At 36.6% G+C, this 72,089-nt stretch overlaps 5 protein-coding genes and 1 non-coding gene across 6 annotated transcripts; 4 read left to right on the top strand and 2 right to left on the bottom strand.

Annotated features, from left to right (window-relative positions):
- Positions 1-21,273: 21,273 nt before the first annotated feature.
- Positions 21,274-21,346, top strand: TRNAE-CUC. The gene has a single exon. It is a non-coding gene; the product is annotated as a tRNA-Glu (tRNA).
- Positions 21,347-23,025: 1,679 nt separating this feature from the next.
- Positions 23,026-26,703, bottom strand: LOC113283712 (serine/threonine-protein kinase STY13-like). Its single transcript, XM_026533036.1, has 6 exons — positions 26,014-26,703; positions 25,632-25,764; positions 25,352-25,547; positions 24,652-24,776; positions 24,260-24,418; positions 23,026-23,619 (listed from the first exon to the last, which is right to left on the bottom strand). The coding sequence occupies exons 1-6, from the start codon at positions 26,205-26,207 to the stop codon at positions 23,332-23,334; spliced, it is 1,095 nt and encodes a 364-aa protein (XP_026388821.1). The 5' UTR covers positions 26,208-26,703; the 3' UTR covers positions 23,026-23,331.
- An 11,030-nt stretch (positions 26,704-37,733) lies between these two features.
- On the top strand, positions 37,734-39,668 carry LOC113278180 (UDP-xylose transporter 2-like). The gene is made up of 6 exons (XM_026527085.1): positions 37,734-37,872; positions 38,109-38,293; positions 38,426-38,493; positions 38,575-38,707; positions 38,908-39,069; positions 39,171-39,668. Exons 1-6 carry the CDS (start codon positions 37,761-37,763, stop codon positions 39,549-39,551), a joined length of 1,041 nt encoding a protein of 346 aa, XP_026382870.1. The 5' UTR covers positions 37,734-37,760; the 3' UTR covers positions 39,552-39,668.
- Positions 39,669-39,898: 230 nt separating this feature from the next.
- On the bottom strand, positions 39,899-41,346 carry LOC113278179 (protein DETOXIFICATION 53-like). Its single transcript, XM_026527084.1, has one exon. It carries the CDS (start codon positions 41,344-41,346, stop codon positions 39,949-39,951), a length of 1,398 nt encoding a protein of 465 aa, XP_026382869.1. The 3' UTR covers positions 39,899-39,948.
- A 3,798-nt stretch (positions 41,347-45,144) lies between these two features.
- On the top strand, positions 45,145-47,041 carry LOC113278178 (superoxide dismutase [Mn], mitochondrial-like). The gene is made up of 5 exons (XM_026527083.1): positions 45,145-45,502; positions 45,603-45,728; positions 45,962-46,018; positions 46,628-46,705; positions 46,827-47,041. The coding sequence occupies exons 1-5, from the start codon at positions 45,158-45,160 to the stop codon at positions 46,917-46,919; spliced, it is 699 nt and encodes a 232-aa protein (XP_026382868.1). The 5' UTR covers positions 45,145-45,157; the 3' UTR covers positions 46,920-47,041.
- Positions 47,042-63,596: 16,555 nt separating this feature from the next.
- Positions 63,597-66,181, top strand: LOC113283710 (40S ribosomal protein S26-1-like). Its single transcript, XM_026533035.1, has 5 exons — positions 63,597-63,750; positions 63,868-63,960; positions 64,083-64,167; positions 64,280-64,410; positions 65,706-66,181. The coding sequence occupies exons 1-5, from the start codon at positions 63,748-63,750 to the stop codon at positions 65,802-65,804; spliced, it is 411 nt and encodes a 136-aa protein (XP_026388820.1). The 5' UTR covers positions 63,597-63,747; the 3' UTR covers positions 65,805-66,181.
- The last annotated feature ends 5,908 nt before the right edge of the window (positions 66,182-72,089 follow it).

Genomic DNA, 72,089 nt, shown 5'->3' with positions numbered 1-72,089 from the left:
AACGTCAATTTACTATACATATATATACTGGTCATATTACATTATTGGACGGCGCAAAACACAAGATGCAATACAAACTGATTCTTCATCTTCCTTAGTTATGTCCGTCCTAATGCAGTATCTTGATTTGCCACCTTAAATTTATGGAAGAGAATTCAAACACGGGTACATAAAAATGTGATATATAACAAGAAAAGGAGAAAACTAAACAGAATACCATCCACACACCACAATTACAAAGGTCCGTATATGTAACATTAAAATGTATGAAACCCAGTACAATCAGTCGAAATTAAGGATTTACGCCCTGCATATTCGACAACAACAGACGTCCAGGATCACACCATTTGCGCATGTAGACAGATCTGTCGTTTGGCATGGAGCAAAGCACTGAGCGGTGCACTTATTAAGCACTGCTTTCGGAACCAACTCGATTATCATGCCTGCAGAAATCGTTGATAATTAGATATACAAACAGAAAATATGAAATTGTATCAAGTAGTTAAGTATATGTAGGTAAGTAAGCTTACTGCTGGAAGAAGAGGTTGGCATGGCGATCAACAAAAATAAGAAGAAGCAAAAGAACATACTCATCTTGGCCATGATTTCACTTAGTAGAACTTCTTCTACCTTGTTTGATAATTGATACTATGTCGACCTTAATTACTTTTGGAATGTTTATTGATTAAGAAATTTGATGATCAACTACCAAAACTAACCTCTACTTATACGCACTTAATAATACCCGGCCTTTAGCCTTACGTATAATGTTGAAGAATATAATCAAGATTTCGAAACAATATTAAATAAGAAGAAAATCAAGATCATGATTTCGAAACAATATTAAATAAGAAGAAAATCAAGATCATGATACTAGCTTTAACTACACATAACGTGATAATGTGTAATTTCACATTATCACGACTTTCCTCCCCGAGCCTGCTTTATAGGTATTATGTACGTAACATTCTTGATTCTCTGGCGAAGATCCGGCATTTTTCTTAATGTGATGGGAACGGCCAACGGTTAGGAATTAGCAGTGTCAATGGTCCGGTAAGATTCCGCTAGCATACTATTCATAAACCAATCAGATTGTAGTGTCCGGTTTTAATTTAATGAATCCTAAAAAGGTCTGTCCTGGTCTATGGGGGTGTCTTTGATGTTCAATTCCTCAAACCGGTAAAGTGTCCGAATTGTCCAGAGAAACTAATTAAAGTTGTTTTTTCACAACAACTCTCCTATATTCTTCCCCCAATCATAATCACAACATTTTCCCCACAATTAATTTCTTGAATTTCATGTTTGGGGTTTTGTTGGAGGTCCCAAAACTTGGATATTATTATCTGTGAGAAAAGTCAGACCACATATCTTAGTAAAATCTTAATCTCGAACATCAAATCTGTCAAAGCCCTTATTAGTTTCTGATTCACAGTCTTTCCATATTCTGATTTATATGTTCTTCAACGTCATACTTAAAAGTCCTATAACCAATCTTTAATGGTTGTTTGATTTGATCAATACAATTCCCTCTCTATCGAGGATTAGTAACTGGAACAGATCTTAGTACAACTAAGAGGAGAAAACAAAACACGGGCATACAAAAATTAATGTGATACAATTACAACGGTACGTACATAGATGTGACAATAATATGTACAATCGATTAGTGTCCGGTAGGTAATTTAGCATTATTCGCATTTACATATGTGGCACTGGTTCTCGTCCTTGGCGTATCTAGCGCAAAACATCATGCACATAACAGCAGGGCACTCGGGTAAGCATTCACATGTGTTGCACCGGCGGTGGTCCTTGATGTATCCGTTAGGGCAAAGCTTAGGGCACCTCAAAGGCGGGCAATGGCAAAGTGCGCATGCACATGTACCGCACAGGCCGACCTTGATGAATCCGCAGGGGCAAAACTGATGGCACTTAATAGGAGCACACTTATCAAGTAGGCGTGACTTGCGTACTTCCGAAAACTTATTTACTATTTCCTGATACTCCCCGAGTATCATCCCTGATTAATATTCAAGTTGATAATTAAATACACATGCGAACAGAAATTATGAAATACTATATGTAGGGGTGTAAATAATACCCGAAAATACTCGGCCTGCCTATATCCGTCCGAGCCCGCCTGTAACCGAAGTAGCCCAAAGCCTGTTATGGCCCGTCATGGACCACCCGGCCTGGCCCGGATTAATTTATTGGGCGGTCTCGGGCTTTGCGATTAATTATGATGCCCGGCTTGATACCCGGCCTGGTGCCCGGCCTGAAAGCCTTCTATGTGCCATTAATCATTTAATATCCTCTTAAAAAGACTTAAAAGTTACAATTTTATAATTGTCAATTTTGTGTCAAGGAAAATAAAATATATAATTGTTTTTACTTATAGTTAACCTTTTCAAAACATTAATGGCAATATATTTTCTTATTAGAAAGTTTATTGTACTCTAATTAATTATTTATTATAGGCTAAAATTAAAAATTTGTCAGTGTAATTTAAATATAAAATAATACTATCACTTACGATATGCGATGTTGGAAAGGAAAGGATATTGTATTTAATACCGTTCATTTGAAAATTTAAACTTAAAAAAAAAAATCAAAATAGTGGCCTGTCCGGCCCGATCTGGCCTGCCCGTATAAAAAGCGGGCTTTGGGCGGTCTTTGGATAGCAAATTATCTATTTGCGCCGGGCCTGTCCGGCCTGAATTTGTTTACGGGCTCACAAATATTAAGCCTGGTCTGCCCGGCCTGTCTTAGTTTTTAGGTCGGGCGGCCCGGCCTGTCTTAGTTTTTAGGTCGGGCGGCCCGGCCTGCCCGAATTTACACCCCTAAATATATGTATAAGAAATTTGAGTCATCAATATATGTATAAAAAATTTGAGTTTTCTGGATGAAGATTTAGTTGTCAAGGGAGCCGCAGATGTTAATCAAGATTTTGGAGAGACCATAAAAAACGTCGATGCCTTAGATAGTCATGCACTGTTATGTTTTTTTAATTTCCAATGAAAAATATTAGTAATTAATAAAGAAAATGTAAAAGTAAATCAGAAAAAGAGGTGGTTTTATGAAATTTTTACAGATCAAAGCGAGAATGTGCACTCCGGTTCTGTATACATCATATATGAACAATAAACATATTGAAAGGTGTTAAACTGTATATAGGAAAGTAGACTTACTGCTGGAAGAAGAGGTTGGCATGGCAATCAAGACAAATAAGAAGAAGCTTACAAGAATCATACTGGTATTCTTGGCCATGATTTCTTCTTCTTGTTTGATTCGTACACTGTATTATATATGACCCTTCTTTACTTTTGGGATGACATGATTAATGTTAGACGTTGATGATCAAGTACTAGAACTAACCTCTATTTATAGGCAAGGCATGATCATATACAAATTGATGTTTTGCCAACGATAGACTAATTAGGTAAAATGGTATCTTCTTATATTCACGACGTTCCTCCCTCAACGGGTAAGAGAAAATCAAAATCTTGGGGGATCCGATTTCTCAACGAATCCCCCAAGATATGCGCTCGTCGTGATTACGACTTGGAGTGTCAACGGTTAGGTTGTCAAACTTCCGTATCCGATTTCTTAATAAATCTGGTTCTAATTTTAATGGACTCGGAACTAAAACTGATCAAATCTTGTGGAAATTAAATTATTGTCCTTACTTCTGATGGTCTTCACAAATATCCCTAACAGACATCATAAATATCCCTAGTGGCATAATTGAAATTTTCAATAAAATTGTAATTTATAATATCCCTTATTTAACCTTTCCCTTCTTTCTTCCCCTTTTTCGTTTCATCATCAATAGATAAAAATCACCCGAACCGAAGACCACCAACTCAATCGCTGCAACCACCACCACCGCCTCTATCAACGCAACGACAACCAACACCACCAGAACCACAACTACCATCTCCATCGTTACCATTCAGATTTGATTAATAGAAAGTTTTAATTAATCGATTTCAGATCTGAAATATGTGAAAACTAATTATACGATTTTGAAACCTTTAATCTTTGTGGAGGAATTCATAGGGTCACTAATGGTGGAGGTTGGTGTTTTTGGTGCTGGCAGGATCTGCGTCACATTTGGTTAATAAATGTGATGGAAATCGATGATGATATTGAATGTGTATCATTAATTGAAGAGGGAAAAGATCATGCTTGTACTAATTATTCATACCCACCTATTCATCAGGTATACTTCTAATGGATTGTGATTAAAATGATTAGATGAATGCGTAGGAATTACAAAAAATATATATGAAATTATGAAGAGAACAGTAATGATGCTGGTGGTGGCTTATTTTGCAACTATTTTAGCTTCAGGAGAAGATTTTGGGACTACTACATTCAGGATTACGTATGTATCAGGTACTGAAATCACCAACAATGCATGATATCAACTATTTATGGGATCAACTCCTACTGTTGATACCATTTTTATAGGATCAACTATTGTTGTTGATCCCATTTTTTTATGGATCAACTACTGTTGTTGATCCCATTTTTATGGGATCAACTAGCGCGCATTTCCTTGGATTAGTATAATTATGCTTGTGATTTAAATGCTTGGATTTTATAGATGTAAATTCTTCAAATGTTGAATTTGTGGTGCAATGGTAGCATGACTGACTCCATGTCAGATGATGCGTGTTCGACTCACGCCAAGTTCACTCATTCATATGTCATTTTTTTGTGTCAACTTTGGTTGTTGACTCCATTTACATGGATCAACTTCCATTGTTGATCCAGTTTAGGGGGATCAACTAATGTTTTTGATCCCCTAAATTGGATCAACTGTTGATCCTTTTTTCTTTATGGATCAACTACTACTGTTGATCCCCTAAATTGGATCAACTTCTACTATTGATCCTTTTTTCTTTTCGGATCAACTACTGTTGTTGATCCCCTAATTTGGATCAACTTCTGCTGCTGATTTTATTTTTATTTGGATCAATTATTGTTGTTGATACAAAATATCTAAACCAGTGGTGGCAGCAGAGGCGGTGGCTGCAGCGGGAGGATGGCAGCGTTAGTGGTGGTGGCGGTGGATTAGTGGTGGTGGTGGCCGTGGCGATGGAGCAGTGGTGGTGGCGGCGGCAGTGGTGGCGGCAGTGATAGTGGGAGACTGGTGGTGGTACAATAGTGGTGGTGGCGGCGGTGAACTGGCGGTGGTGGCATCAGTGGTGGTGGCGGAAAGTTGGTGGTGGAGGCGGACTGGTGGTGGTGGTGCAATGGTGGTGGTGGTGCAATGGTGGTGGAGTGGTGGTGGTGGCGGTTGGTAGGTGGTGGTCGTTGAAGGTTGGTGATGGAATGGTAGTTGAATGTTGGTGGTGAGGGTATCAATGTAATCTACTTTTAAATTAATAAGGTTATTAAAAAGTAGGGATATTGTATATATATTTTGAGTACAAATTGATGGCCTCATTTTGAAAGTTCGGCCAAAAACTTGAATTCTAAAGCTCCTAACCCCCAACCAATAGGAATAAAGGGTTTTCAATCTATTTTGTAATTATTTGTGCACACTAAACACCTGAGGAGTAGATTACTCACAACTCCACGACTAAAACGCCTAACAAAACCCTAAATCTAATTTTCGCTGCATAATAATCAAACGCCTTTTTTCTCTCCCGATTCTCCATCTCCCTTCTTTCTGTTTCCATTGCACCTTCGGTAGTCTAATTTTAGTTTCTTCATGATCGCTTTAACTTATTCGACCACATGGAGCTTTGGCCTAAAGTATTCAAGGAATTAACTGAATTTCAAACTCTCCGTTGCCTTTCTCTTATGGAAATCCTACAATCGAAGAAACCATAGGAACCATCCATTTCTTCTTCCCCTAATTCAGACCTTCATGTAAGTAATTTATTCAGTTTGTAGTTGCACTTCTCCTAAGGGTTAATAATTAGTATTTTCCTAAGGGTCCTTATATTTGTTTTCAAACTCTGATTTGTTTTCTCACTATGCTAAAAAATCTAAACGGTGGATTCATATGGATTTGTTACTCGCTTCACTTATAAATCCAAACTTGAGTTTTCCAGAGGCATCTATTATTTATTTATCAAGTTATTTATGGATTCAAACTTGGGTTTGTTTTCTTACTTTGTTTATAAATCTAAACTTGAGTTTGGTTCATGATTTGATTTTCTTTTGTTCATGTTCCCTACACTTGATTGGTTGTGCAAACATGGGAATTTGACCAAGCCCAACGACAGTGATGGAAACCCCGAGTGTCACTCGGTGTTGCCTCTAATAATGTCGGGTCACTAGCAGATGACACAGCATGGGTGTGCCCGTAGCAAGGAAATGTTGTTCTATAATAAAACTCATATTGTAAGGAGGTTGTCCACTTGAGGTCTAACACTAACCCAACTTTTCCTATAAAAGGAGGTTTCCCAAGAGGAAAGAGGATAGAGCTAGTAGAATACTTTAGAAGAGAGAGAAAGGGTTGTATTGTGTATTGGGATTAGTCTCCACATTACCCTATGATAATTTATGGGTGTTTACATTTGGCGACTTCACTTGGGACTAATCTTTAATACCAAAACAATTTAAAAGCAAATTTCTTCCCCAAGAACGATCGAGACACGCCGGACATATCATGACACGCCATCGGGTTCATCATAGCCGAAGATGCAAACATACAAAACAATTTAAAAGCAAATTTCTTCCCCAAGAACGATCGAGATTTGGTATCTGCACAGCAACTGCTTCCAGCATCGAGATTTGGTTCAGTAATCAAAAGCCGAAGCAATGAGAAATTGATCCCTCACGCATCAAGCCTTCATACTCATTGGCTCTACCTTTGACAGTACCGCCACTGGTATCTTTCACAACCAGCAGGCACGCAGAACAAGCATCAACAACAATCACTCATGATAACAACGGATACTACCCTCAGTTTACAACTTCAAGAGCAGTTGCGTCCATTACTACCGTAAATCCTGAGAATTTACACCAAGTACGTAGCAACGTTTGGTTTCAATTTAGCAAAGAAAAATAGTGACGAGTTGCCGCTTGCACATCACCACCGGAAAATTCGCGTCCACTATCAAAGCATCATCCCACCGTCATCCGAGGACGCTACTATCTTCGTTTATTAAACGCCAGAGTCAATAAGAGGCTTCATCGAAATGAAATCTGAAGATTCAATCATCAACGGGGATGAGATTCATTTAACTTTCACCCCGAAGAAATTCATTTAATTTTCACCCCGAGTCTCCTTTATTAGCTCTGCTATTCCCATATCCAACAGTAATCACCACCAAAACCTCATCTTCAAATCGGCAACCATTGGAAACTCACACTACAAGAATAGTTGGATTAAGCGACCAGCCATTTTTGGTTGGAAAAACCCATATTGAGTCGCTCTAACCCTTAAAGCGACTTAATTTGGCTCTCGCTCTCGAGTTGCAAAAGGTGGGATTTCTACAAGTCTAGAGCAGCTAGGCAATCGCTTTAGTAATCAAGCAATTATCACATAGCGTCTTTTTTCTTAATTACTTCATGGCTAGACCGACCTTCCTTGAGCAAGCAAAATAGTGATCGCTTTAAAGCTAGACCAACCAAAATACAGCAAGTAAAACGCTGATCACTTCATATATAAACCAACGATAATAGAGCAAGTAAAACGCCGATTGCTTCATAGATTGACCAACCATAATAGAACAAGTGAAATACCTGAAGTTGGTTGCTTCCATTTTTGAGCTACCAAATTTTTTGCCCTGAAGTTAGTTCCTTACATTTTTGAGCTACCGAAGTTGGTTGCTTACATTTTTGAGCTACCAAACTTTTTTCCCTGAAGTTGGTCGCTTACATTTTTGAGCTACCAAACTTTTTACCCGTTACATCTGTTGTTCTAGTGCCGGAAGTATCTGGCCGATTTCGATTTAGATAATCCCAAATTGAAATTAAAATTAAAATTACAATTAAAATTGATACTAAAAACAATTATGAACCAAATTAAAAACTGAATCAAGTTTTATTGTATCACATAGATCAATTTACATCATTTCTTAAAAAAAAAACAATCTTTACAGGAACAAAAAGATCAAAAATACAAACTAATCATTACATTTTCCTTAATTTTGAAACAAAAGATGAACACTCCTTCGACTTTGTAGCACCAAGCTCATAATAAGAGATTCATACTGCCATCATTCTTGTGTTTAAGTTCCTCTCTGATCATTCATCATTCAAGTGTAAAGAAACCAGCAAATCCTGAATCTCCACAACTTGTAGTCTGCTCTTTGCCCAAATGGATAGGTGCAGTTAGAGGATACTTGGTAATTAAAACCTGTGGAATTTCCAAGAGATTCAAACAAGTTAGTTTTCACGAGAAACACAAAGAGATGAGATTGATACTATGAACTTAACAAACTGCAGAAAAAAAATGAACCAGAATAACAAAAAGCGAAATGCACAGTTAGTTCTTACATATATGATCTTTGAGAAACTTTTCATTGTTAGGTTGAAACTGCAAAGTTTAAGGATCACTATCAATTAAGCCAACCTACAAACCAACCTACGACCGCAAGATGTCTAAATCTGAAATGAGTAACAACGTAAAATGTAAGGGTCAAATGACTACAAGTCCAATAAGGAACAACAAACACGAGAGACAGACTCGCTATAAAAATACCCAATATACTGTCTAGTAGCATTTTAGAGGCCATACTAACCATTCTGCAACACCTAAAAAGGCATAATTGTGCCCTTTCAATCTGCACTCTCGTCTCATATGCATCAACATGTATTCAATAAAACATCAAAAATCACCAGCAAATTCATCCACAAGCACATGGAAAAAAAATCTCAAATGGAATCAATAGTTTTACTAAGTAATTCAGACAAACTGTACGGATTTTCATCATATTTACAGGACAGTTTTTTTTGTAGCAGATGTTTTTGAGAAATCAGAAAACCATGTAGTAGGTAGTCAAGACCATGTTCTGTAAAGTGATAACTATTTCCATTCACCAAAAGCACTCTGTAACCCTATATGCAAAAGTACTAGTTTAATTGGATTACAATCTAACCACATACTTTATGTTCATTGAAACTGGAATGGAGAAATCTCAATTAAAATAAACTAAATGAATATCAGTTGGTTCTCTGGATCAATATGAATATCTTTTAATATGAACAATAAAACAAGAATCGAATCTCTTTGCACATACACAATATGAAGCAATTGAAATTATAGAAGAAAGAAAGAGAGAATAATAACAATATGAAGAACTCAAATCAAGAGCTTTCTCATTCTCTTTTTTATATCAAGGAAGCATGGACTCTCACAAAATGGTGGCGCATCCAACGCACGCGTCCCTTATCGGATACATCAGTAACTTCACATGCATATCTCCCACCAAAGTTTAGTATAAATGTTAAGACAAAGATATCTAAATTTGAATGTTGGTATATATTAAGACAATGATACCTGATTAGTTGACAGTATCGCCTGCCCCTCAATGCGCTTGAGACGATACTTGTATATTGTATATCCATAAACACCTTTTTCAGCCCAATACCCAACATCCTGGAAAATTACAACCACTAAAATCATTTCTAATGCATAACTTATGACCCCAGCCAACTGAATATACAACATAAGTAGATATGTACTTGAATGTTAAGCCTGAAGCTACTCACATGGTATAAACCATAATATGTGTACCTTCCCACAGTAGCTGCTAGGACACTTCAGTCCACGAATGACTCTGACGTGAATGGTCCAGTTCTTATATTCTGCCTGTAGAATTTGAAAACAAAAATATTTGATACTTGTAGTATTTGATCATTTTCTTAAGTGTTGCAAGCCAGAAGTTGCACTCGTCTCACTCGCTTGTGGTCATTTGAACCTACATTACAAACAAAGTCATAACCTGTAATGAGCATCCAAGGTTCCAAGGAATTAATTGGAAACTTGTAGTTTCCTCCTGTTGTGCAACGTAATTTCTTTTGGTCCCATAAAACCAAATCATTTAATTATCTTCAAACCTCTTCTTTTACACAAATACGACAATCTTTGTGTATTTTGGTAAATTGTGCCCTCATTATGTGCACTATGATAAGAATTTGCATAGAACATACAAAGACTACATATGAATACGATTTTATAGAGCGGTTCTCTGCATGAAAGTGGACTGCACACGAGTTCCTTCTGTGGTCACAATATAATACTGAAGATAAGTTTATCTAGACTATTTACCTGGATCTGTAAGTCAGTAACAAAATCACCATTGTCCAGCATGGCAAAGCTGAATAAGCTTATCAGATGCATTCTTAGATATGTCCAAAATGTTAAGAAGACATATAGCTCTTGATTAAGTTTGCTTTCTCCTTTACAAAAACATAGACCAAAAGAATATGTGGAGTTTTGAGTAAGGGAAAGAGTTGTAAACTACCAAGAACTTTGATGTATCAACTGAATGAACGGTAGGTGGAGGAGTTGCAGGCGCTGTAGTTGCAACTGTTTGCGATGGCTGAGCAGGACTTGGAGCTTTCATTGTGCACCCATTGCAGGTCGTTGAGAAAATCATGCTGCAGTGTTATTCTCTCCTGGCATAAAAGGCCTTTGCGCAGGTATAGGTGCAGGGCCATGAGACACTGTATGGCCTGGAGTGGAACCTATTTGAGCAACAGCTGCAGGAGGAATGTCTGTCTGGAAACAAACAAAAAAGGATTACAGTTGAGATAATGAGAAAAACAACAGGACCATTGTCGATAGGGCTTAGGAGGCATAGTTTTGTCTAAAAGAAACAAAAGCAATGACTTCCTGATCTACAAAAACTAGGAACAAAGAACCAAAATCTATACCAGTCTGAACCATGTGCTGAAAGACACCAACAACACCATCCAACGCTTCCCCAGCAGGTGCTACCATCTTTGTTCGGATCTGTAAATTAACAAAAGTAGTACATCTGAGAAACTAATCCATCTTAGAAATTTTGTATAAAACATAGTTAAGTATAGTAGTTAAGATATAATAAACGGCAACATGTATACAGTGCATTATAAGACAGCAAGAAAATATCCATTTTTAAACTTTTGGGTGAACTTCAGTAATGGTTTAATTATTTAATCCACAATATCCGTAATAAATGGCCAAAGATAAAAAGTTTTAAAACACTCGCCCTAAATGCATAAATCAAATGATAGGACTTGTGGAATTTTGTCATTATTTGGTTCAGGAGATATTAATAATTAAAAAAAAACTAGAAGTTAATAGTTGAATACGGGCATGTCCCGTATCCATAGGAAAGCAAAGAATGGTTACAGTGATGCCACCATATCCATAGGCAAGCAAAGAATGGTTGCACTAATGCCAGATGCATCACCGGCAATAAACCTTTCAAAGTTGGTCCCAGTCCATTCATTTTTGAAAATACACAATCTAGTTAAGATAATTCAAGCATTGTTTTGAAATTGAAAAACTTGAACAAAGATTAAAGTATATCGTATACCTTCTGCATCTTTATCTGCTTCTTTATCAGCCTCAATTGAATCATACCACCTCAAAACCCTAGATTCATTAGCTGCATTTACTGCCGATTCCAAGACTTCAATCACCCAAAAAAAAAACACAAAAAACATTTCAGAGACCAGATAAAACTAATTAGACATACTTAAGCAATCAAAGAAAGAAACCTCAGATTTTGATGAAAAAATGAGAGCGAAAATTAATAAAAGAAGTAAGAAATTGGGGGTTTGTTACTGTATCAAGGAGATTGAGATAGTGCCGATGATAACCAATTATACTTAACCGACAGCTACACCCCATTCTCTGAATCCACCATCAACCTTCTCAAATCAACAACAAACACCAGATTTCTTCTCTGATTTCTTCAATAGCGACCAAATCCAAATCAGTGACATAAAATCTCGTGTAATAAGAATTCAAGCTAACCCCATATCTTGATTCTTCCATAACTCTCATTGTCTGACAAATATATGGTGTCAATATCGAACCCAATCAAACCTAGGGTAACGGATTTCAGAAAAAAATGCAAAATTTTCAGAATCTGATAAGAACCAAAATCCCTAAATGCATCGAATAAGAAAATCCCTAAACAAATTTTGAAAAATAAATTGAAATAACAACGAATCATACTTTCTTGATGATACTGAAGTTTGAAGAGAGTTAAAAAGAGTGATTTCGTGTTACTGGTTTGGTTGAAAGAGAGAGAAAGACATGTAGGTGGGTGAGTTGTTAGTGTGAGAAACGGGATCTAGTTTAGCAAAAGATGCAGGATAAGAGTAAATGGAGATGGGATAGAGAAAGGAGGCAGAGAGATAGATTTAGGGTGTTCACTAGAACCCATGAATCTACCGATAGCAGCGACTGCATCTCAATCTTCATTTCCAATCCATTCATCATCAATTAATCGATGTGAGATCTGGTTTCGTTTGTTCAGATGTAGAATTTGAGTTTTTTTCTGAGGGAGGGGAAGATGAGAGACGAGAGAAAAGTGAGTGAATGAAGATAAGTGAGAGAAAAAAAATCGTTTTATCTAAAATAATTTGAACGGCTAAGATGTGGTAGGAAGGGCTCATACGGATTATGAAAATATTTGGACGGTATAGATTTATATTAAGAGTGTCATACAGATCAAGGAAAGTGTGTTTTATTTGTGCTTTCTCTGTGTTAATACAAACTCATGTTTTCGGTTTAATTATAAATCTTTGACATGAAAAAAAATCCAAAAAAAATATTAATAAATTTAGGACATTGTTATCGACATTCTGATATAAAAAAACCAAAAGATGTATAAGAATGAATCGGGAAAATGAAAAATGAATTCGATAATTAGTGTGTTTCTTTTTGCTTTCCCTTTGTGTTTTTGTGCTTTCTCTTAGTGCTTCCGGTTTGAATTTCGATTAGTCACATAAGTCATGAAGTAATTTTGACAAGTCATACAGGTCATGATGTAGAATTAGTTCACACTGGTAAACTCAGTTATAAGATTCCTAGAGATGGACCACGAAATTCAGAATGGTTCTGTCTTTAAACTTAGCTAGATACATCATCAAAATTGATGAATATAAAGCTCGGTGTTGATTCGAACTTCAAATGTGGTATGACAACATATAAACTATGAGCCAAAAATATTCGGGAGGGTTTTGACTTCAAACTTAGCATGATACATCATCGAAATCGATAAATATGAAGCTCAGTGTTGATTCAAACTTCAAATGTGGTATAACGACATATAAGTTATGAAATTAGAAGCTTCGGGAGGGTTCTGACTTCAAAATTAGCTGGATACATCATCAAAATCGATAAATATGAAGCTCGATGTTGATTCGAACTTCAAATGTGGTGTGACAACATACAAACTATGATCCAAGAAGCTCCAGGAGGGTTCTAACTTCAAACTTAGCATGATACATCATCGAAATCAATAAATATGAAGCTCGGTGTTGATTCGAACTTCAAATGTGGTATAACTACATAAAAATTATGAACTTAGAAGCTTCGGGAGGGTTATAACTTCAAATTTAACTGGATACATCATCAAAGTCGATAAATATGAAGCTCGGTGTTGATTCGAACTTCAAATGTGGTATGACAACATACAAACTATGATCCAAGAAGCTCCGGGAGGGTTCTAACTTCAAACTTAGCATGATACATCATCGAAATCGATAAATATGAAGCTCGGTGTTGATTCGAACTTCAAATGCGGCCATGAGTGAACTACTATAAGTCGGAAACTTCGTAAGAACGATGAATACATCCATTTACATGTAAGATTCCTTTGGAATATACCCTAAAACCTTAAAAATCTATTTTCTGGCATATTAAAAATACATTTACATGTAAGCGCCGACGGTGTGTTTCGGAGGAGAGGAGAGGTGTTTTTCGAAGGAGAGGAAGAAAGAAAGAGAGAACCAGATATGAATTAGAGTTAGAGTGGTTGAGGGATACAACCAATAATGAAAATTAAAATGATCGACGGACCACATTTTGTTTGATCCACTCATACGGATCAAGAAAAAGATCTTGACAGTTGATATTATATTTGGGATGCTCATACGGATTAAGAAGCAAGTGTGTTTCTGTTTGTGCTAATACGAACTCATGTATCCGGTTTTGTTATCAACATTCGACACGAAAAAAAATCCAAAAAAAATATTAATAAATTTAGGACATTGTTATCGATATTATGATTAAAAAAATCCAAAAGAATGAATCGGGAAAATGCAGTCTGTCTCTACTTCTATTTCTTCGGTCTCGATTTAAAAATAGATTCCTGATTATAAATTAGAGCGGACTTGTTATCCGAAACCTACTGTTTGGTTTATACAAGTGCATCTCAATCGATCGACCTTAGTCAATTTCGCCACATAGTTATTTAACAAATAAACCGAATTTTCTTGGCTTCACTTAATTTCACTTGTTATTTGTCAATCTTACCCAATGTCAATCGGCCTCACTCAGATTTTCCCAAAATCATTAGGTTCTTTATTATCTATCATTTTAATTGAATGTTCATCGACCTTAATTAATTAAAGACATTATTTATCAATCTTGTCCAATATTACTGGATCTCACTCAATTTTTCTTAGATTCCATGAGTTTATATGGTTATCGATCAAATAAACTAATTTTCCTTCATTTTGACTTAATTTAACATGTTATCCATCAATCTCACCCAATATCGTTGGACCTCACTTAGTTTCTCTTAGATAGATTGGTTTATCTAGTTATCTATTATTTTAACTGAATGTCCATCGACCTTTGTGTATTTCACCCTTTATCTATCAATGTTATCCAATTCGCTCGACCTTACTCAATTTCTCTTACATAAATTGGTTTATCCAGTTATCCATTATTTTAACTGAATGTCCTTCAGTAGTTCACCGAGGATGGGAACTACCGAAAGTAAATCGGGAAAATTGACCAAGTTCCACCGATTTTTTGAAAAAAAGGAATTAATGATATAATTTTAAAATTTTCAAGGTTTTGATAAAACACCTAAATCAATTTCACGTTAAATCATAGGAAACAGATTTTTCCGATTCTTCCTTTTCTCTCTCCCAAATATTTTTTAATCACGAAATTAGGATATAAATAGTATTTAAGATCATACAAAATTGTGCTAATTACAAAACGAACAAGGAATACGATTTTTCAAATTTATCTGGCCAATAGAAAGCCAAGAGCTAGGTAATGATTGGAAACAAATTCGATAATTACCTTCGGTTTTCAGTTAGATAGAATTTCGAGTAATGTATTAGAAATGGACGGGAATGAACAAGTGAATTATTATCGTAGAAAATATGTAGAACATATAAATTTTGGATTGAATACAACGAATGTGTATAAATAAATTGAATGAAAATGATTAGCAAAATGAGAAAGAATGGGAAACCCACCTCGTAAAATTACTATAGAACTTCTATTGGAAACCCACCTCGTAAAATTTCTACAAATCAAAATTAAACATCTCAACATCAAACATCAAACATTAGATTGGTGATCGCTTCCCTTTCCCATTATTAGAATCATCCACTTTCCTTTTCTGAATTGGTGGTCGCTATACCTTGCTTGCTCAGACAGGTTTTTAGCAGCCAAACATATTTTGAATTGCTGATACATGGTAGCTTGAAGTAAATAGCTACTAACCTACTATTCCACTCGCTATGTAGTACTGGGAAAAATAATGGAGCAACCCACAAATTTAATTAGTAGCTACGATTTAATGGGAGCATGTTAATAGCATCCAAAGTTTTTGGTAATTGCAAACATGGTTGTTTAACTATTAAAGAGACCAAAATTTTGAGATCTTGCTAAGATTTTGGTCGCTTAAACCAAGTTTTCTTGTAATGTCCCACATGCAGAAATGGATTCCGAAGACATAGCTTGCGTAAAATCAAAGAAAACGTTAATAGAACCATTACCAGCAATATCATCTTGCTTAATATCTTCAATGTGATAGCAAACTCGAGTTGATAGCAACCTCGGGTGACAACATATCGAAGACACCACAAAACTGGCTCCAACTGAATAGCATCATCGTCATTCGAAGTCACTACCACTCTCGACCATCAACATCCGAAGTCATCAATACTAAACCCGAAGATTCCCATTGTTTTCGGCGTACTAACTACTGAGCTTCCATGGTTGTTTGTACTCAGATCCGCTTTCTGCAACATTTGAAGTTGTAAAAGAAAGATTAAGTCTGCTGCCAGAAGTCAATTGTTTACGAGAGTCTGTGCACCTTTACTTAGTTGCACTAACATTGAAGCTTGGAACGGAAATAAGAGGATGGAAATGATGAACAGGGAATCCGTGAAAGACAAGACCGATGACACCAATATGAATGGCATAGTAGCTTACTCGGGTTTTCCATCTTTTCTTACAGCTCCAACTCGTTATCACTACCAACATCGGCACCAGCAACATCACGACAGGCCAATACTTGAACTTTCACTGTTAATCAATTTATCAATTTACGATGATGATAAAACACCACAGACTCTCACCATCTTCTCGAGAATAACCCATGCTCCTACTTTTCTCGATGCACCGTCGACACAGCATCATGATCATCTCGATCACGGATAACAGCAGCAACCGATTCAAAAACAAACTTCAACTCGAAATAACCACTACCATTAGAATCCGCGCCCACCATCAAACTATCATCCCGCTGTCATCTGCGGGTACTACCAATGTTTCTTATCAGCGACCTCACCTTGCTCTACTCGCCTCCGCCCTCAACACCCAAAGCAATTAAACATTGAAAGAAACTTCCTAGCTGTTTCGGGATTAGCTTCTTCGAAGCCATGAGAACTATGAATGAGCAAACCCGAAGCCAATGACGGACGGATGACTAAAGGTCCAAAGGCAAAGAGAAAAACCCAACCTGTGAAGACCTAACACTAGGGGTTTCAGAAAACTTAAACTCGAAAGCCTTATGTGGCTAACAGATCAAAGTTAAACTCGAAAGAATGTTTACAACAACACTCTACAATATTCTTTGTTTTCTGAACAAAACAATGTTACTCCCGATGACACGAGTCATTCTTATTCCTTGTTTTATGAATAAAACATTGCTACATCCGATGACACGAGTCATTCTTATTCCTTGTTTTATGAATAAAACAATGCTACTTCCGATGAAATGTGTCATTCTTAACTTCGGTTCATACTGAAACAACCATCATTTGATGCGGATATGTGTTCGGAATCAGCTCTTTACAAAAGGCAAACGAAACTCCAAAACTCAATGGAATTTGGTTGAAAAAGTTTTATGCTTAGGCGAATCTTAGCTACGACAAAAGTTCAACAAAGAACTACACCCACTGTTTTTCCCCTTTGTTTTTGAATAAAACAATGGTGCTTCTGCTAATCTAAGTCTTTACTCGACTTTCTTGCTTTCCATCACTAAACTGATGCAACCACGTATTCAGGACAAGACTCTACACAAAAGGCACTGGGAGCGACCCCAGGTATGCCGGATGAGAGCTTTTGTCTACAATGCCTAAATGAACTTTATCTACAATGTCCGACATAGGGGCAACACCTATTGCCCCTCCCTTTGTTTTGAATAAAGCATTGCGTCTTCTACTACTCTACTTCAGCATACCCCGACCCATCAACTTAGATTGATGCAACCACATACTCGGTACAAACTCTACACCAAAGGCACTGGGATTGAATCCCAGACATGCTACACGTGGGCTTGCCCCACATAATCTAAAACTCACAAAAGGGAACTTATTTCACACTCTATATACCTATGTAAAATCATTTTGGACAATATACAACCTTCCTGAACTTAATCAGAATTGGGGGACCCTCTCCCGGCGATGTTTCAAAAAAAAGGGGGGGAAACCCTACCCAACACATCATTTTTAGAATCACCTACACATTCTCGAGCATGGATAAACTCGTCAACCACACATCACCCCATCTCGGAAACCCCCGCCATTACATAGAGTTAACTTTGCAGAGTCCAGGAAAAAAAACGGGGGAGGAAACTCATGAAACATAGCAAGAAACATGAAATCTAAATAATTAGCGTTCACAATGTCGATGAATAAAAATACGCACGAAACGATAAAGGAACAAGCCGCAGTCTTACATCCGAAACAAGGAAACAAAACCAAACTATCAAGGAAGCAAGCAAAGCTCCTCCTTCCGCCGTGACAGAGGAGGCAACAAGAGACCTTCATCACGAACTTCGTCCATCAAATGTTCCGAGTTTGCTATAAGAGTATCTCAATGAGCATGGCGAGAGATGAGCTGATTAAAAACAATAGGAAGGACCCGGGAAAGGTGTTCAAGACGAACTATTTCTAGAACTAGACAGACACGAGACATCGCAAAAGAAAACGGATTAAGATCTAGAAGATAATTGAATTCCCTTTTCTATAGATAGGCTGCACGATGACGGGTAATGGCCTGATCCAACTTTACCAAGAAAAGGCGAGCCTCATATAATGACCGACGCGCTGCTACATACTCAACATCCATGTCCAAAAGAAGTTGATAAGTGTGTCCTAAGACTTCCGGGGAAGCCTTCGACTGGAGATCCATTTCATGTGTCTTCGACTGTTCCACCCACTCATCCCAAAGACGAGCATGAACAACCCGACGATGGGTCACTATGCATTCTATCTCTTCCCGGACTAACAATAAACGACGGGTCTACTTTGCAGAACTTCCCCTAATCACTAGACCCCGGGACGATCCCAAGAACACTGAATGCCTATCCCGGGAGTGTGCCATTACAACCACGAGATTAACGAGGAAGGAATGAAAAGGGAAAAATCAAAGACAAAGCAAAGGGAAATGATGATCGAAGCAGACAAACAAATTAGTATTTATACTCGAGTAAAGAGAATCTTCAGAGCAAATAAGAAGAGCTCCAAAGAAGGAGACGTGGGGAATAGAGAACCTGGCGACGCAGATTCCCAAAGAAAGAGAAGCGAAAGGTGAAAGGGCAAAAGAATATTATGCTAATGGATTCATCCGCCGAAACTTCAGCCAATCAATGCAAATGCAAAGTCCGGGGTCACGATCGACAGGGGGCTTCCGCTGATGTATACCCGAAGCTACTAACAAAGAAATCAGGAAGACGACGCTTCAAGAAAAGGAGATCCGCAATCATGACTAGAGTTGGCAAACGGGCGGGTCGGAGCTTGCCCGTTACGAGTTACACGGATTCGGGTTAATACGGATTAAAACTCGCGGATCAGTTTTCTTAACGGGTGGCCAATTCTTCGCTTTGGAACCTAATCCCTGCTGCCATCATTTGGACTCTCTGGAATGAGAGAAATAATCACACTTTTGTTGACGACTATGCTTTCAAAACAGACACAGAGTTGTGCGATATTGCAAAAGTCTTAGTTCTTTCTTGGGCAGCTGCTGCTGGGAAGAGAATTCACTCCAATTTCTCTTATACAGTGTTACAATACAAGCATCCAACTCACAACCAATTGGCAATAAGTGGAGAGGCCCATAGGAATATAAATAGCAGGATCTTAGATTGCCCAAACAATGTGGGACTAATAGTCTCAACACGCCCCCTCACGTGTAGCCTCGTTGGGTCTAACACGTGGACAATAAATCGGGCGACGCGGAGTAAAGGCGCGGTCAATGACTCGTCGCAAAAAGCCTGCTCTGATACCATGTTACAATACAAGCATCCAACTCACAACCAATTGGCAATAAGTGGAGAGGCCCATAGGAATATAAATAGCAGGATCTTAGATTGCCCAAACAATGTGGGACTAATAGTCTCAACATACAGTGCTTAATTGGGATACAATTTTTCATTGATTATATTCTTGTTCTCTGTCACTGCTACAGCTTGTAGCTTTTCTGTACATTCTTTTTTATCTAATAAAATTCCTCTTTTCCAATCAAAAAAAAAAAAAGGAAGGCTAAAGTAATAAACGAAGGCGATTTAGAGGGGTTTCCTGAATTCGGATGACGAAAGAATGAGGGAGTATTTCTTCACCCTTTCTACTATTAATAACTTGATAACTTATAAAATTCTCCTTTTCTTATTCTTGATTTTGTTTTAAACGAAACTTTAACAATTAGTTTTTATTGTTGATCCACCGAAGTTTCAGATTATAAAATTCAGAATTAGAAGTGAATTGGGTCCTCTCCTCCCATCCTATTGCATCAATGTTTGACGTTACATTAGGGGTATACCACATTTGTAATTTTATAATTGCTGAAGTTAAGTTTACTGTCTCATTATTGGGTTCCCATACTGTTGGGGTATTATCAAGGTTCCCCATACTTTTGAATCTGTTTTTGAAAATTCCCATTTTAGTGCTCCTCTAATCCTATATGAAAAATCTTATTTCTGTTTTGTATGGCAATTTCACTATCTCCTCCATCGGTATGCCGGCAGGCAGTGACATGCGAGACAGGTTAGCACTCTTTTATTTTATTCCTGGGATTGAAATTCTTTTCAATTGTAGTTTGTATATATACCAATATTATCTGTGCATACATATCCTAGGCTCGGGCTTTATCATGTTTCCTCCCCCTCATTTGGTCGCAGTAATTATATGTCTGATAATACTGTACAGTTGTCTTATAAGTATTGCTGCTTAATATCTACAGAAAGTTTCATTGTATAATTCCGGCTTCTGCCAATGAAGATATGAGTCAATATTCATTATATAGGTTGACCAAGGTTCTTGCTACTCTTTTTCAATCTCAAAAGATATTTTAGCTAATGTTCTTTCGGTGTACTTGCTAATGTTTTGAGCTTATTTTGATCTTTTTCCTGGATATAATGATGGTAATTAAAGTTAAGTATGGGCTAGGATTGAAAGTATTTTTCTCTTTTGACAATGGGTTGTGCTTCAAGATGACATAAATTTTACTTGCAGTTGAAGGAAATTTTGGTGTTTCCATATGCAAGGTAGCAATGATCTTTGTTTTTTTTTTTCCCCCCCGACCTGTAGTTCTGTACAAATAAAGGACATTTTAAACTCTGCAAAAAATAGTTATAAAGTATACATGGTGATTTCCCCCACTGTTTAATGCATCCATTTTGTTTGCAACCTTTGCGAGTACGTGTGGTGGCATGGGGGTACGACTTTTGTTTAAATTCTTTTAGACAAGGTAGACTTGGGCTTATGTTCTTGCGGTATTATGTGTGCATCAAGCGAGGATCAGGTATAATCTATTCTTGATATCCCTATATGCTTATGAGTCATCAACACAATGTTGACTATATTAATTCTCAATTACGTCAGTGAATGTTACTTGCTATTTTAGCTCAAATGGAAGAGCACATGGTTCTCAACCATGTTATTGTGGGTTCGATTCCCACAAATGGTATTGTAGTTTAAGCGCGTTGAATCTCCATATGCTACCAACAATATTAGTAATGCATTATGTAGCACCACAAATAACATTGTAGATTCTCTTTTTTCATAATGAAATCCAAAGAATATAATCCCAACCCAGAAACGTACAATTTTAGGTAGGTATAGTTGGGTAGATTGATAACACCACTAACATTTAGTGAATCCCGTTAAGAAGATCATCTGTAAAATGCATGTACCAAAATTATTTTTATGTTCTTGCACACATATGTACCTGATTTTTTTTTCTTGATTTATTTGGTGCACACTCCCATGTCTCTATTCGGTTGTTTTTGTGATTGTGTATCTTACACAAGTGCTACCTTTATTTGGTGATTGCAAGCAAGTCATGCATCTAGCACAAGTGAGACCAGTTTTCGTTCATTATTAACTAAGATTCCAGTTTTATTATCGAAATCAAGTATACTGCAAATGAGGATAATATTAGGTTTTTAATTTGATAATTTACAGATGGTGTCCATGAGCAGAAGAATCAGCACAACATAAGAAGCTCCAAAATTAGTATAAGTACTTGCTCTTGGAATTTGGATAAGCCTGACTATCTCAGTGATTATGTAAACAAAAAAGTAATTATACTATCCTATTCCTACCCAAATGCCGGCAAAGAAATAGTAGTACTTGATCACTGAAACTCAAAAAATAGTAGATTGATGTGAATAAGAGGTGTAAAACAGTGGTGAAGATTATCACGTCACCACTTAGTAGTTATGAACTGGAACACAATTTTTAGTTACGGCTACATTTTCAGCGCAGGTAATACTTCAATTAACTTAACCCCGTGCAACGCACGGGGAAGAAACTAGTATTTATGGTTGTATAAGGATATATTTGTAGGGTGTTAAAACTAATGTACCCTCTCTAAAATCTTAGTTTGATGCCGTCCTAAGAGCGCCCATGGCAATGTGATAGAATGTTAAAACACAATATACCTTTCAAAATGGGTGAGACAGTAGGTCATAGAGTGAAGATCCTCACTATGAAACCGGTGAAGTGCCATATAGTCTCTTTTACCCAGAGTGATTTCTTTTTCTAAAAATGGACGAGAATGCCCCTGGGGCATAAATCACTACCAAATGGTGATAGTCTGCCCTTTTGCTTCTAATTTCTTTGTACAATTGACCATCTGCCATGTAGTGACGACTTTTGAACATTCCTTCGTTTGAGGTCTTTCACTTTGGTTAAAGGCTCTCCACCCCATTTCCCTTGACCTCAGAAGGTACTACTGCCCTGGTCTATGGGGGTATCCTACTTGATGCTCGGATGTCTCAACAAAAAGAAAATATGCTGCTGTTCTGAAGAGAGATGCTATATATGTGCTCTGACCAGAATCATAACTAAACAATGGCTGACTAGTGGCTGATCCTGGACTGGCTTTGGGAGTAGGTCTCTACTTACGGGTCCGTAGTTGACGATCACGTAGACTTGGGGTTCAAAATCGAAGTAAAAGTTTGAGTACAGAGGAGATTATAATCCAGGCCAGCAGTGTGTGTGTATCCCTGCTCATTCATTGTTATATGCCTGCTGCTTGGGAGGTGATTTCTCTGTCTTTTCTGGTTAAGATGCATTTTGAGCTCCTGCACTTGTGATTGTACTTGTAATCGAATTACAATGATCAAGAAAGCAAAGAAGAAGGAAAAAAACACACGAAAGACTCGACTATTCACCGTAAAATGAAGCTAATTTGTTTTGTGATAATGGATTGTACAAAATATCAAGAGCCGAATACTGAAGCTACATAACCACAAGTTGTGCACAATAAGCAAAAAAAGAGGTCAGAGATTAACTTGATTCACTTTTCCTACTTCTGTTTCTTTCTGGGTTGTTCATCCTTGGTTAGTATTTGCAGGATGCGTATATTATATTGGTCAGATGGTTTGTTCATTTTCTTTTTTTCTGTAGTAGGAAAAACTAGAAGCTCTTAGACAGTGTGCCTTTTAATCATATGGTTTTTGTTCGCTTCATGGTGAAAAACTGGCGAAGAAATGCAAACTTCCCTTTCCCACGCGCAGATGACTCGGTGATGATGGCCTTACATGGGACAGCCACCTTGACAGTTGCAGGTTCTGGCGGAGGAGGTGGTGGCGGCAAAACAGTGATGAGGTATGTATTGAGCATGCGAATGATCTGGCTGAAACTTGGACGCACGTTAGCATCTTCAACCCAACATGACTGAACTATGAATGCAAGGTCAGGTGGTATATCCTCAGAAAGACTCGGTCTCATTTGCTGGTTTCCCAAAAGGACAAATACACAATAAGCATATCACAAGTAAGAAACAGGGAAAATTTTGATATAGAACCAAAAAGTCTAACCACCTTGCTCTCTGGTTTTTGTGCAAGTCTACAAGTACTGAAGTACTAATCATATAAATTGCTATTAAACAAGAAAAAGAAACGCAACATTTGAGATACTGAAGAGGCGATTTTCATGGTTTAGCATGTGAACTAGATTTAATCAAACTACATCTCTGCCCAAAATATCTTATTCATTGTATGTAAGAGGGGGGACGACACCAACCAACAAGCCATCATCCTATCTTCTGGGGAAGTACAAACTTTTTGATATGAACTATGCATATGGCTAGATTACTATCAATATTTGGATGCACTCAGGTATCAAATCACTTTTGTTCTATAGCGGATCACAAATTGAGTTAGTATAGCACATAAATTGGACGAGTTTGTGCAGCTTTTATGTACTTGGCAAAAAAGTTTAAAAAATGATCCATCTACCTAGTATAAGTTTCTAGAGTTCACATCGCCACAAAACTGAAATCAAGAAATATAAAAGCCAGTTACTTCCGCAAAATATGCACTAGAGAATGTAAGAAAATACGGGACATACGCAGGGAAGGGCACTGCCTCACCTTAAATGCAGCAGCATAAGCAGCCTGCAAGTTGGACATGCCCTCAAATGGCATCCGATTAGTCAATAACTCCCACAGAACGATACCGAAGCTGTAGACATCAACCTTGTTATTGTAATGTTTCTTCTCCCCCTGCCGCAATGTCACAGTGCTGTACAACTGCAAAACACATGCTAATTACTGGTAAAACAAGCTTAAGAAAAGAAAAAACACGAATGAAAACAATCTATGCGTCTGTAGTTCTGACTTCTGTTCCATTTTTGTTTCCTAATTATCCAAATGATCTTTGCCCAGATGACTCTTGCTGGGCTGGTTTACAAATAACCCTCTTTATGTTTCTTCTTTAATGAACTAGAAGGAACAATATAAGCTAAAGGGTCAAGAGTAAGAACCTCGGGAGCCATCCATCGATATGTTCCGGTTTCTGCAGTCATCATCTCAGTCACCGACTCTTCTCTAGCAAGACCAAAATCAGCAAGCTTCACAGACTTCTGATTTGCAGTAAGTAAGAGATTATCTGCATCATGAGCATTTATTTGTTATTCTTTTACAACACGGGAAGGCGTGGCAAAACAAAAAGTTGCTCTTACATGTTCTGATAAAGACCAAATACATTCCATACCTTGGACTCAATTCGAGAAATACCAAATTAATAAGAAATTCAAATGACCAAATTAGCGAATACCAAAAGAAAGAATCAACATCCATATAAGTTTGGGTATAGATATTTCATGTACCTAAAACTTGTACCTCCAAACTCATGGTCATAACACATCGCAACAACTGAGTAATAACCTCAATCCACAATGCGCTATGAGCAGTGCCTGTAGGTAGGTGGAACCTACATGCCACCAGTCTAAATGTTTAAGAATTTCTACACTACAGAATGCAATAAAGACAAAAAAGAATGATACGACCAAAAAGTAATCAAATAAAAAAAAACATTAGCAATTAGCCATCATGACCTCACTAACCACTTTGACGAACAAACATCCAAAAGTCCTAACATTGGGAACACTGCACAGACCGGATATGACTCTAGCACATAAAAACAAAGTAATTGCTGCACAACTCAACATTTCCACAACATACCAGGTTTCAAATCTCTGTGTATAACCCCATTGGCATGTAAACACTCCATGGCACGAGCAATATCAAGCGCATAACCTATAGCCACGCGAATATCAAGTCGTTTCGGTCGGATGCTGAGTAAGTACTTCCGTAGAGACATCCCAGGCAAAAGCTCCGTAGCTATCACCATAATAGGATCCTTACAAGCTCCAATAAACTGCAACAGCAATAAACCCACCATATCATAATAAACACAAAATGAAATTCAACTCAAAAACTAGCACCACAAATCAACTACTACCTTAACAAGATTTGCATGTTTAACTCTAGACATCATACTGACTTCACGAACAAACCGTCCTTCGAGTACATCTCGCTCTTCTTGATTACTCCCACAATTAAGAACTTTAACTGCAATAATTTGATTACCATACCTGAAACCAACAACAACAAGAACAACAACAGCAGGATTGATAAATAACAAATCAAAACACACACAGGGCATATCAACAAACACTAAAACTACACATATCTTCGCCATAACAAAATCAATTGAAAAACAATAACAACATTTGATAAATAGCAAATCAAAACACACTCACACATACATATCAACAAACACTAAAACTACACAAAATCAATTGGAAAAAAAAAATGAGCAAAAGAAATTGAGAAAATTATACCTTCCTTCATAAACCTTGCCATGAGCACCTTCACCAATCTTAGCTCCAATAAAGAGTAATTTAGGATCAATTAATAATTTCTTATCAATATCAAACTTCTCAGCAGGAAACACAGTAGAAGAAGAATTTGAATTTGTTTGATTCTTCAATACTACTTCTTGTTTTCTAATTACTCCTTCCTCACAACAACTCATACTGTAGTAGCAGCAGAACTAATTGTAATCTTGAATAATAAAATTACCTGTATGTTCTCCAAGCATCAAACCAGAACCTAATTTCAAGAAGAATTTTTCTATTGAATAGTAGTAACTCTAAAAAACTAAACATCTAGAAAGAAAAAAAAAAACAATCTATATCCCTATCTCTATCTCTTTAATAAATAAAGTCTATGATTAGTTTTTCTATTTTTGATGTTCTGATCCTACCAAACTTCTTCTGGTACTGCTTTCACTTTCTTCTTCTGAATCAGAGGAATGGAAGGAAGAAGCGTTTTGGTGAAGATATTCTTTCTTTCTTTCCAGGCCTTCTGGTGTGTGGAGGAGTAGGAGTGGTTCAAACTTCTAGTAGTGGGAAGAGAAAGAAAAAAAAGTAGGTTCTTCTGAAAGACAAACTTACTGACCAGTAATGTCCCGACACGTGGAGAGCATAGATTTCCGACCTTTGACCGGAAGGGGATCAGACAAACGTTTGCTCCGTTGGTCATACCGGAACCTGGAAGTTTTATTTAGCACTTGATATGAGATAAGTATGAACTTAAAACTTACTTTTAGGCAACCTCTCAAAACAAGATTATCATAGGTTCCTTGAAATTTACTACACTAAAATACTCCTCGTGTCGTGTCTAAAAAAAGATGGTCAAACAAATCATTTCCAGTCAAACCTTAGTGGTCCCACAGTCTCCTTCTCGATAAAAGGAATATCCGTCCCATGCAAAACTCAAGCTCAACTACAGTGTTTGAACGACAAATACTCCCTCCATAGTCCATCCGAATTGGAGCAGGTCATTTTGTTGGGTTATGCAGCTACACGTGAAGCTGGATTTTCTCGACGATAACCATGATCGTGCGTGAAAGGAAAAGCTGGGCGGGTCTCTCTCTCACCAAGAGAGAACAGGAGGTTGTTTTTCATTGTGAATTATGATTATAGCGAGGAACTCTCCTAATCTGGTTTGTCCATTCACATGGCCGAGAAAAATGTTCAATGTACTAATCGTCATACCAACTATTCATATAGTTATAGTTAAAGTGGGTTGATTACTTAAGAATTTCACTCGCTTTTTTTTTCTTTTCTTTGATACAAAATCAAAATAAAAAAATATTATGTGAGTTTGAGGAAAAAAATGATGCTTTTATCTTTCATTTTTACTGAAAGAAGAGACACAAAAACAACCTGGCCAAATTGGGATATAGCCAAATTAATTGGGGTATACCAAACGAGACAAAATAAGGTCATTTTGAAGTAAAATACAAATATTTACAAAAATGACTAATCTACCCTTGATTAATTAACACTAATAAATGTGATTAGGGTAATTAATTTAGTTAGTTAATTAGTTGATTAAAATTTTGAAATTAGGTTTTATTTTAGATTGAACGCATGGATGTGGGTAGACTTTTGACAAAAAATACCCTGCCGACTATAGGAGTTTTGACATACAGAGAAAGGTGTTACAAATGCATGATTAGTCGGCAAGGTATTAATTTAATAACATGCCGACTAAACTATAGTCAGCAAGGTATTAATTTCATAACCTCTCGACTAAAATATAGTCGGCAAGGTATAGGAATGGATACCGTGACGACCTTGTAACTGCTAATCTCAGAGATGAAAAGTCGGCAAGGTATTCAACCTTATACCCTGCCGACTAGGGTTGTTCATGGTCGGTTTTGGTTCGGTTTCCAGCCAAACCAAAACCGAAACCAATACTATTGGTTTCTAAAAATCTAAACCAAACTAATCCATTAACCATTGTTTCGGTTTCAAACTGGTTTTAGCCGGTTTCGGTTTGTTCCATTGGGTTAATGGAAAACCGATTGTTGTTAGTTTTCTGAAACTGACAGTTCAAATCTTTTAAAAAAATGACAGTTGAATATTTTTAACCTACCTGCAGAATGTAATTAACACACAAACGTAGTTCATAACTCAAGTTTATAAGCATAGTTCAAAACATAAACATTACAGATTCAAAATACATAAACTCCAAGTTCTGCATGCTCCAAATTCATAACTCAGTTGAAGATTCTGCCGAATGCCGACTGGAGACGAAGAAAAGAAAAAGAGAAAAAATGAACTCGTCTGGGGTAAGGGTAGAAGTTAGGTTTACAAAGAGTGAGATGGACGGGGTAGATTAAATCTATCTGATTTTAATCAACGACCTATACTTATCGGTTTTCCATTTGTTTTTGTTTCGGTTTTTAGGTCAAACCTAAACCGAACCAGTAATGTCGGTTTCCAATTTTTTTTACCATAACCAATCCATTAGTAAATGGTTTGGTTTGGTTCGGTCTGGTTACGGCGGAAAACTGAAAGCATGTTTAACCCCTACTGCCGACTATATTTTAGTCGGCAAGGTCTATAAAAAAATACCCTGCCGACGTTTGATTCGTTTTCATCATGTATAGTTAGAGTTTTGAAGAAAGATTTCGAAATCTTTTTGAATATGTTTTAGTCGGCATGGTTGTTTTAGTACGGGTAATTTGATCTTTTAACACCTTTTAGACCCCTTTTAGCACACTAATTTAGATGGGAATAAAATGACAATTAATCTGGATATATCCCAATATCGCCAGGATAAACAAGTTAAAAATGTGAAATATCATTTTATTTTATTTTATTTTGAAAGGGAGTGAATGAATATATATATATATATATATATATGTTGGACGGAACAGTCATCCTAAGCATACGCAGTTGGTTCCATTCCTAGTTACCATCTATAATGACCTAGCATTGTGTCGTGGATATTGCCTTTGGATACACCACAAAAAAAATTGTTTGAACTAAAAATGGTGGATGAGAGCAACTGCAGTGGTGCGAGTATAACCAAAGACCAAAGAGGAAAAAAAAGACTAAATTTTGGGTTTAGTCTGGTGTGTGACGCTACGGTGGAAAAACTAAATTTGGTCAGACGTATATTATACGTTCGCCTGGTGTGGGGCGTGGACTATACCAACGCCTGGTGTGGGATGGAGACTATACGTTCGCCCGGTGTGTAGAAAGATTCAAAAAGAAATAAAAAAAAAAAAAAAAAAAATGGGGCAGAGGTATTAAGCCCGCCCCATGCATTTGAACTTTGTAAAGAGTGGGGCGGAGGTATAAACAACGCCCCACACAAAAGAAAAAAAAACGGGCGTGCATTATACGTTCGCCTGGTGTGGGCGTGGACTATACGTCCGCCCGGGGTGGGATGTGGACTATACGTCCGCCTGGTGATGGGGCGTGGACTATATAAACGCCCGACTATATTTGGGTTTGGTCTTGGTCGCGGACCAAATTTGGTCTGGATTTTAGTCTTTGATCAAATTTTGATCGATGGTCCGTCCCACTATGCCTATCCACTGGACACTATATTTGGGTTTAGTCGTCCATTGTGGACGCTCTGACGCAACATAATATCCATTCATTTACGTTAAGATTGAAAAAGGAGGTGTGTGGGTGGAGTTATCACTCGCTAGTCGCTACTCGCCGACCTCCTCATTGATTCGAGGGGACTAGTTCGAAAGAGAAAGTTACCAAGGCTGCTGCCTCTGCGGCTGTGCTTCTGCTTTGTTAAATTGACGACTGAGTCCAGTGCAGTCAGTAGTCAATAAAGATGTAGATAGATTGATTAGCTAGTACTACAACCCTGTTGAAATTTGCAGATGCTATAAATATGCCTAATAAGAGCATCCACAATCACGATCATAATTAGGGACTATACCCAAATTTGGTCAGGATTGGAAGCGTAGTGGAACAGACTATAAGCATATTTGGTCTGGATTTTAGGGTTTGAGACTAAAACTAGTCGTCAACCCAGACCAAACCCAAGTATAGTGGGACGAAGATATAATGAGCGTATGGTTTAAGCGTAAGTATAAGGGCCGCTTGACAGTGGGGCGTTTATTAAAAGGGCGCTTGAGATGGGGCGGTGATATAAAGGGCGCTTGATTGAGGCGAGAGTATTATCAGCGCCTGATTGGGGCGAGAGTATTATTAGCGCCTCACATCAAGCGCATATACTATCACCGCCCAACATATACAATAATTACTCCCCCAACAAGACGTTTGCTATAAGTCCGCCTGCTGATCGGGCGTAGTATTTCATTTCCGTCTGCTGATTGGGCGTAGTCTTTCATTTCCGTCTGTTGCCAGGCGTTAGTAATACTCACGCCCAACACCAGGCGTTCAAAATACATTCGTCCCATACATACGCCCACAATACCAACGCCTGACCATTGTACGCTCATTGTATATCCGTTCCATTTCATACGTTGTTATTTTGTTCGCCTGACTAAATTTTAGTCTTTCACCACTACGCTTGACCTCTGAAAATGCCAAATAAATTTAGCTTTTGGTATGGCGTTTGGTCTTTAGTCCCGTTTATGATTGTGGTTGCTCTAAACATCATGTTTTTTGTTCTTATTTGTTAAGTTGATGATGATGAATGATGTTACTACTCACCAAATGGAAGATGATATTCCATGGATAAGCATTTTGAGCAATCGATATAAAAAAAAATAAATATATAAGCATAAAAAATGAGTTTTATGATTCGAGATTTGTGTGGTGGAGGCAATGTGGCATGCTCAATATGATTACGCACGAGTTTACCTTTTTCTTATATTATTATTCAAAAAAAAAGAATATATTTTGTGGTAGGATATCATTTTCAATGGTGGTCACAAGAATGCATTACCTTAGCCTTTTTCTTTTAATTTCATTTGTCTACTCCTACATCTCAATTTTCTTTATAGTTGTGGGCTCCATCTATCAGTTACTTTGTCATGTCGGTAATATCTTATTTGGCCTATTCAAAAACTATTTAAGTTCTTTGACATCGGTTTTAGATGCCAATAGTTTTTCTTCCTCGGTGAATTATGATTTCGGGAAATATTAATTAATAGTGTAGTTGGAATTTGGAAAGCAGAAATGTTTCACCTTCGTGAAAGTAGAAGTCAAAAATAAAAATATTTTGCATCACAAAAAGTTGATTTTTTTGTTTCCAAAGTAAACTAACTTCTTGCTTTTCTGACTACTAATAGCCAAAAACTTACTTCTGTATGTGTATCAAAACGTGCGATAAATGATAACAAGTTTGGGATACTATTTGAGAGATTACTTTTCAAATTTTAGAAGTAAAAACTTCGAAAATTAGTTAAGAATAAAATTTCGAAATGACTTCAAAGAAAGAAAATGTTGACATTTTACTTCTAACTTCTGGGATTAATTTTGGTTACCAGAGAACTAAAAAATGCTTCTACTTTCTGGTATCCGAGCACCTTCTTATAATTTTCAAGGACATCTGCAAAGCATCATTTTCTTGGTGGAAAACACATGTTTAGATTGGTTTTATGGTTTTCAACTATCCCCATACATCAACTTGAAAAATCTAATATTTGAGAGTCTCTTCTACGAAGACGATATTGCTCAATTGGACAAGTCATTATCTTGGAATTTCTATATATCAAAATAGAAAAAGATAGTCGTTGTTTTGAGACAAACGAAACAAAAATTCATAATTTGCAAGTCATAATCATGTGTAAATAACACCACCATTACCTTTTGTCAATACAAATGGTTATACTAATTGACTTTCTTATAGAATGATCATTAAAATTTCTTATGGTTATTGAGAGGAATGCAATTTCTCTCCGACAAGGACAAATTGCTGAATTTTCACGTTTTTTTTTTCATTTTTATCCTTCGTTTTTCTTTGCAGTGGTTTTTCGGTTTCGTGTTAAAATCCCTCATTCTCGTGAAAAGAGATATACTTTATTTGTATGCTTAGTTGTTATTTACAATGGTTTTTTGGGTTTCCGCTAAAACCGCTCTGTTTTGGTTCCATACTTCGGATCTTCAAACAGAGGCGACTTCTGCAAAATGTTAATATCATTTTGTGGATTCGGAAGTCAAAAAAAAAAAGTGTCACATCCAACAATCATAAGAAGCAGCAGCTTCAAGGATGACGGTTGGTTTCGGATAATGACCCTTATATTGACCGGCCCAATAAACAAGGCATCCTTGCCATGCCCAATGCATACAATCAAGACTACATAGCATTCCCGAGAATCCCCTTTTCCCATTCTCCCTCAATATTTTTCTAACATCTTCCTCAGTTGGTTTCGTAAATATGTTGGACCAAAATGATTAATCATTACTTCACAAAATAATGAAAGGTAAGTGAATGAAGTTGTTTTACACATACAAAGGTACTCATCGTTCGCATCCGCTAGTTTACCATAACCTAGAATCCTTAAAGCCGAAGTAACTTTTTGTTCAGAACTATGACCTCTAATATTCATTGCATCAAACTGATAATTAAATTGAGGTTCCACTCGACAAATCTCTTCGATAATATTTTTCACCAGATGCCGAGGCATGCGAAATCGACCTGGAAAATTTTAATCATAGTACACACAATGGTGAAGAAAATAATCGTGCATCAGCTTCTGATGGTAAAATTCCCTCCCTCGATACGTATATCTTCTTGAGAATACTTCTTTTGGCTCTGGAACTCTAGGTATTTGACCCAAATGTACGAACATTAGAGTGTCGATTAGTTTATTATCTTCAGCTTCCTCATCGTCAAGTTCTTGCAACGTCCTCTGATGCATTTGTTGCTGTAATCTAACCCGATTCATAAAAACATTCCTCTCTTCATTAGATCTCTCCACTGATGATTACGAAATTTAAAATTGCGGATACAAATATAGAAATTGGTAAAATATATGTAGAAGTAGGTGTGATTGATTTGAAGAAGTATATGGGCGTATATATAGGAAAAGAGGGGGGAAATAGCCTTTGAGCGATATAGTGTCATACAAGCGATATAACGAAAAATCGAGCGATGGTATCTATGATGCTAGCGATATTCACATTATCGCTATCACTTTAATAAAACTCTGTCGTTCAGTGGTTTTCCCATAATGACGCAACTCGTTTACCATGCCACCTGATATGTCAAACATAATTTTTTAAAGCGTCGCTCATCCTCGGAAACATGAGAGGAAGATATTAGGTTAGGAATATTTTGGTTGCAAGTTGATATTGTCGGTGTTGTCTTTATGCAGAAAGGTAAAACAACAATCAAGACCATACTTTGGCATCAATCATCGTTCTAGATTTGGCATACTATTTGTTTTTATGCAGAAAGGCAAGTCTGGCAAGATCATCTTTGCACTTTGTATTTTAGTATTATTTGTTGAATCCCAATGTTGGCCATATTTGATTTTTCACGAAGATATCCGATCTCCATAAATGCATATAAATTTGGGTTTTGGCATAGTTGCCATTTGAATGTTAGGTTTGACTAGAAATATATGCATCATACTTTACAACGCGTCCAATTATCATCACCCACTAACCTGAAACCCTGTCCCTTGGACCATGCACTCGACATTATTATGGATGAATCGACTTTTATGAATAAAGGTTGAACATACGTAACATGACCATATATTTGCAGGTACAATTATACCGTGTATGACAACATTAAGTAGAGAAATAGTCTACAAAGATCAGAAATTTAAAAAATTCAAAACAAAACGCTTCTCTCTCTTTCTCTCTCCAAAAAAAAAAAACAAACAAAAACTCTTCATCTTCATCTTGCTCATATTTGGTCCTTGTAGACCAGATCTGAGCAAGGATTATTGGTTTTCTTTAATTTTAATAGATTTTCTAATAAAATAAGATGTTGTTTTTTAATTTATGGTATCTTTTGACACATTTCTTTACCATTTGGATGATTTTGTCTTCGCTTTTTGGGCGATTTTTTCTTCGTTTTGAGAGCGATTATTTCTTCACGTTAATGGTGATTTGTTCAATCTTTGTTGGTTGTTTCATGGCTTGTTATTCTAGATTCGAGAACATCGGCGATTCAACACGTCATAACTTTGAGTTCATCTTCAACGAAAGGGATTTAGGGCATCCGGGTTTTTCGTTCACATATACAAGATTAAGGGCTAATCACTCCTTTGTTTTTGGAGCATCTCTTGTCATAGAAGACAAACATTCAAAATAGTCGGAATTGATTCCGGGTTATACCATCTTTTCTCTCTACTTTTCATACAAAATTGGGTACCTTTGCGGTATTTTTCTCTTTCTCTTCACGAATTACATGTAATTGGTGTCTTTATTAGTATTTGGGTTTTAAGTTTCTTGTATTTTGATGTTCTTTTTCCTAGCTAAATTAGGGCCTGTAACTACATGACAAAATAGGGTCATTAAGAAATAATTTGTAGAAACCCCTTATCCACTATTTATGTTAATGTCTAATATGCCCTTATTAAATTAGTGATGATTAATTAAGTTAGTATTAGTTAAATTAATTAGTGTTTGAGTTTGATTATAGTGTTAGGACTAGAGTAGAAATTCATTTCCTCTTTTAAGGTTTGGAGGGAAAGAAGAAGTAGAGGGAAAAAAGAAAAAAATTATGATTTGTGATTTTCTTAGCAAAAATGAAACTTTATAGTGATGATGAAGACTCTAGTAGTGATGAAGAAGTGGTCGCATCGGATTATCATGATTTTGATCCTACCGAATTGGATAATTTGTTGAAAGTAGAAGAGGATGTCAACCAAAGAATGCTTGAGGATATTATTCAAGCACAAGAATAATTTCGTCGGGAAGAAGATGATAATGCTCTTAATAAACAGGTATGAGTTGTAACGATCTAGAAACATGTCCCAATCGCCCAAAAAAGGAAAATTTTTCAAAACTTTAACCCAGAATCGGTTTGTTCGATAACACTACATAAACCGATTCTGGGTAAAATCCCCAAATTGGGTACAGAAATCGGTCTTTGTTCATCACCATATGAACCGATTGTAGTAAATTTTTGGCGCGATGGGTACGTGACCAGAATCGGTTTTTGTTGGTGATGTTCATAACCCGATTTCTTCACTTGAATAATCACGTAAGTCGACAATCGGTTTATTTTCGTGTGTATGTAATCCGATTTTAAAGTTCCAGGAGAAATGTGAACAACAATCGGATTATATGACACGAGACGTGAACCGATCGTGTACTTTGAAATTTTTTAGACAAATCTTAAATCGGTCTTTATAGTTGCACATAAAACCGATTGTGAGGAATCAGTTTAATCGACTGTAACATATAAACCGATTTTGAATCATCAACTTGTTGATATTTGTTGTAGAGTGTTGTGGCGTTTGATGAAGATCAACCCAAAGCTGTATCTCTGCTGGGTCCTGATACCTCTTCCCATTATTTCACCGATTTGGAATGGCAAGATAGAAACGATGCAAAGTAATGGTTTATAGACAAGGGAATAGAGATCAAATGCGCCTTAGTTTTAGGCCGTCATTCAAGTCAATATCGTTTGGAAATTGTTTGTGAGAGAGGTGGAGAGAAAGAAAGTCACTGGGCAAAGGAAAGACTGTACGTGAAGAATACGACAAGGGAATACATTACTAAATCAAAGAAGTATAGTTTCCCATTTAAGATTATAGTTAATAGACCCAAGAGACCCGATGGTAGTAAGGTATACAAGTTCTCTAAAGTGATGAATGGTCTTGGAGTACGTAATGATTGTCCATTACCACCGGTAGGTAAGTTAAATGAGGTCACGGGGTCACCAAGAAGTGGCTAAAAAAGTACGATCCCAACATGAGGCGATGAGAGGAATTGATCGAGTCAGATCAATTCAATGGTCTCCATTTGTTGGAATGAGTATTTTCCTTATGTTAAAAACTTGATCTATCAGATGCTTATATTTTGTCGCTTTCTTATATTGTATTTTGCAAACTTGAACCAAACTTAATGAATGAAAGTGATTTTCTTTTTTTGGGTAACTTGGTCTCATTTATAGAAATTTGTAACAAAATCGAACTTCTTATTCATTTATAGAGTCCGATTCTGGAGTTAGTTTGTTGCAGCTTTTTCAAAATCGGTTTATATGGAGGATAATATAATCCCATTATTGGAAGAAAAGGGTACAAAGATTTTTAACTAAACAATCGGATTACATATGCCCCAAAATGATCCGAATAGGAATCCTGAATTGGTTTATATGTGTATTAATGTAATCCGATTATAGTTGATGTTCATCACATCAACTCAGAATCGGTTTATGTATGTTCACATTAAAATCCGATTAAGATTACAATCAGATTACTGTGCTGAACATATAAACCGATTCTGGGTGGATTTTCGGAAAACTTAATGAGTGAATTTTTAAGATTTAGAGGTAAATCATTGTAGAGTATCTCTTATAAGGAATGGTTTAAAGGGATTTAACGCAACCACTTTAATTGTCTGTTTTTGAGTTTTCTTTTTACAAACAACAAAAGAAGATTTTAATTGTTGTTTGTGATTGATTAAGATTTAGTTTTGGTTTTGATGGAAATTGAAAAATAAATTGAATTTTGATTAATGATTTTTGTATTTGTTAATTAAGTTATGGTTTTTTATTTGTATTTGTATTTGTGTTAGAATAATTAAGGTTTCTTTAAGGGTTAGTTTAGTATTTTTACAATATTTTAGACACCCCTTATCTCTATTGGGTGGATGAAGAAATCCATAGGTCCCAATTAAGTGGCATAGGCCCCAATTTAGCCAGGTTCTTTTTCTTGTAAACAATCATGTAATTACTTTTTTGGATTGATTGTATTGTGATCTGATTGTTCATCAAAAAAAACAAATTTTTTTTTAAAAAATTCTTTCAGAAATGAGAAGTTATAGTCTTACTTCTAAAAGTCATTTTTCAGCTTCGCGCCCATCAGGCTTTAACTTTTTTCAAATAAAAAAAGTACTCCTTTATGTGTTGTTGAAACACCCTCTTAGCAAAAAAAAATGTAGCACTACGTTTATACTTTATATGGTGGTAGAAAAAGTAAATTCCTTTGGAAATTACCATGAGCATTTTCAGGTGCGAAACCAATGCGTGGCTTTATTTCAGTGTGGGTCGGTTAATCGTGTTTTTGAGACCACCATTTCATTACCTCTCAGACTGATTCATGAAATTTGACTGAGTCTTGTTAATTTGTGCATCCATGCAATCGATTCGGACAACGAATAACGAATTAACTTGTGCATCCATGCAATCGATTCCGACAACGAATAACGAATTAAAGTTCGTGATTGAACATTAAAGTGTCATAAAAGATGCACTAAGACTACTGAGATCTTTTAATTAAAGGATTTACGAGCTAATAGGGATTACCTTTTAAGAGACATTAAAACAGTGCCAGTTTTTGTCCAAAAAAAAAACAACAGATAAACCGGCGTAAAACATGCAGAAAAATGTCCTTATTTTTCTTCTTTCACATTCATGAATTTCATGTCTGTCTCTAACACATTAATCATCATCATCATCACTCTGAAACCACTCAACTAGGAAATAAAAAAGCTAAAAAGGAACAAAAGTTAGGACAATAAAGGCCATAGATAACTGAATTTAAAGAAGATTTTGGTCATAAACAATATTAAGTGTTCCCATTTGATTCTTGAATCTTGAGAAGATATAAGGTTTTGAAAATGCTAATTTTTGTTGTAAGAAACTAGACAAGAAGAAGAGGAAGAAGAAGAAGATGAGTGAGTTTCAGCTTGAAACTGTAGGAGCTTTGAGCCTCTCAGTTGTTTCATCGGTATCTATAGTGATTTGCAACAAAGCACTCATTACCTCACTCGGATTTCATTTCGGTGAGTAAGATTATCTTGCAATGGCTTTAAGATCATGTTTTGTACTCACTACTCAGGGCTAACTGCAAATGATGACCTACAGCCTTGCACGATACTGCATGAAAAATGATGTTCTTAAAGCTAAACTAAATTAATATAAAATTGCGAGTGGTTTTTTCTTGTTTTATGCTTTAATAATGCTAGATTCTGCTTTGTTTCTTTTTAAGTATTTGTTTATTTGCGTGTTTTATATGCAGCTACGACTTTGACAAGTTGGCATCTACTGGTTACATTTTGTTCGCTTCATGTGGCATTAAGGATGAAATTGTTTGAACACAAACCATTTGAAGCGAGAGCTGTAATGGGTTTTGGGGTACTTAATGGTATATCCATTGGACTTTTGAATCTTAGTTTGGGGTTCAATTCTGTTGGCTTCTATCAGGTTGAGTTCTTATTAGTTATTATCTACTCTTGTTAACTTTCTTGCATTCTAGTATAAGTGTAAATATCTTTAGCAATCACTAGTTTGCGTGAAATTGAAAGTGACTGGATTCTTTTGCACATTCTGATGCAGATGACAAAACTCGCAATTATCCCTTGCACTGTTTTCTTGCAGACAATTTTCTTTCAGAAGAAATTCAGGTTGGTTTGCGCTATGTATTTGTTGCTTGTAATCTTTGTTAATTTCAGTCTGTGCTGATACTTTCTTTATCCTTATTGCAGCAGAAGTATTCAATTTTCACTCAGCATTCTTCTTCTGGGTGTCGGAATTGCAACTGTGACTGATCTACAACTCAACACTCTGGGTTCCATCTTATCTTTGCTTGCAGTTCTCACAACTTGCATTGCTCAGATTGTATCCTCATGTGGATTTTTCATTATTTACCTTCAAAGTGTACCACATTGTTCCGATATAGAATCACATCAAAGTTTAATCTCCTTAGAACAATGCTATTTGCATTAGAATTCATCTAAAACGCATATGCTCCTTAGCGTTTAATTTATTTCCAATTTGTTTCTGTGTTTCTTGTGTCAATCTTAACCAGTTCTTCTCAGATGACTAATACCATACAGAAGAAATTTAAGGTTTCCTCGACGCAACTCTTGTACCAGTCTTGCCCGTATCAAGCAGCAACATTGTTTATTGCAGGACCATTTCTCGACATGTTTCTTACTAAGCAAAATGTTTTCGCTTTCAATTATACGCCTCAAGTGTTGGTGAGTTTCTAAGACTCATTCTTGAATATTGTTCTCTCATAGTCTCATTTCTCTTCACGTTTTTGGCCCGGGGTGTTAATATTAGCCATATCGTTTTGCAGGTGTTCATTGTACTATCCTGTCTAATCTCGGTCTCTGTGAACTTCAGTACATTTCTTGTGATTGGAAAGACATCTCCTGTAACCTACCAAGTCCTGGGACATCTGAAAACATGCCTAGTTTTGGGCTTTGGATATATTTTGCTCCGTGATCCCTTTAGCTGGCGCAACATTGCTGGAATCTTTGTAGCTTTGGTTGGGATGCTACTATATTCCTATTGCTGTACTCTTGAGAGCCAACTAAAGGCTAGTGAAGCAGCATTGAAGTTGGAAGATAACGTGACTGATCCGCTATCAAGCATTGAAGTTAGAAGTGGTAATGTCCATAATGATGCAGCTGCAGAAGACCCAGGGTGGAGCTTAAGGAAAGACCTACATGCATGAATTCTTTTCGTCTTTCCCTACTATTGGTTCGTCAGCTCTGAAAATGTCAGCAACTGTGAAATTTAATGCAGCTATATTTGTACTCCATAGTTGGCTATATTCAATTCTTATGAAAGTACTCCGACCATTGAGCTTGACTTGACAGTATGCTTTGTTCTGATATACACAAAAGAAATGATCCTGTCGGGTTCTTTAAACTGTTATATGTTTCATTATTTCGTTACTCATTTATATATTTGAAATTCTTTAGTCCCGCGGATTTTGAACTATATGTATTGGTTACTCCACATTTACATGGTGTGGATGCTTCAAAAAAAAATAAAAAAAATAAAAAACATGGTGTGGTTTTACAGTTTCAGTAGATTGAATGCTTGGACAATCAAGATGTGTGGCGATGTTAGCAAAGAAGGCTCTCTTCCAAATCGACCTTGGTTTCAATGTCGGCCTCCTGAGTCAAATCCTGGGCTCTTTTCACTTGATGCTTCCAGTCAGTGCCAACCAATGCAAACACCATCATGCACAAGCATGAGAATTGTGCTGCAACAAGTCCCAGCCATAGTCCCTTGAAACCAATATTGAACCCAAAGCCTAAAGTGATTGCAACTGGCAGGCCAATAAGGTAAAATGAGATAAAATTTATATTCGCCCCCACCTTTGGTCGTGCAGAACCTGTTAGTACTCCACATGCAGCTGTTTGCGGACAGTTACCAAGCTCACAAAAGCCTAATATCGGTAGGGCAATGGAAACCAATGCAAGTGTCTGTGTATCACTTGTAAATATCGTTCCCAACAAATTTTTAACACAGAAACTGAGTAATAAGGCTGTAAAACCACATATTACAGCGATGGCTAACCCAATTACGGCTGTCAATTGGGCTCTAGTTGGCTGGTCGGCTCCCAGTTGATGTCCTACACGCATTGACAATCCCAAATTCAGCGATGAAGGGAACACATAAATCAAACCAGTTGTTTGTATAAGAATGCCCATTGCAGCCAAATTTGCCTCTGGATTACTTAAAAGACCACAAAAAAGCACCATCACCTCGTACCACCACCACTCCAAACAAACTGATAACGCACTGGGCACTGCTAGAGCCAGCAATGGTTGCCAGCCTCGGAAAGACAGGAACGACATAGGAGTTTTCCAAGGCTTTAGTGCTGTTTTTGATAGAGCCAAATAACATAACAACCCTATATTTAAGTTAACAGTGTTCCAAGCAGCGGCAAGTGCAACTCCTGCTACTCCTAGCTTCAAATATATTACGAGGAAGTAGTTAATAGGGAGATGAAGGACCAGTGCAACCAGGGCGGTTACTGTTAGAGGTGCGGTCAAGTTTTGTGCCCTCAAGAAGATCCTTACTGGGTGAAGGTGGGCTTGCGCAAACAAGTCAGGAAGCGAATAAGTGATGTAGACACTTGCCACTGAAGTGATATTTGCATCTTGAGATAACCAAAGCAGGATTTTCTCCATGTTCAGCCACAGCAATAAGATGGGTATGGTTGCGATTACAAGTAGAACGACAGTTTTTTGATACGTTTGCGTAATAACAGACCATCTCCTGGCACCATAAGCTTGTGAGCAAATGGGTTCCATCCCTTTAGCTAATCCTTTAAAGATAGAGTACCCTGTTATGTTAGCAAACCCCAAGGCAAGTGATCCTCCAGCTAACTCAATATCCCCTAGATATCCCAAGAAGAGCATAGAGATGATGGACTTTGAATGCAAAAGTAAACTTATAATGAGTATTGGTCCTGCAATCTTCCCCAGTGATGTGAGCTCCTCTATCACCTGCATTAAATGATGAAACCATATCAACGGAGAGTATGACCTATAAACAAATCAAGAGATGAGATCTTAACAAGCGCATAACAATCAAGAGATGACATCTTTAACACGTGCATGACAGTGCAAAATGAGTTGTGCTTTGTTATTATCCATAACTAGGAAACGCCCATTGCTTTAGTTTGAGAGAGAAGAACGAGAATCTCCAAATCATCACATTGAGCTGACTTTGTACTAAAATAGCTCCAGCACTGGCCAGTGAGCTCTCACATAGGAGAATGTTGCTTTACAAGAGTCAAAAGGACAAAGTCAGATGTCAAAAAAGTTCGAAAAGGGGTGTTGTATTAAAAAAAAAAAGGGTGGTACACTTTACAGAAGAAAGCCCAGAGGCAAAATACAAGAAAGATTCCAAGAGAACAAACTATTAATAAAACCAAGGGGGATTCTAAACAAAAAGTGCATCCCAATTGAAGATCTAAGAAGAGAGGGAGCAGACATTGGTGGATAATAATACCCAAGAAAAAATGAGAGATTTTGAGCTCCAACTTTGACTAGCAAAAAAAATATAAACCGAAGATTATTACACCAAGTCTCAGGGATTAGTCGGGTGTTCATTCTAAGAGGCCTAGATATACTCTGATCCGTAATAAAAACCATTATCTACAACATGAATAAATACGTCTTCCTTGATTATATATACAACAATTTTACACTTATCCATGGAAAATCAAGTATTTTCCAAGAGTTATTACTCTAAGATTTGGTGATTAACTTGTTCATTCTACCATTAATGTTTGATGGGATACTGCTAGGCCCCATAGCCAAATATATTTTGTCAGTAAAAATGCTTTACATGGTAAAAAAAACATTTTCTCTGAAAAATCATCAAAAACCATGAAAACAGTAAAGTTCTTGAGAAGGAATGACAAAATCATGATGAATTAGGAACGAAGAACGAAATATTGAACGAACAAACAAATGGGATGAATATTGTTTATAGAGAAATAAAGAAAAGTTGTTGTACAAAATATACAAGTACATAGTGAAGTTAATGAATTGGATTTGGTTTGGATACATTCTGACCTCATTTATTGGTAGATACTGATGAAATCCAAGTTTAATCTTTGGTATCAATCCTGCTTTTATTGCAGGCTCTGGTTTATACATTGCTTCAGCTCCTCCACCTTCATCCTTTCTTGCAGTACTAATGACCAAGATATCATCATCCTTGCATAAGTCTATCCCAAGTGGACACATGGTGAGATCAGCTGAGATGATGTTGCAGATGAATTTCTTGAAAGTGGAGATGTTGCAGATGATGCTTCAAACAAAGAGAAAGATGAGGCTTTTTTATAGATTGTGGAGATGCCTAGGAATTTCGGTTATGAGATTCTTTGAAGATGTATTTGAAATGAAGGTTGTAAAAATGGGATATCATATACTTCTATAAGAATGTCTACCTATCCTCGAGCATTTTACTTGTATATATACTTTGTACTTGTGGTACTAAGCAAGTGGGTATATTGACACTTACTATACCAACCAATGAATCCAACTTACTTCTTCACCTATTTGAAAGGTTTAATCGGATTCAGTAGTTGGTGGCCTTAAATTCGGATTTTCCTAGACATCCATCCTCATAAAAAATCAAATTATTCAAATTATTCTGGTATTTATTTACTCTTAATACTCTGGATGACAACCAAGTATATCTGTACATGTTAGCAAAAGGAAATCTAAACATCCAACCATTTAGTTGCTTTAGCACTCTGATCAAATTTGATTAGCCTTGGGGGGTGGAACTCTTTTAAGAGTACTCAGGGTAATCATCCAAACGATTTTCTCTTAAGATATACTATTAATAAAGTACATTGGTCTTACTGACACTGTTTGTTCCAGACCCCAATTATAGCAAGTTGAAGTGCACTTTTCAGTTTTGTTTGGATGCTTTGAAATGTATAAGAATGACTATTTTATGACAAATACATGATTAAGTTAAGAGGGTAGAACATGTCTAAACTCTAATTAGCTAATCCTAATCCTAACCCATACAGTGACTAATTAACATAACATATATACTCATTTTAACTGAGGAAATGACCCTTGGAAAAACCAACTGAGAGGAAGGAATCCTAAGTTGAGAGTCACCTCTGGAGTCGATTTTCTGTCATCCTCGCAAAAAATCAAGTTATTTTCAACAATTTGGGCTTGATTGTGGAAGACCCGAATGATCGATGAAAAGAAAGTGTATACTACACGATCTTTCTATTGCAAAAACAAATCCAAACAGCCAACACTATGTACCTTTACAAGCTAATCAACTGGATTAGCACTGTATAATATTACGAGGATGGAAACTCTTTAGGGTCCAAGTGGTCATAATCATAGTCGATTTTTTTCCTTCTAAACTATACTATTAATAGTACCTCCCCCATTAGTAGTAAGTACTGAGTTTTGGCTGGATGCTTTAAAATGTACTATTAAATGATAATCACTTGATTAAATTAGAGGATAGAACATGTCTAAACTCTAATTAGCTAATCCTAATCCATAAAGTGATTAATAACGTAACATACTCATGTTAACTATGGACATCATGACTCTTGGACAAAACCAACAGATGAGAGGATAAAGTAGAGGGAGTAGCTCTTGAGTAAGTTCTAACAATGGCTTCAAGTTTTTGCAGCAAGTTGTCTAGGTGTGTTACAGTGACTCATTAACTCATCCATTAGACGCAGACACTTTTTGTTATTATAATTAGAAGTGGCAACACTTTTGGTGCATACATGATTCCCAGATGTCTGGTTTTGTTGGTGCAAGTGTCCATTTTTTATGTTTTTGACTTCAAGGTTATTCGTTTTCTGTTTATATATAATGGTGGAAGTGCAAGTGCAAGTGGAATACTCTTTTACAGTATTCGTTCCTATTTTAAACTCTTGATAGTACGCTTCATACTTTCTAACCAACCAATACACGCGGTATCTATCTATACTAGCCTCAACAAATGTTCCGATTTTAGCTTTCAGAAAAAATAGTTATTTAAATATAAAGTGTTTTCGCACTGAGATAACTGAAAGTTTATGTAACAGAATAACAGATGTCTGGCATTGTTGGCTAAGTGTCCATTTCTGATTTAAGTTTTAGACTTCAAATTATGCGTTTCTGTTTTAGAATGGTGGAACTTTGGAAGTGGAAAACACCCATTTACAGTATTCTTATTCGTTTCTATTTTCTTAACTCTTAATAATTCACTTTTCCATTTAAAAAATCAATACACATGGTACCACTTAGCAAGTATATCGATCGTCAATGTTTTTAGAGAAACCGGTTGTTCAGTATTTTACTTTTCTAAAACATCTGCTCTAAAATTTGTTAGCATTGTGCCTTGTTTAATCAGTTCCGTCCACATTGGAAATAATTTAAAGATCGATTTACTGCATTGTGAGCCACTTAAGTTCTGGTCCAAAGCCATAATTCACTCAACCCTTCTCGCCAACCAAAACTTAAAGATGGGCTCACTGAGGAGGTACATTTTTTCGGTCACAAATCACAATAGAAGCAAAACTTCACGAAAGAAATCAGTTCAAATCATGGGGCAACTGCCCCCCTCCACGAATGTCAGGCTGATCCACCATGAACGCCTCATGCCTGTTTGCCGTTTCATATAAGCTTCCCTACTTTGTACAAGTGTCACCCTTTCTCATATTACGTGTCGCCAGTTCAACCTCCATAAAACCATGCAACTCTCTCGACTTGACAAAAAAAAAAAAAAAATCTCATTTTCCTCTTCTCCGATTGAGTTTAGGACGAGAATTCATCACCAATGGCTTCTACTCGAACCCTACTCAGTAGAAAATCTTTCGCAGGGTTGAAATCTCAGAATCTGAGATCTGGGTTTTGTAGGGAGTTTCAAACATTCTCGCTTCCTGATCTTCCATATGATTATAGTGCACTTGAACCAGTCATCAGTGGAGAAATCATGCAACTTCATCACCAAAAACATCATCAAACTTATATAACTAATTACAATAAGGCTCTTGAGCAATTACATGAAGCCATGGAGAAAGGAGATTCTCAGACTGTTGTTAAACTGCAGAGCTCAATCAAATTCAATGGTGGTGGTCACATCAACCATTCTATTTTCTGGAAAAATCTTATTCCTGTCAATGTAAGTCGGTAACATTGCCTTCCTTATTATCTTTATTATGGATTCTTATGACTGTCCGCTTGGAGTATCTGTGAATTTGTTTGTTTGAAATGCATGGCAGGAAGGGGGTGGTGAGCCTCCAATTGGGGCACTTGGCGAGGCTATAGACGCTAATTTTGGTTCTTTGGAAGGATTAGCGAGGAAAATCAATACTGAAGGTGCTGCACTACAAGGGTCTGGCTGGGTGGTGAGTAATTTAGCTTTACAGAAATTTGGTTTATTTGTCCCAGAAAAGTGCTCTTTATACCATTTGCAGTGGTGCTTGAGCTTTCAACCAGTGCCTGCTTTGTCCCCTCGTCTGACTAGTGCCGGTGCAAAGTGTGAATGTGCGGTTGATTGTTAGTTTTCAATCACCTGTAATTATTGATTGAATCATCTATTTGTTTTCTTTTCTTTTATGCTTTTTACTTGATTTTGCAGTGGCTAGGTTTGGATAAAGAGATGAAGAGGCTTGTGGTTCAGACCACAGAAAATCAGGCAAGTTTTACTAAGTTTCTGTTACATTTTGGTAGTTCTTTCGCATTGAATTTTTGACACTACACTGGTTTTAGACTTTTGGCGCTTCATCTGCTAGATTGGATACAAATTTTTGCATGACATGTTGTTTTGAATATGGTCTGGTTTTTGAATTTGGAGCCTTGGTGGGGTGTCTTCAGTGTGAACTTTCCAGCAGTCATTCATGCATCCACTGTGTCCGTCTGGTGATAACGAGAATCATTCCTAGTTTCATAAAAGGTCACGAGCTCCATGCTTATGAAATTATGACTAGTAACTGAAAACTTCCTCTTTAGCGGGGGCATATGGAAGAAAATGATCTTGTCCTCCAATCACTAGTATCACATGATGCATGTGGAAAGCTCATTTAAGGTTGCACATGAGTAGGTTGATTCTTGGTCTTGCAATAGTCAGTTTGTGTACACACAAGTTTTTTTTTTCAAAAAAAGAAGAAGTTCATTCCCCTTTAAAACTAGGAAATGAGGAATTTATGTAGCATTGGTCCTGGTATGTAGTTCAGCGTTGTTTTCGAGAATCTATTCATTGATTCCATACAGGTTTAGCGAGTAATATAAATCATATTTATTACAGGATCCACTGGTTACTAAAGGTGCAACATTGGTACCTTTGCTAGGAGTCGATGTTTGGGAGCACGCTTACTATTTACAGGTGAAATCAAGTTTCCTTTTCCTTCTCTGCCAATTCTTAAGTGGTTCAACATAGGCAAGCTTAAACTAGTTATTCAGTTTTCCGTTGTTGAGATGCATGAGTGTCTCTCTTTTTGTTGCAGTACAAAAATGTGAAACCAGACTATCTGAAGAACATATGGAAGGTTATGAACTGGAAATATGCTAGTGAAATGTATGAGAAAGAATGTTCTTAAGCAAGGCAATAAACTACATGGTTACGACGAGGTCTCCATGATAAAATCGAGGATACAAACAGTAGAAGAATAATGTGTTGTGGGATATATTAGGAGCAAACTTACTTTTGTAAGTAAATAAAAAGTGCAACTTATAACTAGTGTCACTTCAGTTTTTGTAAGAATAATGTGTTGTGCACTTCAGTTTTTTGTTAGGTAGTTCATCGTCTGAACTCATAACAATATGTCTATTTCCCCTTGTCACTTAATCAATCATCAGTACACTTAAAAACTCTACTATACTGCTCCTCAGTTTAATCTGAGTGTTGGATGTTGTGGGAAGTTGGGGACTGCGACTAGACTTTTTATTCCTTGGAAATGAGTTGATTCACTGCAGCTGAATTCTTTAAATCCAAATACCTCAATTTGGCATCTGCCTCTGGCGCCGAGATAAACCCAAATCTTGAGTCATATCGGAGGAACAAACATTAAACAAACAAACAAACATGGAACAAAGATTAAACAAACAAACATTTAACAGACGGGGCTGCCTGAAATTCTTTCATCTATATGTTGGTTTGGGCCAGCTTTCATCTATATGTTGGTTTGGAGTTTGCACCGGCATCTGGAAGAACATAGGACGTAGAAAATGGGTGAGCCCAAAGACCCATGAAACAAAACTTCCAATCCAAATGGGTGATCCCATGAAACAAAACTTCCAATTCAATTTCCTATGAATTGGGATCAGAGCTTTTCCAATGAGAATGTATGTGAAGATATCTAAATCCAGATAAGATACATTTGTATTTTTCCTAACCGCAACTTCTTAAATCAATGTGAAGATGATATGGCTTAATTTTTGTTAGACATTCTCAACGTGAATGTCCAAAACTAGACATTTACCTTAACAAGCTATCCTAATAAGAGCTTCTCCAATGGTTGTTGTGTGTGTTTTCTAAGTGGCAACACAAACAAGACATCCTTTTTTTTGATCGAAAGAGAGGAATTTTATTAGAGAAAAGGATTTACAAAGAAGCTACCAGAGGTAACTAGAAAAAAAAGCAAATTTTTTTTTTTTACATGAATATTGTTTCCTAAGTATTATGAACTGAGCTAGCAAAATTCAGATGAACGATTTTTTCTGCAGCTGCTGCCCAATTTAAAACCATGGATTTTGCTTCTGTGATTAGATCATCATCAGTCTTGAGATAGTAGTCCTTTTCAAAAGTTCTACAATTCATTTTTCTCTGTAATATCCAAACAATAGCCGACGGAATAAGACCCCAAATCAATCTTCGTGAACAAGAAAAGTGATTGTTATCCCAGCAATGCGCCAAAGAGTACATAGAGTTAGGAAACACCCAAGCCCAACTGCCACCCGGTGAAAGCTTGTTGCAGACCTTTTTTGCGATTTTACAGTACAGAAACAAGTGGTCTTGTGTTTCTTCAGCATCACCACATAAGATACATACATGAGTTATAAATTGAGGGCAATTCCTAACGAACAAACCCATATTTTGTTGAGCCAGGTGGATGGCCAAACTGGCTTTTCCAGTATGGTAAAGCACTCGCCGTTCAATAACCAAGCGCGCGATCAAAAGAAAGACGCTAGCGTTCATAATTGAAACTCCAGCATTGGAAGGACAGGCGTCGGCGCTCAAAGCTTCAAAGCGGCGCTTGTACGTAGGTCGCTGGCGCTTGTAGCAAAAACGCCAACGGGTAGTTTTTTTTAAAATTCAAAATTCACTTTTTACCTCTATAAATTACCATCAATTTCAAACAATTCAATCACACCAAAATTCACTTCTCTTGAATTTTCTCTTCTAAAATCTATTTCAATGGCTGAAAAGGCGATCACTCTTTTTTGCGATGCAAAACTTGAAGCTGCTGCTTCTAAGGTATGTGGGAGTTTTAAAAAGATTGAAAATTGTAAGAGGGAAGTGCAAGTTTTTGAAGTTGCTCCAAGAAAATGTTTTGCTAAACAACAAAGAAGAGCTCCAGTTTTGAAAGTTAACAACAAAAAATTCAAAAACAAAGGTGAAACTGTCAAAGAGCGCGTTGAATGGAAGATATGTCAAATGAAGATAAACAGGAGGCCAAAAATTGTACTTGATTTTTTATTGAAGTTGTATAATACTTTTATTATTTCCTAAGTTTATATCTTGTAAAAGAATTGGCATCAATGAATGAAAATATTTAGATTTTAAAATAGAGATTTTCACTTCAGATTAAGCGAAATTTATTACAATTTAAACTTGCAAATAACATCAAACTACATCAAATCCAGCGACATTCTCTCTGTAGAGTTCATAGCACTCAAAATGCTTAAACTTTCTTCCCCTTTCTTCAGTAAACTTGGTCTGAGCGATGGTTTTCTGTAAAACAAATAAACAACAGGTTCAGATATTTATGATGCAGTTGATCAGTGAGGACAAAGGTAAGATACTCACCAGTTCTTCGTTGGATAATCCAGAATAGCTACGGTGAACCATCCACAAAATTTTCTTACAATGTCTGACTTTCTTAGTGATGAATGCAATTCTTAGTTCTAGGCTCTTACTGTTTCTTATAATTTCGTTCCGCAATGCTACAAAATGTCCCAATACTCTTTCCCAGAAATAGTCATTGTTCATTGGTCTCACCGTACGATGTAACCAACATCGAACAAGAGTAACATCATCATCCATTGTAAAGACCGGGAGCAGCATTCGAGTGCAGTACAAATGTGCTTGAGATGGACCATCTTTTAGAATTGTAAAGGCCGCTTCGTAATGAAAAGGTTTGTTGTGAGCTTCCTCCCAATTATCAAGAGATGTTTGGATCACTTCATCTTCAGTTACACCAATGAACTTTTCTCGATCGATTTCCATTACCAGAGCAAGAAATGGCTGGACTGTAAGCCTAATAGAGCACGCAATCGACGAGCATCTCGGTTTCCTGGGTTTCTTGTCAGTGAGACGAACATTGAAAAAACTTTCTCCCAAAAAGAACAGTCTTGAAAGCCCATACCAGTGATTAACCTATGAACAAAATATGCTTTGCACATAGTTATATCCTCTTCTTCAGTAAAATTGGGACCACGATTTCTAACAGACATTTCTACAGAGTGAGAGAGACTAAGAGTTTTATAAAAAAGGAAGAAGAAGAAGATGTGATTTTGGAGATGGGAAGAATGGAACTTATAGGTAGAAAAAGAACAAAGAGCCGTTGGAAATGTAGCCGTTGGCATTGGTAGGAAAACCGAGCGGCTATCCTTTAAGATCCCGTTTGAATTACCATATGAGTTGGCGTTTGTAGTAAAACCGCGCGACTTTAAAACCGCCCGTTTGAATTACCAATGCCTATTTTTTGTTATAAATACAACACCAGGGGTGGCCTCTCAACCAAACCAACAGATTTATTTCTCAACATCCACCATGTTTTCTAAAGGAAAAGCGAAGCAAATATTATGTGTCGAAACAAACAGGTTTGTCCATTATGTTTCCTGAATAACCACAGTCTTATGAAAATCCCTTGGATGTGTTCAAAGTGTCCGCGAGAAGGTTGTTCACGCATCAGAATGGAGATTGAATCATAACCAAAAAAGCTCAGGTATTTTCAATGTCAAGATCCCAACTGTCTAGAGGAACCACATATGCTAGATGATGCTATGAAGATTAAAAAAGATTGCAACACTCTGCAAAAACTTCAAACTTAAAGCCAAATTGAAGAAGGACTTATTACACTCCAAGCATTATGGATATGGAGATCACGAATACAAACATTGTCCGCAGAGAATCAATGGATGCTCAAAGCCCGATTGCAAGGCTTTTATGTATTTGCGGACTTCTTATGAAGAAGACACATATGAAAGGCATTTATGGGAATGTCCTAAATGTTTTTTGGTGGAGTGGGATGATTGAAGATGAAGGTACAAATCGATTCACTATGGTATTATGTTATTTAGTTTGTTGTTTATTTTGTGTTATTACGATTATCTAAAACCATCAATATCATAAGTAATTTAAATTTTTCCTCGATTAAACATTGCACCATCAATCTCATAAATAAAAAAATACTGCATTGAACAACCACATCATACATTGGAATAAAAGAAATACATTAGATTAAAACAACTATTACATAGGTGTCAATTCTCGACGGGTGGTGGAATTCCTAGGGCGATGTAGGGATCGTATCTGTTGAGCACCCTAAGAATGTTGAAACAAGCATGGAAGTCGAAAGGACGACCGCGGTGAGATGATGGCCACATCGCTAGAGTTCTGGGAAACACTTCATGTTTGACTTCACCGTTGAGCTTATTTTTGTGATTCTCCATTAGTTGAGCGACGAACTCCAATACATTCATACTAATTAAACTAAAACGATGCGACAATCCGTGAGAATCACTCCCATGGATGTTCCCTGTTTCAGCGGCGAACATTCTGTAAACTTTCTCCCAGAAAGTCAACGTCGGTTCGGCTACATTATTCATGACAGCATCTTTTGTGTGAAAAACAAAGGCTCTACAAATAGCTAAATCCTCTTGTTGAGTGAATCTAACACCACGAACTCTGGGAGGCATTTTTGTAGATGATTTGAGATTGAAGAATGTGTAGAATGTGTGAATTTGAAGTTGAAATGAGGAGTATTTATAGAACTCAAAAAATATAGCCGTTAGATCACAAGAGTTCCAGATTTAACAGTTGGCGCTTTTATGAAAAACGCGACGCTGGAAGGACAAGCGCTGGCGCTTTATTTAAGAGCGCGCGCTGGAAATAAAAACGCCAGGGATTTTGTCTCCAACGCCAGCGCTGGAGTGAAGATCGCCTGTCCTATCATCAAACGGTCGCTACATCCTCCAACTCAATGAACAAACTAACAAATTTGTTGGTTTGAACATCCATTTTTCATATTTGTTGAGTCCATAGTGGGATCAAACTTGAAGTTTGTTCATTTCATAGGAACTGCTCTGAGTTCAGACCTCTGTTGTGCAAAACATCTATTGTGTTAAGCTTCCCATGGATTAAACACCAAACCAGAAATTTAAATTTAGGTGCAATCTCAGATTTCCAGATGAATGACACTGGAAAGTCAACAACACCATCTGCGGACACCATTTTTGAATATAAGGACTTCACACTGAAAGTTCCTGAAGAATGTAAGGACCATATTCTAGTATCAGGTAAGGTGTCTAATGAGGGAGGGTTATCACCAATTTGTAAAAACAAAGAAGCTACATCCAAGGATTCACTGTTAGATAAGATTCTTTTGAAATCAAATTTCCAGCAACCATCTATTCTAAACATAACTGCAAGTTTTGAATTTCTATCTCTAGCAATCTTGAATAGACTAGGAAAAGCTACAGCTAATGAATTGTCGCCAATCCAATGATCATTCCAGAAGAAGATCTGTCTACCAAACAAGACATCCTCATTCCATTTCTCCTTAAGTTTAGGGAGGAAAAAAAATTCATCTCCAATGGTGTATGTTAGACATTGTCAAGGTGAATGTCTAGTTTTAGACATTCACCTTGAGGATGTGAAGCTATGCTAGTAAGCTTTTACTTAACTAAAATTAATTCTGATATATTAAATAACCATATGTAGCTCTAATAAAATCTTAAACACCATTGGAGATGAAATATTTTGTTCCCTAAACTTAAGGATAAATTGGAATGAAGATGTTTTGTTTGTGTTGCCACCTAAGAAACACACACCATACTATTGGAGAAGCTGTTAGAACATCCCCTATCATGCTTTGAAAAATTCCTATATTTGAGGCAAGATAAGCAGTTTAGTGTTTTAATACAAAAATCTTCTCCAAAAGAAACCTCAAAGATGAATGTGAGGATGATGTGTGAGTCAATCCTATAGTTTAGAGGTTCTCTTAGAGGATTTAAACATCCTGATCATCAAAATCTAAAGTTGTTAGTTAAGAAATTAATTATCTGAGTTTCAAATCAATGGTTTAAGATGTTTTAAATGGTTGGAGATGAATTCTTCTTCACCATCATAAATTAAGGAAATTTTATCTCACATCCCAAAAGAAAGGGTTACACATAGGATGCACACTAATTAAATTATCATTGGAGGTGCTCTAAGACTTTTCCTTTCATGGACATGAATGTATTCAAAATTTCAAATCATGTGCAAACCAGAGAAGATCAAAAACGGTACTCATGCAAGGGTTTTGGCCATCGGCATAGGTTCGGGTTTCTAAATATCAAAAATGGTGTAACCCTCCGAAGTTAGGCTCACAAGAGTTTTGGACTTGGATGATACTGCGAGTATGATAATACCTCCGTTCCAAAACGATAGGCTTTTTTTATGCACAAAATTACATATTAAATAACCATGAGAACAACAGAAATCTCGCACGAGTTATCCAGAAGAATCAGAATACTGTATGTAAATGCCATTAATGTATACCATTTTTCTAGTATAGGTAGTGACCACCTATCTATTCTCCTAGTTAGTTCTAGAGACCAGAATCCAACTAGAAAGCTTCACAAATTTATTAATTCTTGCTTTTGAATAATAGTTACAAAAAATTAATAGCTAGGACCTGGAATTCTAATGTGTCTGGATCTCATGCTTTTAGACATACTAAATGTCTCTATAACATTAAGGTTGCTTTAATCTTTTGGTGATATCCAGTCATATAGCTAACTTGTAGAGACAATTAGTTGATGCAAATATGAGTAGGGGCTCTTCAGTTAGTATTAGGGACATGAATACATTAGAAGGTATTAAATACTAGTACATTTTTTAACATGAGTATTACATTCAAAGAGCTAAAGAAAACATTTTAACTATTGATAATAAAGATACTAGGTATTTTCATGAAAAAGTAAAATTTAGGAAGAAACGAACACAAATAGATTGTCTGAAGCATGGGTATTTGGATCAGTGATAGGGCTATGTTAACTTCTGAACTTAAAAACGACTTTGCTAAAAGTAAAACTACTAATCCCCCAACTGATAGTAGTTTTCCGAATGTTATTCAACCATGTATTTCTGCCGAGGAGAATGGTTATCTCATTCATCCTGCAACTGATGATGAAATTAAAGTATAGTGTGGAAAATGCATCCTCGTACGAGTCTAAGACCTGATAGGTACCCACTGGCCTTTTACCAATATATATGAGAGATAGTAGGTAGTGCTACAATTCAAATGGTTACATTTTTCTTTGATTATATATGATTATCTTCTTAAACAAATGAACCAAAGTTTTGTGTCACTAATACGAAAGACAATTACATCTAATGACCATAGACCCACTGGTCTGAGCAATGTGAGCTATAAGATCATATTTAAGCTCCTTGATAGTAGGTTTAAGTCTGTCATGGACAAATTTATTAGGTCGCATCAAGGTGTCTTTCTTTCTTCTAGGTAGATTATAGAAAATATTATAGACAATTACATCAATTAGTGCTACATAAGAAATAACATATATAAATCTGGTCTTAAGGCCTTGAAGTTAAATATTTCGAAAACCTTGGACATGATAAAATGGAAATTTGTGATTGCTATATTGCAACAGCTAGGATTTCATGAACATTGATTGGTGTAGGATAATTGAGCTATGTATTACTACTGTTTCAACATTCGTCTTATTAAATGAGCCTCTAATTGAAGTTTTTTTATTCTACAAGGGCTCTCAGACAGGGAAATCTCTAGCCCCCTCTATTTTTCATAAAATGTACGGATTTTCTTTCAAAAATGTTAATTAATGTTGAATCCCCTAAACAGTTACAAGGGATCAAAGCCTGTAAGACTAGTCTCTTTGTTAGCCATTTGTTTTTTTTGTTGACGATTGGTAGGTGTATACCAAGGCTTCAGTGAAAGGTGCTAGGAGTTTAGGCGCTACAGCTATTTAGTAATTTTTGGGGACAAACTATTATTTTCGACAAATGATGTATAACTTTTAGCCCAAAAACTGACGCTAGAACGAAAATGCAGAAAAAGACTAAAACTCTAAGATAAATACCTAGGTGTTATGGATCCAACAACAGAAGGATTTGAATTGTTGAGTCTTAGATCTTGTATTTAATATTTTGTATACCGAAATCCAGTATGTATATATGCCTGGAAAATGAAATAGGAACCTGCAAGGAATGTCTCATTTTTCGGTCTGAATCTCGACAGTCATGTCTCTCTTAGATTCTCCGGTCAAAATAAAAGAGAACAGCTCGCAAAATTTAACGACTTCACCTACTTCATTACCCCTAACCGTTTCCCGTACCTCTATTGAAACAGAATGTCAAGAATGAGAAGAACATGGTCAAGGAAAACTCCAACGTCACTCCTAGATCTACGCTTAAGAAGTATAGACCCGAAGGTTCAAGTGATCGCGAAATGGGTAGTGATAGTGGTTAAGTTGCTGGACTAGATGGGTTAGCAGGTGGAAAAAAGAAGATAAAAATACCCCTTATAATACATAGAAATAAAATGAAAACTTTTTGTTATATTCTCAATTTTTTTGACAATAATTAGCATCTTGGAATGGTAAACACCTTAATTAGTCTGGAACAACGGTTATGACCAATGTAGTTTAACTCGTTCTAAGGTTCTACTTGGTTGGGGAGCTTGGAGCAATGAGTTCGGTCTTAAAACTTGCCTAAACTCGGCCTAATATTCGGATGAACTTTCTGGAGGCTTAGAGTCTCACTGATTATATATATTGCTACTAACATGACTTATACTTAATTAAAATTAAAATTAAAATTTTAATATTATCATGTATTAATTTAGCAACACCAACACCAACACAAATGATGTGTTTCAAAAGTTATTGTAGTAGTAGAGTTCGTCTAAGACTTGTGAAGGTTCGATTTTTAAATTTAATAAAAATAAATATACAAATAATGTTAACAATGGTGAGAGGTACTGAGACTAGGATTCCACCAAATATTCAAATTCATGTGATTCACCTATTTATTCTAAACCATTATAGCTCATTCAACAAGTATTTTGACTCTATTTCTTTGCCTAAGATAGATTCTTAAAATATTAATTGTAAATCTTAAGCATGGCATATCAAAAGAATTAATCCTAAGCATAAACCATCAACCGAAATGACAATTAATTAAGAAAAATCTTTTTTTTTTTAATTTTAATTTAATTCAAATAGTCAAGTAAAAAATTAAATGAATTTACCGCATGATGAATTTTGGTTTCCTCCGTCGTCCCAGCGTGGGGTTTAACTTCTCATATTAATCACTTGATCAGAATACATGTTTGTTGCTCAAAAGTTGATTAAAATGATGAAAAGGTGTAAAACAGCGAAAGGACGACCCACAAAAAGCGTCCAAAAAGAACGATAAATAGTAATGGTCAGAGACGCAGTATGTCTACGACCCACGCCTGTGTGTCGTTCTCACTGTTGGAAAACGACTGTCCTGGCGAGTTTGTTCTTCGTGTTCTTGGTGTTCTTCATCATCAGCAGCAGCAGAAAAATGACATCTCTGCAACTCGTGATTTCTTCATTCTGTAGCCTCCAAAACTTCCCCAAACTCTCCACACCCCTTCTATGATACCTCAAGACCCTTTTTATACACCTACAGCACAAGAAAACTCCTCCATAACTCGAGATAATCCTCTCTTTACTCGGGTGATAAAAAATATTTTCGGGAAGATTTTCTTACCTGTTTTATGATTTTCACGCGTTCTCAGCTGTGTTTCTTTCCTTTTATACCTTCTTCACGCTCTACAATATTGATTAAGTCTTCCAATCACGAGCAGTACACGTTTAAACTCGTGTAAGCTCATGTGTTTCCTCCAACTCCCTGTTTGGATTAAACCAAGTTATCCAGACAAATTTGATCGAAACAAACACCCATACTATCTTTGTTAGGACATATCACAACTACCCATGAAGTTTAAGCGATTGAATCACACAAAAACTCCTCCAAAATCCAATCGAAAACTCTGCCATTGTTGCTGCCATTTTTCCCGCCTTTTTTCATTTTTGAATTTTGGGAAGAAGATGTCCTCCCCTTAATCATGTACAGGTGTCTCTTAGCATTTGCCCTGGGGTGTAAATAGTATTTTTGGGCGTAAATAGTAATTTTTTTGGGACTCCTTCAGCGCATTTCTGGGTGCCTTGAACACATTTCGGGGGTGTAAAACACCACTTTTCGAGCCAATTTCGCCGCAAGAGCTTGTTTTTCCAAAAACATCTACAAAAACATAAAACACCATAATAAGTACGAAATCGAGTACTAACAATACAGAACATTGAGGACAAATTAGACACAAAAATGTGTCTATAAAATACCCCCAAACTTATTATTTGCTAGTCCTCGAGCAAAACTAATAAAAAATAAAACTGAGTTAATCTCGGGAGGGTTTACTAGAGGTGTACCCACAAAACCATTACTTCTAATTGGTCACAAGTATCCAAAGAGCTATGAGGACATACATATTCTCAACCTATCTCCAAGTAACTAGAATGCCAGAGAAATTAAAGGTGTCAGCTCTAAAGCTGACTGAAGAAAAGGGGAGACACATCCGCAACACTGCTAGATAAAGAGATATCCACTACACAGCTAGATAAACATTGTAAGATGCGTCCGCTGCTTTACAGCTGGATATGATTAGGAGAGAGATAAAGATGAGAGGGACATCTTCTACACATCTAGACTAATTACGTGTGATGAGTTAAACCAGTGGTAGAAATATCTTGTGCCAGATTGAAAGCGGACTAACAAAGCAACCAAATGTATCTTTCTTCGACTCTCTCATAGTGCTCAGTAGAAACAACGTCTTCTTCGGTCTTCAACTGTTGATGATAAACCATCGAACCTCATAGAACTTTGACAATTAACTCTTCTCTTCGATTTCTTCCTTGACTTATAAATTTCTACTTCCCTTTGGCCTTATTGAACAAAACGTAACGATGATTTTTTTTCATTTTTCATTTTTTTTTCATTTGATTTTTTTTATTTTTATTTTATTTTTATTTTTTTTTCTTTGGAAACAATAATTACAAGACAACAATTTACATGGCCATGAGAGAAGGACTTTCAAAACTTGGATCTTCGCAACTTGTGATGTCTTGGTATCATGGATTCTAACAACTTATATCATTTGCTCTTATAACTTCAACTTTGATTTTTGAACTATTCTTTTTTATTGTTGCTTCTAAACCTAAGACGTCTTCAACTTTCTTCATAGATTTTGATGTCGCTCCGCTTGTTGATGATGATAAGTTTCTACTGAGAGAGAGTCGCAATCCAGTAACTAAGACTACATTGTGAGGTTGCTTTGTCTTTCTGGCATTTCCTGACCTACTTGCCTTTCCATCATGTATGGTTAGGTCCATCACGGTTACCCTCTAAAAGGAACAAGTTCTCTCCTGAATTTCAAGGATCTCAATGTCTTTTTCTCTAATGTCTCAAAAGGTTGTTATCCCTAGCATTCCAATTATTATCTTTTCGGTGAGAAACAGTATGCAAAATTAGCTAACCGGATACCATGTGACACTAGAAGTTTCAAAAGTGCAACTAAAAAGTTCTTCCCCACCCCCAAACTTAAATATAACATTGTCCTCGATGTTCTAAAGATAAAATTAAAAGCATGAACAAGGAGAAACTGTTACCACTTGAAGAAAAAGAGTTAAGGAAATATATTACCATGTTGCATGAACATGGGTTACCTCCCAAGAAGTTCTAAGTTTAAAGTCTTCAACCAGACTTAGGAAAGGATTAGCCAACTCGAACCGTATAACAGTAACCGGAATAACTGTGGGTCTTCAAAACCAAATAGAGCTGACCAAAGGAAACTGCAGTAAACCAAGAAAATGAACAAGACTAGCATGCCCTTACCTAGTTTCCTGATTAAGACAACTACATTTAATTGTGGTTCAGGTTCGGTTTTGTAAAAGGGTCTAATATATTTCTTTAGGATGCAACTCCTCAAAAGTGAGATCCGAATTATTAGGTCCTTGAGTCTGTAAAAACTCAAATAAAAATTTAGAAGCACATAATAATAATCTAAATAATTGAGGATCCTCTAAGTCAATCAGGTTTGACTTACAAAATTGACCACAGTGAGGGTAGTAGTCATTCTTAAGAAAATGTGTTGATTCTAATTTCCTAAAGCATTTAGGTTTAGTCTCACAACTAAATATTCGACACATTTGAAATATAAACGTTCCCACATTTGGAAGAAAACTATTTGGTGGGAAAACAAAGTCAATAAGGGTATCATAGTCTGGGCAAACCACATCAACCAGAGGATGGGTTTCTAATGACTGAACTTCTTCCTGGACATTATTAGTTTCGGGAAAACGAGTATGAATGTAATCTTGTAAAATGGTCGAGGAACAAATATCAAGTCCTAAGTGAAGGGACTTTCCGAGAGTTAAAGGTAAGGCACTAGGAAAGTGATAATCACCCCCAAACTTAGAGTTTTCAGTGTCTCTAGCTAGACTAGTCACAATCTCCCTAATTTCTAGATCATCATATTCTTGGAAATGGTAAATTGATTCTTCTAAGTTATTATCAGGTAGTGCATCTTTACTCATCTTTATGGGTCTATCTTTTTCGTCTACGATTATTGTTTCTAAGTCACTAGACTCTAAAACAACATTTTTGGAATAAACCCGTTCCTCAAAACCACTATCGGCTTCGTAATCAAAAGGAAAAACTACATCGTCTAAAACGGTGGTATCCCTAATCAAATAGTTTTTATGATTATTCACCTATTCAAAAGGATGAGGATTTGATTAGGGATACCATCGTTTTAGACGATGTAGTTTTTCCTTTTGATTACGAAGCCGATAGTGGTTTTGAGGAACGGGTTTATTCCGAAAATGCTGTTTTACAGTCTAGTGACTTAGAAATAATAGTCGTAGACGAAAAAGATAGACCCATAAAGATGAGTAAAGATGCACTACCTGATAATAACTTAGAAGAAGATTCCAGAGAGGTTTGCTCAGATTGTAACGAATTCCTTTTCGAAAGATTATAAGCTGGTCTAGAAACAATCTAAGTGGAGCCATCATGCTTGTTGTTTGCTAGATTTTATAGGTTTGATTTGGTCGAGTCAGCCTTGTTTGTGATTGTGTAGAATTCCCTTGCAATTAAGAATGTCGAACTGGTATGATAGAAGCCAATACAATGATTATCGACCTGAATTTGAATATGGACATCATCCTTTTTATGACCATGTTGGGAATAGTGGTTGGGAACGCCATCCTTTTGAAGGATATGGGTCATACCATGGTGAGCCCAATTACTATCCACATGCCCACCGGTCATACGAGCAAGATTCTTATAATTCCTCTCCTCTCGATGAAGCACGTAAGATACTTGAGTCAACGCGTAACTTAACTGAGTCAACACGTGAGTGAGTTTGCTGAGTCAACACGTAGGCTTAAATTAGAGACGGAAGAAAGAACTGCTCGAATTACTCTTGATTACCAATACATTCTTTCCTATATCACCCGTGAAAATAAGGATAATTTTTATCAAGATGAAGAGGTTAGAATAAAAGAAACTAATTTTTTAGATAAGGTTCAATCATCTTCGTACTACTATGATGATGAGGATAGTAGTAATGAAGAATATGAAATTTGTAGGCATAGTGATCAAGAATCTATTAATCCAATTGAGATTTATAATGATTATATTATTTCTATCTCAAATCCAAATAATTTTTATGATTATTCACCTATTCAAAAGGATGAGGATTTGATTAGGTGATATAATTTTTATGATTATTCACCTTTTGATCACTATCAGCTTCGTAATCAAAAGGAAAAACTACATCGTCTAGAACGGTGGTATCCCTAATCAAATCCTCATCCTTTTGAATAGGTGAATAAGCTCATGTTTTTCCTCCAACTCCCTGTTTGGATTAAACCAAGTTATCCAGACAAATTGGATCGAAACAAACACCCATACTAGATTTGTTAGGACATATCACTACTACCCATGAAGTTTCAGCGATTGAATCACACAAAAACTCCTCCAAAATCCGATCGAAAACTCTGCCATTGTTGCTGCCATTTTTCCCGCCTTTTTTCATTTTTGAATTTTGGGAAGAAGATGTACTCCCCTTAATCCTGTACGGGTGTCCCTTTATCACTTGCCCTGGGGTGCAAATAGTATTTTGGGGCGTAAATAGTAATTTTTATGGGATTCCTTCAGCGCATTTCTGGGGTGCCTTTAACACATTTCAGGGGTGTAAAACACCACTTTTCGAGCCAATTTCGCCGCAAGAGCTTATTTTTCCAAAAACATCTACAAAAACATAAAACACCATAATAAGTACGAAATTGAGTATTAACAATACAAAACATTGAGGACAAATTAGACACAAAAATGTGTCTATCAACAATTAAAACTATATATATGCTTAACATAATATACAATCAACATTAAGGTGAATAAAAAAAAATCATCTTAGAATTGACTAAAAAATAACATATAATCGTCCTTGAAGACCTATTAGTCGCCCAAACTCGGATTCAGCTTGGAATCGAAAATCACCAAGATTATTTAACGAGTAGCGATTAATCGCTTGGAAATGCTTGGAGACCTTACTGTGGTTATGACTCAGTGAGTTCTTGGGATTTTGGCGTCACATCAACCTTGCTATTACGAATGCCCAAAAACTGACTAATAGGGTGCAATACAATGGAGGTTTTGGTGGAATAAAAGAGGTATAATTAAGCGAGTTAATCTTAAAACATAGGACTATGTTACCGAAGCCTTTGAAGGTCCTAATATCAAGAAAACTAAACATCTAAAGTCTTCATTGTAGGCTAAGTTAGTATGAAGGTTAGTTAACGAACCATATGCTTTGTGGGTTAACATTTATAAGGAAAAATACTTCCCAAAAAATAATCATGTTCACGCTGTAAATGAGATTTCCATTTCGCGGTTTTGGAGATGGGTATGTTGGGGTATAGAAATCATTATAAGGAATTATTATTGGGAAATGGGTGATGGTAGATCTATTGAGATTTGGAAAAATGGGTGGGGTTCCAAATAGACATGGTTTGCAGGATGAATGTTTCATCGAATATGAAATATGTTAGTCAATTATTTTTGCTGGATAAATATAAATGGAACGTAGATTTGTTGCATGTTATGTTTATCAGGGATACAGTTCGAGATATTTGTGAGATCAAAATCCTTCATAGGTTCTGATTTTCCAAATGGAAACCAACTCAAAATGGGATCTTTACTGTTCAATCAACCTATAGAGTTATAATAGATAAGTATATGACAATGAAACAACAAACTTTTCATGGAAAACTTTGTGGAATTTCGATCTGCCGCAAAAAATTAAGCATTTTTTTATTGAAATGTGTCAATGATTGTTTTCCTTTTAGATAAAATTTTTCTAGGTATATAGCAGACATAAATGATAAATGTCCTTGCTGTGGAGATGAAACTGAAACAACTTATCATTTGTTAGTAGATTTTCAAGGTTGAAGAAGGCTTTTATTTGCTATTGATTATAATATTGCACTTATTATACGAAATATGCAGATGAAGTAATAAATTTCTAGTTGGTTCAATACTAGCACAGTCAGCTAAGATAAGTTCATGACTTTTGTGAGCTTTGTTTGTGGCATGTTGGGAATTTAGGTATATTGTGGTTTTTGAATAGGTTGTGGTGCGGGTTGAATATTTTTTTAGGCAAGTTAACATAGTATTTATGTCTAGGAATATCTCTAATGGACATGGCACGATTATCTCTTTGTGGTTACTCCTAAAAGAAATTTCATAAAAGTAAATTTTGATGCATCTTTTCTTAAGACAGATAAAAGCATGTGTATAGGATTGACTACGTTTTCTGATGCAGGAGAATGTAGAGAGACAATATCAATTTCAGGCGTATCTCAAGATGAGGAGCAAGCCGAGGCTTTAGCATCATTAGAAGCAACTAAGAAGGCTAAGGAGGGTGCTATGGATTGGATGCACTTAGAAGGAGATTGTTAAAATCTGGTCAGGGAAATAAATGATAGATTTGGTTCTGTTAGATGGACAAACAACAATATTATTTCTAATTTTAAAGAATTTTTGAGTTATTTCCAGAGTTGGAAGTGAATGTATGTGTGTAGGGAGTGTAATAAAGTTCCAAATTATCTTGCAAAGAATGCTAAAACAAGAAGAATGCCAAAATCTTGGTTTACCGAATTCCCTAGTTGGTTAAAGACTCTTATTAGATAGTAGTTAGATGTAACCGTTTAATTCTTGATTAAAATCGCTCCTTAAAAAACAAAAACAAAAAAGAAACAACGGTCTTAAACATGACAACACCTAAAATCTCACAAAAGTTATAGTACAAAAAAAATTGGAATACTAAATACAGTCTTTCAATTTTTTTTTCTTTTTTTCTTTTTTAATCTACTAACTCAACTAACTCATCTGAATGACTGAATCAGATTCTGGGTTTTGGACTAATTTTATTTTAATTTAGTCAAATAAGTGCTCAACGAGTCAAGTATAAAATGACTCAAATATATCTGTGTCAAAGTGCTTCCATATCTCGATTCAGACATCAAAATAACAAAACAAAAATTTGGCATCTTCCTTCAGATCAAATAAACAAAAAAAACAACAAACGATCTGACATCTACCATCGCCCCTGAGCCAAATCCAAATGGAGGCCTATGACTCGTACCCAACATTAAACAAACAGGCCTACGAAATTCTTTCCTCTATACATTCGTTTTGGGCCGCCATTAGGGTGAGCCCATTTCCCCACCCACGAAACAAAAACCCTAATATATAAAGTCTCACCACCTCCTCTAAACACACCCTAGAACACACAGCCGCTGCGGAGAGTCTCAAGTTGAGCTTCAGAGGAAGAAGACGAAGAAGAAGAAGCGGCTGCAAATCGCAACATGGTAAGTCCCTCTTTCAATCAAATGAACCCTAAATCATGTTTCAATCTTCATGATAGATGTTGATTTATACAAGTTTATGATTTTGAATTTCTGGTGATTTTGTTTTGATTTCTGTAGACGTTTAAGCGAAGGAATGGTGGTCGTAACAAACATGGCCGTGGTCATGTTAACTTCATACGTTGTTCAAACTGTGGAAAGTGTTGCCCTAAGGTAGCTAATTGATTTCATTTTCACAGATTTGATTTGATTTTTTCTTGGGATCTGATATGAATGGATGTAGATTTTCTGATTCAGTAGTTGTTTTTTGTGGTGGTGGTGGTGATTTGGAATAGGATAAGGCAATCAAGAGATTTTTGGTGAGGAACATCGTTGAACAAGCTGCTGTTAGAGATGTTCAGGAAGCTTGTGTCTATGATGGTATGTGTTTTTTGGAAATGATTTTTGTTGTTTTTTGGATTGATTTTGGGTGTTTACCGTGATTTATAGATTGATTTTGATTTTGGGTGGGTGATTGATTCTTTATGTGTAGGATACACTTTGCCTAAATTGTACGCCAAGATGCTTTACTGTGTGTCCTGTGCTATTCATTCTCATGTGGTGAGAGTTCGTTCTAGAGAGAAGAGGAGGAACCGTGACCCACCTCAACGTTTCAAGCGTCGGGTATGTGCCCTGCACTTTTGTTTCTCATTATGAATGATTGGATGGTTTTGTTTACTTTATTTTTTACCTGTGTAGCTGTACTTTCTAAGAGTTTGTCTCAGTTTTGCGTGATTTTGTGAGTTAACTAGTTAGTAACCAATGTTGTGGACTCTGGTGAATTTTTTTAATGTGTAATGCCGATTTTGGTTTTTGGAATGCGGCATTGGGTTTGTTCTGAAGTAATTGGTAAATGCCAAAGAGGTGCATCTGAGAATCCTTGTAGCTATTCGTTCATGATGTACATTAAACTTAAACTGCATCCATTGATCATGCATACTATTAGGATTTCTATGCTTTGTGTATTAGTGGTTTAACCAGTTAGTAGCCACAGTTGTGGACTATTGTGAATTTTTTTTATGTGAAGTGTCCAATTTGGTTTTTAGCATTATGCAATGTGACAATGGATTTGTTGTGATGGAAATGTAATTCCAACTTTTATAATTGGTTTAGTGTAAGTATTAACTGCCGAAGAGGTATATTACAGGCATTCTTGTAACCATTCCTCTGTTTTGTTCTTTTACGCTGCTTCTGTTTATCATACACATCATAGTGCTCTATAGTTAGGTTCATTTATGGTAGTGTGTACCTTCCCTTCACCCTGTTCTTTTCAATGACTTGCAACTTAAACAACTGTTAATTATCATGAAATTGTATGTGGTTGTAGTTTGAAGTTAGAGGTCCATGGTGAATTGTTTACGTGAAATGTCCATTTTGGTTTTTAGCATCATGCAATGTGACAATGAGTTTGTTGTGATGGAAATGTAATTCCAACTTTTGTTGCTGGTTTAGTATAAACTGCCAAAGAGTTACATTTGAAGCATCCTTGTAACTATTCCTCTTTGGTGCTTTTAATGACGTGCAACTTACACTGCATCGGTTTATCATACATCAGTGTTTGAAATAGATAGCAAGGTATCAAAAGAAGTAACATTGATCACTAGTAAGAAATTACTCTTGTTTCAAGGTGTAATTTCTGTTCCTTCATAGTACTCTGTAGTTGAGTGTATCCATGCTAGTGTTTACTTTCCCTTAACCCTGTTCGTTCGAATGACTTGCAACTAAAACAATTACTAATCATCACGGAATTGTGCGGGGTAGATGACTGACTGTGAAATGAACATCGGGAGTAATTTGAAATGAACTTTAATGCATGTTCCTTCTATTAACTTTCGGCTAATAGTGTATGTGATGCTATTTGTTCACAAAAATGGGATGCCTTGTTAAATAATGCTCATGCTGGGTTATTTTTTTTGCAGGATGATACTCAAAAGCCTGGTGCAGGTGCCCCTCGTGCAGCTGGTGCTGGACCTGGAGCTGCAGGAGTACCTGGAGCTGCCCCACCTGCCCGTACATGAGCAACGACTTTATAAAAGTGCACTCTTTTCTGATTCAGTCAATGTATTCCAGTTTGGGATTTAGGGTGGTACTAGATTACCTAGTTTTCTTTTTCTGCGGAAAACTTTACATCATTTTGTTAGTAGGGAAATATTATTGAGTACTCTGCTTTGTTTTGTTATGATTTAGGGACTCGTTTGTCTTGATATGTGAATCCTTTAAGCTTAAATGATGGGAAAGAAGTCATGCCAGATTTTGGAACTTGTTTTTTTTTTTTTTTTAATGGTTTCAAAGGGATTCGGCTGTAAGGCCTTTGTAGTATTATCCATCTTTGTAATACTATCCAACTGCTGTTCATAGTTATTCTTGTAAGGATTTCTGCATTTGTGTTTTGGGATTTTATTGCCCAATCTAAATATTATGATAGAGCTGTGCATATAAACCATTTCCGAATCTCTCATTAAGTGATTATCAAGGATGATTAGGGATCAGGATAACTAGATCAAACACTACTCACTTCTTATACTGGCCAGATGAACCAAAACCAATTACTTGTTGCAAACTGACAATGTTTACTCTTTTCAATCTCATACTCATACATTCAGAAAATTGATCATACAAATGTGCCACTATATAGAAAATAGAAAACAAAAAAAAAAAACAAAATCACTTGAATAAAAATCTTCACCCCCCTCTTCTATTCTAAAATCTTGTAGATAGCAAAACAGAGTTTCCTAGTCAGGGCATCAGGATAAACTGATATTTCAACCTTCATTCCTGCTGCAAAATCATTATCTTGACGCAACTCATTCCAACAATGAAGGTTAATTATCGTTGGATTCTTACCAAAACCTCGAAGCACCATATCATATTTCCTTAATTTACTATCATATACTTCGACATTAATTCCATGACGAAGAATTTCATCCTTTATCCGCAGCGATGGTACGATTTCTTGAAAAAAAAAGTCCTCGTTTAAATCTAAACAGTCCCCAACAGAGTCAGTCTGGTGTATTTGTTTTGTAAATACCGAATTCTCCAGCGCTCTATTATTGATGTGTGCCTTAATATCTTCATAACTCGAACTTTGGTTGGTGATTGGAACGTCTTCTGCGTTTCTAAATGGAACAAGATGATGATTATCTCTTTTTTCAGTTTCTTCACGCATATAAGTCTCTGTTTGGGTTCTCTCGGTCCTAGTTCTAGAATTGCTAGTTCTGTAAAGAATCGCTGCTGCTGTTACTAATGCTTCATCCTCCATTTTCTTGAATGGTTTCACTAGTCTAAGAGAAGAATAAGAGAACAAGCCTGCAGAAAATAGTTTATGGCTGCTGGAAATCTATAAGAGAGACACAGAATTGCCAGACAGTGATTAGACAATAATGATCGAAGTAGCTAGTCTAGTATATGCATATATTTATAGGAGGTGATCGAGGGAAACAACGGCCACAGATGTGAGTTAGGAAAGTTGATGAGTTTAGGAATAATGCTATTCTTGTACCTTAGTATATATATCGCAAATTCAGGCTTAGAGTTAAGTTAGGAAACAAAACCCTACTTGTAGGAAACAATGTTGGGTCTGATTCCAAATTTTGAGTTGGGTCCTTGACTCGTTAGTCAAGTCTTGTCAGTCCGTTAAATCATGAGCCTCTTGGAAAATAGTTTTTGGAATTTCAGTACTTTACTTAAACAAACAAATTTGATTAACGTTAACGCGAGCATGCCATTTAGTATGAATTTAAGTAAACCAAACAAACCCTAAGTCAATTTGGAAGAACAACATATTTGTAATAGACGAGAAACTTGAAACTTTCGGAATACCAATTATCTCACAAGGGCATTCTATAAATCGTGTGGTTTATAAGCCTCCGTCAATCCTATCTACCGTGTGTGCATGGTTTTCCTAGCACTCCGTTTCCGCCTGTGTGTGCCCGTGCTTTTCGTACCACTTCGTTTCCGCCTGTGTGTGCCTGTGATTTCCGTACCACTCCGTCCGTGATTTTCGTGCCATTCCGTCTGTGTAGCCCTGGGGTTAAATAGTCCCACATCGTCTATGGAAACCTAGATCGCGTGCTTAATAAGTCTCGGACAATCCTATCCTTACAAGCCGGTTTTCGAGGTTAGTAAGGCCCGAGGATTCCTATCATGGTATCAAAGTCAGATTCTTCTCAATCAACGCTACCCATGCGTCCGTGGTTTCCGTACCACTCCGTTTCCGGACTATTTTATCAATTCCGGCTCTAGATGCATCAAAGTTAAACGCTACCCGTGTGTCCGTGGTTTCCGTACCACTCCGTTTCCAGACTATTTTATCAATTCCGGCTCTAGATGCATCAAAGTTAGAATCGAAAATTTAATTGCATCAAATTGAGAGTACCCAGCAGTGCTTGCTCTCTTCAGAGCCAGATTCTTCTCAATCAACGCTATCCGTGTGTCCGTGGTTTCCGTACCACTCCGTTTCCGGACTATTTTATCAATTCCGGCTCTAGATGCATCAAAGTTAGAACTGAAAATTTAATTGCATCAAACTGAGAGTACCCAGCAGTGCTTGCTCTCTTGAATCTCATACAACCAAAAATGGATTGAAACTACAAAAACTACACAAGCTGTGTTTAACAGTTGGTAGGTCCATGAGTTTTGAAAATAAAATTTAATGAAAAAAATTCAATCAAAAGAATATTAAAGCATGATTAGTCTTTACCACTTTTCTTCACCCTCTCCTCTGTTTCGGCAAGAACCCCTTCACTCCTCTATTCTTGATATTTATAGACAACAAAACAGAGTTTCCAAGTGGCAACATTGCGAAAAGCATATATTTCAACTTTCATCCCATGAATCGAACTATTATCTTGAAGAAATTCTTTCCAACCACTCATTACTTTTTACCGTTATATTTCCCTCCGTTCCACTTTAAATGACATTCTAGGAGTTTTCACGTACATTAAGAAATGGAGAGATAGGAAGATTTTCCAACTATACTCATAAGAAAAGTCTTCAAACATTAATTGTTATTAGTGCATTTTAAAATAAACTTATAGTTCCAAGACAAGGTGTTAGTGTATTATTGGTAGTTTTTTGGGAATATATGAAAACTTTCAAGTATTGTGGAACAAGAAAATAATCCTAAAACATCATGTAAAATGGAACGGAGGGAGTATATCCCAACTCTGAAGCACCGTATCCAATTTCCTGAAATAGGAAATACTATGTAGTCCTTGAAAAAAATATAATTGAGTTAGTTTGGTCTTGTTGACCTAGTCAACTGTCTATTTGGTCATTTTTATATATTATTGTTTGGTCCTAAATATTATTATTTGGTCTTAGGGTAGAAAATACCTACACAGGATGACGTCATCAATGATGTTACAGTCTTTTAGCAGAAATACCCTTCTCTTTTTTCCCTCTCATAATAAACATTAATAAATAAAAACTTAAAACCGAAATATCTTTTGAACCACATGTCCAAAAATGATAAACTTTATATCTTCGGAGAGCCATCGATGAGAGTTTTTCAATGTGTATAGTGATCTACACTACAAATAAGTAATCGAGCTCAATCCTACAGGATCTACACCGTAGAAATTGAAGATAAACACCTCAAAGAGGCGGAAGAACAAAACCAAACAACCATTTCTATTTCGATAATATCTTCAATTACAGGAACTCAAGGTTATAAAGAGAAAAGGACTATTCCACTGGCACGTGCCACTCATATGACTCCTACTCCTACACTTACTAACATACTATCTTCCCTTAGCAAGTGGTCAGCACTTAACCGGGACATGATAAATTCCCACCCCTTCAAATTATCCTTGTCCTCAAGGATATAAAATGAGCTCGACCCCGGAACACAGTTGTTGCAGCTCCTTCTCCAGCGTCGTAGAAGACATGAATGCAGTTTCCATAACTTCAACAATAAGGCCCATAACAAGCTGAATTCTTTCGTGTAACTGTAGCAATCGACTTGATCCAAGTCTCCTTCAAAAAATAATCAATGAACTTGAGCCTGGAATCACTTCCCCGTAGTAAACAGGCCTTGTATCTTCACAACTGGAGTCCGGGTATATACTAGTAATGGCACCACTTGCAGCTACGAATAACACTTTCCAAATAGGATTACAAATGACTGTATGAGTATCTTTCAGCATAAGATGACTTTCTCTACTACCCATTGAGGCGTAAAGAAGCATCTTCATGTTAACTTCTCTGCAATGAACTTGTATGCGAAGATGTAGTCTTAAACTTGCCATCTCCACCAACACAAGAACTGTCACCTGCAACTCTTTTCTTGGGAAGATAACTTCTTCCTTGTTTGTCTTCAGCTGCTTGTACCCCTTTTTAGCAAAACTGTGGTTGTGTGGAAACTGGGATAGATTATTTCCAAGAGTCATTCCTGAACCTGTGTACACAAAATCAAACACTCGAAAAATTCCACAGAGGCTTGCTGACATAATCGTCTCCAGGCCATTGTGTGAGATGGATATATTCATTTCCCCCCTTAGGCCAGCGGTACGAGAGTGATGACCTGTGCTGACTTGTAATGTAGTAGCTACTGTGGTGAATACTTCCAGCCAAAACCTTTTAAGAAGTATACAATCTTTGATGTACGGAGTGTATTCAGGAAAGCCATGTAATGTGATAACAAGAACTATCGTTACCCCTTGCGAACTGTGTATCATATACATGGAGTTGAGAGTCTCATCTCCATCTTGTTGAGCCATCAGGTGTGGAGGTCCGCAGTTGCTTAAAAAGATGTTGGGTAGTGCCAACAAAATACTCAGCTGCTACTATAAGGTACTTGTTACAGCTCCTGCGTCCTGTAACCCAGTACAATTGTTGCCACTCATGACTTGGGAAGGACTCGAAATCTCCAGCAAAATTTGAGTTATCTAACCCGAGGCAGTACTTAGAGAAGTACCTGCTGTCCCTTGTCAATTGGAGTCTCAATATAGCCATGTGAGCATTGCCTATCTGCGTCATTTCACCACCCAATATACTAGCATTACGACTATCACCATATATACCCAACAAAAAGGCACACAAATACTCAGGTAACAATTCAGAGCAGTACCCAGATTCCAGAATTAGATCATAAACAGAATTCCCACTTCTACGTCACAATCTTTACCACGGTCAACACCCTTCGACCATAACTATAACCGGGAATACCACCTCTCCGTGGCATTTTCACTAAATTTAAACCCATTCTTAGAAGCTTGACAGGGCTTCTCATGAGATTTGTAAGACTCACCACAAGAGAAAAAACATGGAACTCTACATGATCACTATCTGAAATCAAGACTTTAAGCAATTGGGTAGAAAATCGATAAAAACATACATCACCATCAGGCCCAAGCTGCAGCAGTTGATAAACAAAAGAATGAAGATACACACGAAATAACCCATGAGAGTGCACACCTGAAGTATTGAACGAAAGTAGCTTTATGCATTGAGCCCTGAGATCGAAAACGCAGCAGCAAGGATAACAGAGAAAATTTTCGCTCTTTAGTTTCCCTTTCCATACGAGGAGCATAGTATGGCTGACACGATTCTCCAACTCGTAAGCACTACTACTTGTATCATCTAACAACTTGCCTCGATCAAATATGATAATAATGAATAGGTATTCATCAATCCTGACTTTGTAACTTGCCTTACCCATGTTAGCAATTATTTGAGAAATCTGCTCAGTGAAAATCATAGATATTTCAAATAAATCATACCTCTTAACAATGAAGAATATCACCATAAGAGAATAGACATGGAACCAAGGAACACCACCTTCTAGTTTATACACTCTAATCACTGCTGGACGACAGACTTGCCTACGAAAATGATTTAACCAACCTTCATTAATGGCAGAAAACCAAAAATTATAATGTAAGAAGGATGCATGTACCCACTGTTCATAAATCTGCTCTTGAACAATTTCTTTACAGTATTTACCCAACAGAGAGGTTAAACTACTCTGGTATATATTGTCCCTCAGTGACATTTCCAGAAACAGATAACCACTAACCTCACAGTCACCTTCCTTAGCCAACACCAATTCAATTGAATTCAAAAACAACAATTCTAGTTGGTACCCATTTGTAAGAACTTCTTCATTGGGTTTATCCATTAAAATCGAACAAACATTAAGTATAAATGAACAAGAACAGGTTAAACCCGAACTGAATTCACAGTCATCCACAGAACAGAAAGGCCTCTGAATCAGTTCAAATCCCTTTCCACGATCAAACATTCTACGCACAATATCGAAGAGAAGAAAGAGAATTTCATCAACTTTAACCATTTTAAGTTGT

This window comes from Papaver somniferum, chromosome 5 (assembly GCF_003573695.1).
Source record: "Papaver somniferum cultivar HN1 chromosome 5, ASM357369v1, whole genome shotgun sequence".
Taxonomy (NCBI): domain Eukaryota; kingdom Viridiplantae; phylum Streptophyta; class Magnoliopsida; order Ranunculales; family Papaveraceae; genus Papaver; species Papaver somniferum.
The sequence above is the reverse complement of the archived record's forward strand: the minus strand, read 5'-3'. Positions and strand labels throughout refer to the sequence as shown.

Bases quoted from the DNA above. Each gene is read 5' to 3' on its own strand.
- LOC113278178 (XM_026527083.1), top strand. From the start codon at position 45,158: ATGGCTTCTACTCGAACCCTACTCAGTAGAAAATCTTTCGCAGGGTTG. The intron at 46,019-46,627 runs GCAAGTTTTACT...TATTTATTACAG, and splicing joins TTCAGACCACAGAAAATCAG to GATCCACTGGTTACTAAAGG. The intron at 46,706-46,826 runs GTGAAATCAAGT...TTTTTGTTGCAG, and splicing joins AGCACGCTTACTATTTACAG to TACAAAAATGTGAAACCAGA.
- LOC113278180 (XM_026527085.1), top strand. From the start codon at position 37,761: ATGAGTGAGTTTCAGCTTGAAACTGTAGGAGCTTTGAGCCTCTCAGTT. The intron at 38,294-38,425 runs GTTGAGTTCTTA...ATTCTGATGCAG, and splicing joins ATTCTGTTGGCTTCTATCAG to ATGACAAAACTCGCAATTAT. The intron at 39,070-39,170 runs GTGAGTTTCTAA...ATCGTTTTGCAG, and splicing joins ATTATACGCCTCAAGTGTTG to GTGTTCATTGTACTATCCTG.
- LOC113283712 (XM_026533036.1), bottom strand. From the start codon at position 26,207: ATGAGTTGTTGTGAGGAAGGAGTAATTAGAAAACAAGAAGTAGTATTG. The intron at 25,548-25,631 runs GTAGTAGTTGAT...TTGCTGTTGCAG, and splicing joins AACATGCAAATCTTGTTAAG to TTTATTGGAGCTTGTAAGGA. The intron at 24,777-25,351 runs GTATGTTGTGGA...CTCATGATGCAG, and splicing joins ACACAGAGATTTGAAACCTG to ATAATCTCTTACTTACTGCA.
- LOC113278179 (XM_026527084.1), bottom strand. From the start codon at position 41,346: ATGCAGGTGATAGAGGAGCTCACATCACTGGGGAAGATTGCAGGACCA.
- LOC113283710 (XM_026533035.1), top strand. The intron at 63,961-64,082 runs GTAGCTAATTGA...GATTTGGAATAG, and splicing joins GTGGAAAGTGTTGCCCTAAG to GATAAGGCAATCAAGAGATT. The intron at 64,168-64,279 runs GTATGTGTTTTT...CTTTATGTGTAG, and splicing joins GGAAGCTTGTGTCTATGATG to GATACACTTTGCCTAAATTG.